The sequence below is a fragment of the Eucalyptus grandis genome, chromosome 5, assembly GCF_016545825.1.
Source record: "Eucalyptus grandis isolate ANBG69807.140 chromosome 5, ASM1654582v1, whole genome shotgun sequence".
NCBI classification, from domain to species: Eukaryota; Viridiplantae; Streptophyta; class Magnoliopsida; order Myrtales; family Myrtaceae; genus Eucalyptus; species Eucalyptus grandis.
The window spans coordinates 16266275-16337372 of NC_052616.1; the positions used below are offsets into that span (position 1 = coordinate 16266275).

Here is a 71098-nt window from a genome sequence, read left to right on the forward strand (position 1 = left end):
AGTGATTGCACTTTTGAACTTTTCATGGTGGATGGTGGGGGATTCTTGGTGAGAGAGGCACTCAGTGAGGCTACTGGCTTTCCATTTTTCGTTACTAAAATTATGGAATTTTGTCCAAAACGTCCGGCCCGATGATGAAGAATACATGATTACTTCTTTGAATCGCGTCTGCTTTATCCAAAAGAGACTCCACTCTTTTTTGCAACGTTACAAACCGATTACGGTAGCTCGACCCGACTGGATCGCCCCCTCAGAGAGTAAGCCCGTGAAATTTTCTTGCTTAAAAGTCGTTAAGAAGACGATCTTTAACATTTTTATCTTCATAGACCTGTTGGGGACATAAAAAAATTCACTTGATTATAAATATCTCTTGAGATTATATATATATTTGTATATTTCATTTGATAGCATATATCCTTGATTGATATATTACCTTCAATAATCATCTTGTAAAAATTCATAATTAGGTCAATGTAATCATTATTATGAATATATTGAATTATATATAAATTCCTCAAATCTGTCTTCCGCGTTATTATTCTCAATTGAGTCAATAGACCGCTCTACTATATATTTAATTTGAAAAAAAAATGTCGTTTAGCCATTGACTTTATTTAAAATCAAATTCATCTAGATGATTGACAATTCAAATCTTATGGGACTTATATAAAAAAACAATAAGTCAAATGATATGATATAATTAATTCAATCTGAACGCAACTTCAGATAAATTCACGAAATTCAATTGCTTAAAATTCATTAAGAAGAAGATGGGCACGTTAATCCCTAGCATTTTTACCATCATCGACGCCAACAGACCTCCCTACCAGACATTCCATTTTGGAAAGCTCATATTATCCGGTCCGTAAATTGTGTGAAAATCGAATTCGGGCAAACGATTACCCGTCCCTGATCCCACGATGGGACGGACTCGCATCATGACCAATAATTCAGACGATATGACGCGATCACAGGATGATGGCGGCTCCTCCGTCCGATCGCCGTCCGCGGGCCCCGCGACTCATAAATCGCCAAGAGCCGTCGAGCGCGGGGATCCAATGTGGACGCCACACGTGGTCCTCCCCCCGATCCGACGGCACCCATCGCTCCCGACTCTTCTGTACGGAATCTTCAACCTTCATGTCCGACTCTCCCCTCCTCCTTCCCCGATCTCGCTCCCATGACCTTTCCTCTCCCCCCCCCCCCTCTCTCTCTCTCTACGCCCGCTATTTAACTGGACCTTTTCCTTACGCAACCTCGCGTGCCTTCCGCTACTCAACCCTATCTCCGACTCGATCTCCAATCTTTCTCTCTCTTCTCCGTCTCTGTTCCTGCAGCAGCAGAGCATCGGAGAAGGGAGGAGGGTGGAAAGAGCCTCGCCCACGCATGAGACTCGCCTCGCTCGGACGGGAACCAGAAGGAGAAGCAGCAGATCGAGAGAATGTCTAACGTGCCCTCCTCCCTGTCGGAAGTCTGCCTCACCCTCTTCCGCCTCGCCATGTCCGTCGCCCTCCGCCTGAAACCCCCCACATCGTAACGGGAACACGCGCTTACTCTCTGTCTCTGTCTCTGTTCGTTCCTCTTCCTCTCTCTCTTTCCTGTTCGAGTCCTGTGCCTTCCGATGAGGACGCTCAAGCTCAGATTCAGGGGCATCAAGCTCAAGAAGCGCCTCTGCCGGGCCACCCGGTGGATCCTCCGGCGACCCAAGAACCCGGTCGCCTACCTCCGCCTCGGCACCCCGGCCTCGTCCCCGCTTCTCCCGCCGCCGCCCCGGGAACCGCGGAGGACGCCCGTGTCGAGGCTCCTCACGTGGGGCCGCCGCCTGACCAGCAAGACCAAGTGCCTCTGCTCCGCGAAGCCCGGGTCGGGCTACCTGCCCGTGGGCAAAGACCCGCAGCCCGCCTCGGCGGCGGCGGCGGTGCCCAAGGGGCACCTCGCGGTCTACGTCGGCCAGAAGGACGCCGACTTCTGCCGGGTCCTGGTGCCGGTGATCTACTTCAACCATCCCCTGTTCGGGGAGCTCCTGAGGGAGGCCGAAGAGGAGTTCGGCTACGACCACCCGGGCGGGATCACGATCCCCTGCGGCGTATCGGAATTCGAGCGGGTCAAGACCAAGATCGCCGCCGGTGGCGGCGGCGGTCGCGGCGGTGCGAGGATGGCGCTGAAGCGGTGTTACTGACGAGCAACGCCATCATGCGCACAGATGAATCGAGGCGTCCGATCATTTCGATATGCGCCGATTGTAGACTAGACGATGATGAAAAAGATAGAGATTATTATCATTCTTCCTTCATACAATATTGTAGCAGTACTAGTACCTGAACTACTTTCATACATGTGAATATAGTCAAAGTTTTGTTCATCTTCTTCGGTTCTCCTCTTCTTTAGGGTTTCTTTTCTTTCTTGCCTGCTTTCTTGAAGAAGATTGGTGACGTGGCATTGCGTATGATCTGGGAAGGGTCTTGATTTTCCATTAATAATTTCCCTTCTATTTCTTTTCCCCCAATTTTTTCGATTTAACCCACGTTTTGTCGGATTGGTTACTTGCCCTGAGGGCCGATGCTTGGCGTATGGTAAATGACAGGGAAGGGAACATGTGCTTTGGCTGGTTATAAGAAGAATATTACAAAGATATGCCGTAAAATCATGACGGGGACGTGATGGGTTCCAATTTGCTTGATGTGTACCAAGGATTTTTTTTTTCTTCTTTTCCCTCTTGTTTGTTTCTTACGTGTGGAGATGAATCCCCTCTCCAAAAATTGGCTTGGTATGTAAATTTGTGGTGCTGTTAAGGTCGAGAATTTATATATTATTCATTTCGCTCTTCCACGTGTGACAAAAAATGAAGAGATTTAACTAATATTGTCAAGTGCACAACTATTCAACTCCATCGGGGATATAGTATCTACGAACGCTCTAAAGTTCTTGTCTCTTTTGAATCGTGCTTGCTGAAATTGCATGACGAAGAGCTAAAACTCGTCAAAATCCGTGGCGTCACACAAGCTAAGACAAGTTGAGAAATTATATTCCATGGGAGTAGAGGACCGACTACGTATTTTCCTTCTTTAATTAACACTAAATTCTGATGTATATGATGGAGAAATTAGTGATGTTTAGTGTATCCAGACCGATATACAAATAGTTAAATTCGACGCAGCAGGCTATAATTGGATAATGAGGGGATCGCATCAAAGATGGCGATATATTACTCAAACCTTAATTCAACGGATCGATCTTAGTATACTCAGCATCACCGGCCCGATTATTTGGCGCTTACTATTGCGTCGTCACCATAGATGTCCCTTTCACCAACTTGGGTGGTGGTGGTGGTAGTGGTGATGGTGGTGAGGAGGAGGAGAATCTCGAATAGAGATCAGGAATTAGACGTTGGAGCAATCCCCGCATCCAGAAAAAGAACAATAAAGAAAAGAATAAGAAAGAAGAAAGGAAAGAAAGTGCCTCTATGATGGCTCTAACGGGCCCTTTTTGGGGGGAGTTAGACTTAGTCAACACTCAAATGGCATTTTGATTGTGGAGGCAACGACTGTAAGGCCGCAAAAGACGACTCCGATCGAGCCAAGTGTCGCAGAAGAGTCACGCCGATAGAGAAATTGTCTAGAAATGATGAAAAGCCCAATTTCGAGGTAGGCCACTTGGGAATAGATTAATCGATTTGCTGACCTTTGAATCGAAATTGGATTGATTTGGTATGTCGCACCGTATTCCGTACGTACGCTAGAGAAAGTATCACAAAGAGGAAAATGAATAAAAAAGAAGGTGGCCAGTAAACGTGCAGCACTTACCATTGAAAAGATATTATCTACTTTGACTCCTAATCACCCAATGACCCACATCCTTAAAAGGTTAAAAAGTGCTAGATTTTTTCTGCCTGTATACTTATCCAAGTTTGAATGATGTGGGATTAAATATATATCTAACTTGCAGCGTCTTACTTGTTATGATATTGGGGTGGGCAATCTCATCTATGTCTACCATCAACACTATTGATATTGTCGGTTCTGATCACAGCTCATTGGCTTTAGTGTAGCATTTTAATGTGCCTTGCTAGTTTGAGGTTGCATAATTATCCGCCGATGCAATGATCTAGGTGTTGATTACGTGAGACTACAAACATATCTGATACCGAACTGGTTTCAAATCAAACACATTTTACAAAACTAAGTGGGAAAGGTAAATAATGAAGATACCACCCACATATACTTGCCCCAACTTGTCAAACAACAACGTAGATACTAGGAAGAATGTTCCCTCGTTGAAATATAGGTAAATGTATAAAGTGGCCAAGGAGAGGTAGGATAAGGGAGATTATAGCTTTTCTTTATTTATTGGGAATTTGATTGACATGTGACACAAATACAATGATGGATACGATGGTAATAGGAGAGTGACACAAGGTGTGGAAATGATATCCTTAAACCTTAACATAGAGCATTGTATGTACCTAATCGACAATTTAATCAATCTATGTTAATACAGTATAGAAAAAGTACATATATGGATTGTGCCTGTGAAGTTTGGTGATGGCATATTGAACATTTTAATATAGGCAAAAGAACATTTCAAGTGCCAAAACTTATACAATTGAACACTTATTGGCACTTGAAGTGTTAAAGGTCAGGAAAGTGACACTTAAGTACCACTTTTTTAAAAATTTGGATATTTGAGTGCCACCTCCGGTGAACCCTGCCGAAAATCCTACATTGCAATTTTTTATTAACTTTGCTCACTTACATGGCTTGCCGAATAGCTAACTCAACAAAGAAATGTAAAGACGATGTCGCTTTGGTGTGGATTTGAATTTTAATTTAAAAATTAATTTAATTTAATTTAAAATCAAATTTAAAAAGGGAAGAAGATGAATAGCGGCCGAGGGCTCGCCCTTGACGCTATCGCCTCCTCCCTACCATTGCCGGGAAGGGTTGGTGACGGTAAGGGGAGGGTTGGCCACAACCTCGGCCAGGCGGCGGCGAGGGCCTGCAAGCCCTCGCCTAGATTTTGCACGAGGGACACGGCCCTCCCCATTCGGCAAGGGTCATCGGCCCTTGCCTTGCCGAGCTAAGGGCTGCCGCTCGGATGGGATGCCGAGCCAAGGGCTGCCGTTGGCTCGGGGTCGTGAGGGCCGGCGAGTAGCCAACACCCGCCCTTAGCCCAATAGGGCAAGGGCCGGTGACCCTTGTCGAATTTGGGGGAGGGCCGCAACACTCACCCTAGATCTGGCAAGGGCTCATAAGCCCTCGCTAACCCTCCCCCATAGTTGCTGGCCCTTCTTGACAATAGCAAGGAGGTGGTGGCGACGGCAAGGGTTCAGCCTTTAGCCGCTATTCATCTTTCTTTTTTTAAATTTGATTTTAAATTTAATTTAATTAACTTGTATATTAATTATTTAGCCATGTCAACAATAAAAAGACGTCATTTTTGCACTTGTCTAGCCACGTTGGTGAGCAAAACAATGTCATTTTACACTTGCCTCATTGGAAAATCACCATGTTAGCATTTTGGCTAGATTTTCTTGTTGTTAGCATTTAACTAATCAATTTTGCTCCAATTTTGACACTTAAATACCATTCTAACTTTTGACACTTAAGTGTCCCTATGTGTCAAGTTTTGGCACTCCAAGTATCTCGGGGTCTTTTAACAAAGGATTGGCAGTGTTGGACACAAATACGACATAAGGCAACCTATATGAATGATAAAATGAAGATCTAGACAACATGATATGCTTAGGCCTGTGGGGTCGAAGCACAATTGGGAGGCTTGGATAATTAACCCTGCTCATGCTAAGTTATTGGGATAATTGTCTAAAAAGTCATAAACTTATTATACAAGAGCCAATTCAGTTCAAAACATTTTAGTTGTATCTATTAAATTCTAAATAATTTGACTTGCCAATTTAGGCCTAAACCTTTTGATGATCCGCCAATATTCCTAAAGCTTTTGACGATTTATTAATGTAGTCCTTCCAGCCATTTAACCAAATAATAGGCTTAGGACTATATTGGAAAATTTACAAAATGTTTAAGCCTAAATTGATACAATTGAAAAGTTTAGGACCAAATTGACTATCGTACAAATTGATTAATGACTTGTTACTATAATCCCCTAAGTTATTTATGAAATTAATATACTTATTTAATGGGTACATGCTTTAATAAGGACTTTTAGGCTTCATACTCAAACCGATCCAGCCATGCCGATGCCACCCATTGATAGGGTTTATTATACCCATTTATGAATATAATGCGGAAGCTTATAATATATATTAAGAGTGTGTTTGTTTCAGAAAAAAAAAAAAATTCATGATAAAAAAAAAATCCTTTCCAAAAAATCATTTTTTAGGACACTAATTTTTTCTTTACAAGTTAGGAAAATCATTTTCCTAACTCTAAACATGCATATTATCTTTGACTGTAAATAGTTTTCCGTTATGTGTACATATTTAGCAAACCAAATGCGTGAAACTTTAGAAAACTAATTTATGAAAAAAAAAAAAAATCACTCAAATAAACACACCTTGAATCAGTTTGATTAACTGTAGTGCGACTACATTACCCTATTAGTGTTTAGGTTTGGGGGAGAACCTAACTTATTATGCCTCGTTGTAGAAAGATCCAAGAAGGATTCCAAAAATGAGACCACAAGCTATGAGAAAATAATGTAATGTGGAGGTAGGATCATACTCTACATATAAAATACTCTAGTTTACATTTATTTTGTCGAAGGATGCCCTTCAGGACGAGTTAAATAAGAAAGGCCATAGTATTCAATAAAGACAAAATTTGTCCTTGTTTAATGCGAAGTCGCCCATGTTGCGTATAACATAAGGTTCTTTACATTAAGAACACGCCACGCAGCCGCCCCTTTGCTGCTTGTCTACGGCAAACGTACTTGATGCACGGCCCGTTATTGTATCGTCTGTATTTTCTTGTGGTTATATCTGGTGAAGGCTCACCTTGCCCCGCAATCTTCCCGGACATATCCTAACGACCACCTTGACTTTTTCAACCGTCCATTATTTCTTAATCGGCCAACCTACGGTAGTAGTTGGCCCGAGGGTGTAATGATTTTAGGTTCAAGTCTTCTATCAATTGATCTGACGAAGAAATTTACACAATCACCATCGAGAGCGTGGAAAAGGCCGTCGCCTCCTCTTCTCTCGGTAGAAGAGGAGAGGCCAGCCGATGGTTTGTGCACTCAAGCGAGGCGGGAGTTTGGGGCTAAACCGTCATGAAGGCGTGTCACTTATCTAATGATCGTCACATTAAATGTTAAAATCTTCGTTAAACTTTTTTAAGATGTACGTGTAAGTGAGTTATGCTTGAGAAATCTCACATCGGAAAATTGATGTGTTTTAGAGTAATTAGTATATTCTAATTAACTCATAACTCATTAACTTAAACTTTTAAGTAAATGTGTATCCAATTGGATATATTAACGGACTCAGACTTGGTTTCCTCTTGACAATTTTCTGGAAAGAAGATATTAAACTTCTGTTGCGCGTTCCCAACAAATGATTTTTGGGTAGGTGGGCGATTTCCCCAAAAGAAAGATTATGACTTCTGTTGCGAGCTCCCACCAACACTTTCGAGAGCTTAATAAGGTCTTATCGTTTATCCTTTTTGGGCAATGTATACCAATACACGCTTGTAGATGTAGTGATAAAAGGTTATGGGGATTTTGGGTCGGCCTCTCTATTAAGTTCTTATCCATCCTAGGTTATCATAATCTTCTTGTCTAATCGGATTTGGATGGTTTTTCCTAAAAGTTTAACTAAATTTCTAAAGGCTTGTCTGAACATGTTACTAAGTGCTGCAATGACTTTGACGTTTTGGCCATAGGTCTTTTGAATATGTGTGATCCTTTTGAAGTTGATTTCGTGTCTCATTTGCTAAGGTTAGGCTCTCTTTCTCTCGAGAAGGACGCGACCGAATATATTTATGTGGGGGGGTTGGGGATGGTTGAGACGGACCTCTCAAGTTGTTTTCCCACTCATGGCCTTGCTTAATTAGCTATTCCACACGTCGAATTATCATTAAATTTCGATACCATTCCTTGTCGAGAAGATTAATTGCGATATGATATTCTCGAATGACCCATCTAAGCCAACCAAAGTACAGTAAGTGTCAACAACTTGTTATTTTTCTCTATAGTGATTACACATTTGCATGTGACGATAAGTTTGAATGAGATTACTATATTTTGGGTGTACCCCAAATTTTGCTTTTTATTGAAAATCAAGGCCCAGCAGCAGTGACCTTGTGGGTGGGCCCACATGTCCCCGTCCTCAGCCTCAGACATCATTGACCCTATAATAATATTATAATCTGAGTATCATCACTTGATTTTCTAAAACAAACATTGGTCTCGTTAATTATAAGTTAGGCAAGCAATAATCATCAAGTGTCATGCTCGTGTGTCTTTTTCAGCTAAGGTAATTACCTACCATCTAAAAAGTATACAATATTAGCCAGTTATGCACATCATCCAATCGTAAAAGTAGCCGTTTTCTTTACTTATATTCATGCTAGAAGAGAAGGTGCACACATATGATGTGGAATATTAAAAAAAAAATACTAATTGAAAAGATAAATTTTGATTTGATTTATATTAGGAAATGCATTTATTTTGGGGGATGGGAATATTTGATTAAGTTCAGTAATTATGAGGGATATATTTGATAACATTATCCTTATGGGGCCTTTGAATATATATATATATATATATAATTATTAATCCTTGAATACCAATTATAAATGTTATGCGATTGGGTCAAAATTCGAAGTTGAAGTCATGATGAGTTTCCTTTACGAGTTAGAGAAATTATAGATAGTATTGATATGTTCTTGTATTGTATCCTCAACTCTAGATTGTCTAATCAGAGTCAAGTCCAGAGTATGAGCTTCACATGCATTAAAAATTGCATATACAGTTTTCGTTTATAATTGTTTATTGCGAAATTGCTCCAAGAAAACTTTTTTTTTTTACTTTTTTTTTTTTGCGTCTTTTCTTCACTAATTCGAATACACTTAAGTTAAAGGTTATTGTAATAAGCAAATACAAAAACGTGGACCAAAAAGAACAAAGAAAGAAAGAAACGCTGCAAAACTGCTATACATAAGCCATCCTATCCTTCTCTACTATACATAGATTCAGGGTTATCTATATGCTTCCATAATGGAAAGATTTGGAAAAGGCATGCCTTTTTGATTGCTTGTTACTTTTATTTATTTATTTATTTTCTTGAAAAGGTATTCCTTGGCGATCTTAACGGTGCGTTCTGCCAATTCAACGTAGTTCATTCAAAATTTTCACTCCTTGGTTGCTCCAAACAAGTCTTTTCAATTCAGGACCATAAAGAGATGAGAAAAATGGGGGTGATCTCATGATCGCTGACTAGAATTCAGAACTGATTTCATGAAAGCAAATCCTCTAATCAAAGGTTTACGACCAAAATTATTTAAAAAATATGTTCTCAGAATGGGCTTGGTTGCAGTGATTATTGATTATTTATAATTAGTAAGATAACTGAGCTCCGTGACGTGTTTCTGACCTAGATTATGCATTTTTCTTTATCTTATGATTGTGTGCACATAATATATTTGAATTAACAGAAAGTCTTTATGATACATGAATGTGGACTTTAATGAAACTTTGATTATATATATCTTTTATGAACCTTATATGGTGAATCATTATTGTTTTTTAGTATGTGGTAATTATCTCGTGCGCATGATAATTAATGCATTAAATATAAATCGGGCTAAGTGGGAAAAATGTTGGGAAAAATCCCGAAATATTGGGAAGCCCCTCGAAAGATTGGCTAAATCATGGATTTGATAAGATCAGATCATTAAGTGGCCCGATTGTTAAGGAAATAACCGATTTCTATGAACAATTAATGCATAAACAATCTCGAGATTTGATCTTAAGATTATGGTTTGATAGATGTCCCAAAATTAAGGAAGATATCTATAAAATTCAACGCCTTAACAAGTCGAACTTTAATGGAAGGGAGTGCATGCAAAACCCTTCTTTGCTTTTGCTAATTTAGGCCTCCGAGGTCATGATATCACCATGGATATCAGACGAGTTAATCTAAATAGCTAGACTACTATGTCGAAGGAAGATCTTATATATATACAAGACTAGGATGAAGTCCGTTTCAGAAGCCAGGCGACAAACATTACTGATAGACTGCTGTCTTTTACGTAAAATATGGTGTGATCTCAGGACATGTAGAAAGTACATCAAATTATCACAATAGATTCTCTATAGTCATCACATATCAGCTATATGCTTGTATAAAGACAACTTTGTTTCACAAGCCAGGCGAGAAACACTACTGATAGATAGCTTTCTTTTTCATAACACATGTTGTGATCTTATGAAATGTAAAATGCACGTCAAATTATCGCAATAGATTCTCTATAGTTTTTCACGGCATTGACCATGCTTGTATATAGACAATCATCGGTTGCTGGGTGGACCTGATTAATATAATCTTTACGAATGATTTGTATTTATTGCCAGTTGGTTCTAATCGTATAGATGGGTTGATGTGCAGTCTAGCACGATAATGGCGTCAAATGTGCTGCACGTAGTGATATAATCTAACGGACAAGCTTGAACTTCTTAAACAATGAAGCCCCTTTAGCTCAACTCCCTCCCAACCCTACCACTCCCTTCCATTAAAGTTCCTCTTGATAGAACCTCTAATGATAAGTCAAACGAATATAAAATAATATGCGGGCACTGAATTTAGGTACTTTGACCCCATTGTCTGTTAGTAGGTTATGTGCGGTAAAAATGTAAATGCATTCCTTTTTATTGTGCTTTGCTACTTGGCAACTTTCGGAAGATGAAATGCACTGTGTGCTTTGCCACTGCTGTTCGGAAGTCAAGTATCAATTTTCTCAATTAAATATTTATGACAGAAAATGATGAAATGAGAGAACTCAAAAGACAATGGGAGATGATCTTCACTTGGAAAAACTAAAGTGAAATGGCAGAAACATACAGGTTATTTTAGAACTTTGATGTAAACTGCAATCTAAAATTAGCCTAAGCCGAAACTTACATCACTGTAACTTTGAAAACCCTAATGCTAAACTCAACTAAACAGAACTTTTTGCAAAATATGGAGTTGAGATCACAATTGAGAAGAGATTACTTAATCACGTTTGCTCTACGTAACATAACCTTCAAAAGAGTTGTAGAGCCTAACTCTTGTATGTGCCTTTGGTTTTGGACCTCTAAAGTGAGCAATACAGTAGGAAAATAAGGTAAGAACTAGATGAAAACAAGTGAAGAACACCAGATTTTTCAGAAGATATTGTAGCTATTCCAAGCATTTTTTGTTAATAATAACCATATCTGCTAATTCACTTAGTTCTCTTCCAAGAAAGTTAACATAGCTCCCCCAGATGGAAAAAGTAGTTTTTCCAAGACATGCTCACACAAGACGTAATGCATGCATGACAGAGCAACACGGAAGATAACATTGGAAGCAGAGAGAGAGAGAGAGAGAGAGAGGCATGGTTAAGATAGGTTCACAACATATTAAGAATATGAACAAACCTTGACCCATCTAGGATTCGGTATCAAGAAGCTCAATGTTGTACAAGCTTCAAGACCTCTCCCTCCCTCTCTCTCTCTCTCTCTCTCTCTCTCTCTCTCTCTCTCTCATCTTAATCAATCCAACTAAAAGCTTCAAACACACCGCAAGGGGCATGGAAACTGAGCAAGAGCCATAGAGCTTAGAGAAGTCTCTCTTAGAAACGAAGCTTAGAACAATAAGAGACTAACTAGTAGTGACACTTTCATACGAGGGAAGTAGAAGGAAGAAAATAAGTGAACGGATGAACTTAGAAAGAGAAAGACACACACACACACACACACAAGGGCGCTGTTTTTTCTTTTCAAAGTACTTAGCCAATTATCAATAGGGGGAGACACCCACATTTGTAGGCGTGAAGAACCCATCTTTCATGAGAACGTCCTCTCCTTCCTGCACAATGACAGATTATTGTCATTAAAGTCGGAGTGCAAGAGCAATCTACTCTTGGAAAAAACAAAAGGACTATGGTTTTTGAGTTCTTCGAGAAATACGATCAATGTTGTATATATAAATATTATATGTGTGATCAAGCGTGCAGGAGCTAGCAGTACGTAAAAAGAACTAGGGTTTCATTTTTTATGTTTGTTTCTGGGTTAAGATGAACTAGGGTTTTCTAAATTTTAAATCTTATGAGATCGAGAAGAGAGGCAGAAAGATGGGAAGTACCTGTTGGCGCAAGTTAGCTTTCTTCACGGGCTGATGATCAGGCATAAGTCCGAAATGGATGTGCGGGAAATGGGCCCACTGAAAGAAACCAAACGTTCGTACCCGTTAATCACAACTCTTGTCATGTTACGCTGGTTGATTTAAATTCAGAATATAGAAAAGAAAGCAAGGAGAAAATGAGGCTACCTATAAGTTTCTTTGGGATGAGAGAGAGAGAGACTCACATTTTTTGCAGCAGCACTGAAGGCCTCTCTGTGGCTGATATCAGGATTCCCAGCTTTGATGCGTTGGATCTCGTCCCTATGAAATTGATAGATACGTCAATGTCACAAGGCGTACGCATGACTGTCTTCTTGATAGTCTCACATTCCTTAGAAGCTCGCAAAATTTGCACTACATTCTACTTCATTAATAGTATACTCAATCCAACGAAATGACAAATGTTCAAGTAGAAATTTAGTATCTAAAAGATTAGTTCCTTTTTTCACTTAAATCTTTAAAGTTTCAAAGCATCAGTAATTTGATTGTTTTTTGAAAAAAGAGAGGTTGTAAGTAAAGTAAGGAATAACTCGAAGGTTAATGACTTACTTGATGAAGCGGTTGTATGCAGAAGGGACTCTCTGTCTCTTCTCAGGAGCTGAAACAATGGACAGACAGACACAAAAGAACAGACAAAACATAAGTTATTTGTAATTTTACTTCGCTGACTTTGTACAAGCTTTTCTTTTCTCTCTCCGTGTCTGTATCTTCCCAACCCATCATCACCCCATCATATCTTCGGACAGTCATTCTCAATTTCTTGTCCTCCATATAAAAAAAAAAAAAAAAAAAAAAAACTCAAATTGAAAGAACATTCTGTCTTGTTCTAAGCAAATATGGTGCGCGAGAGCGGCTGCAGCTACAAGCACAACTAAAGAACTCGATAAGTCAAGGGCGATCCGCATTTTAGGGTTTTGACAAAGTTAGTGTTTGTAAAGAAACAAATCTTCTCTCTTTCTCTCCGGAGAAAGGAAACCAAATTAGTTATAAAAAAAGAACGGTTTTGAAACCTTTTCTAGCTTTCGTGGTTCAGTGAGGGTGAAACTAGGGATAACAGCGAGTACATCTCTATTTAGGAGGGCACACTGTGGTCTCTGTGACCAATGTAGCGAAAGTGGTGAGGCAGATCTTAAAGTGCCCGTCCCAGTTTACCCTATAAAAACTGGAACTCGAGAGAGCCAAAGAAGAGAGGCAAAAAAAAAAAGGAAAAAACCAGTAAAGAATATAGCAAATAATTGAGTTGTAAAAGCTCGACCACTCGATACAAGCAGGAAAAACTTGGCAGGACTGTTCAAGGGTAAGCGTTAGGGTAATTGAATCCGATTTTCTTGCAACTTTTTCTCTTGATATGGTTAAGAGGGAACTGCTCACCGGAAAGGCTCATATAAAAATTGCAGGGATTCTTTCTTTGACGGCAGGGACAACAGACACTTTGCTTGCACAATCAAGAAAGAAGTAAAAAAAAAAAAATCTGAGGCAAGGAAGGAACCGAAAAGATGTGAAATTAAAGCGAGAGCAGGCGGAATCTCACGTCTGTTCACAACCGGTGGGGGCTTCGGGATATCTTCTATCCCTCCTCGTAGCTGCATCATCGGCTCGTTGGGGATCGTCTGATTCATCAGCATGTTCGATGGCACGTTCCGGATTTCCTCCTACACATTCCCATAGATTAGAACCTCGAAACTAAACAGGAAAAAAAAAAGGAAAAGGAAGACGAGCCTATCAGCTAGCTTCCAGAGTTCTCAATTGGGCTTCAGAAAAGCATTTGTCCCAAAAAAAAAAAAAAATTGGGAAAGGGGAAAAACAGCCAATTGTGCAACCATTATCGGAGAAACCCTAGCTGTCATCATCATTCTTTCGTCCCTTGTTTGCGCTCGTGGTAAGAAAAGGGCCCTAGGTTGATTAGTTTCCTTTATAGCATCAGCAAGCATGGAACACGAATGCAATATACCAGAAGGTTTTGAGGGGTAAAGTAAGAATGGCCAAGGTGAAGCTGATTTGCAGGAGCCGGAGGAAGAAGGAGGCTTCGCATGTTGACCGACAAGAGATTTGTGCAGTGACCACATCGGACTGTGACCGTCTTGAACAAGCTGCTACACGGAACGCTCACCTACAACACAAACGTCACACCCCCAGCGAAACATATTACAACAAACCCAGGAACTGAAAATTGAGATGAACAAGAAGAAGATCCCATTAGAGGGAGGAAAAGAAAACGTGAAAAAGACCAAGAAGAACAAGAACAAGAACAACTTTTTATATTTAGAGCGCGAGAAAGAGAGACAGAATAATGTGAGTGAATAATTATTGGGGACAAAAAGTAAGGGGGAGAGAGAGACACACACAGAGACACAGAGAGAGAATGTAATACCGCAAGGACGGTGTCGCAAAAGTTGCAATGGACATAACAGAGCTGCTCGTTGGGGGAGAGGGGGTCCGGTGAAAAGGCAGATGAGGAGGACATGTTGTTCCGCTTTGATTTGATGGTTGATAGGATTGACCGATCAGTGCGTGAAGTGAAGTGTGATAGAGAGGTGGGATTGATATATGAGAGACAGCTTAACTGCTTTGGATCTGAACACTCTCTCTCACTTTTGATTGTTCAGTTTCTCTGTAGGATGAAGAAGAAAAGAGGTGGGGAAGAGAGAGAGGAGAGAGGGAGGGAGGGAGGGAGGGAGGGAGGGAGGGAGATAAAGATGGGCATAGATGGGAAATTTGCCGCTAATGTATTAGTAGATGGAGCAGACTCGGAAAGTGACTTTCTTCTATGCCCATTTTCATCAATTTTTTTGCACAGAAGAAAAAGTAACAAATTAGGAGAACATGTTACTGGATGCTAAAAACAAATAGGACTAATTCCCAAACTGAGTTTATTAAACGATGCGAAGCTCTTGATGGATGCTTGAATATGCCCTACGTACCCAATTACAGTTTAACTACATTCATTACTTTGTAAACGGCCTTTCTAAACTTATCTTGCTACTATTCTACTTGAAAAGCCAAGCTATTGATCTGACATTTGCAAGCTTTCGGTTTTCCCTTGAAATATTTTCTAAATGTAAATGGAGTATCATTCACTATAAGTTTGTAATCGAGAAATTGTCCACTAAATTTATCGACATTCTGAATTGGGTACTCTTGCATGGGAAAAAGTTAACACGATTCTGCAATCACCAAATATTATATTGGCCCGTCTATTCTTAACTAAACTTTGCCCTATGGGAAATCAATTTTGACGACATATGAACGCACCCTAGCACTCTCTCTCATCTTATGTCTTTGCTCCACCAGTTGCCCCAGGATCGATGCTGGCACCATGTCTCCAGCCACCACATCAAGCACCTCTGCCGCTAGGCTGTAGCCAAACCTCACCAGCGCCTCAAGTCTACGAATGAAGTTCGAGTGATGGAGTTCTCTCTCCCTCTCTCTCTCAGATAGAAGTGCAAATTAGGATTTGAAGTATATTTGATGTGGTAAGGTGCATCTAACATAGCCAGTGATATTTTCCATGAAAGGCTCATGTAAATAGATGGTCCTAAGACCAATTTAACTCTCTGCCCTCTTGCAAATAGCTGGTAACTTACCAATAATGTGGCATCGATATTGTCATGGCTTTGATCATCTTTCGAACCTCATGCTACCACACATAAATTTCTGAAGTAGATTGGCAGTAATATATGGGTTTTTCTTGATTTGATTCCATAGGTTAATTTGTGTTTCACCAATGGTTATTTTATGACCATAGTTAGGAACAAGTTTAGGAGTTCTTTTTCTTTGTTTATGTGATGGCTTAAATTCATTGTCACAAACTCTAACTACTAACCTGAATTCTATGGAACGACGAGGAAATTAGGGTTAACATCTTACAAGATCTATGATGCAGAGTGATGGCCCGTCTGCTATATTCGTTTGTATATTTCCATCTGGGGTTCATCTCAAACCTAACAACGTACCATACATGGTCCTCCATAATGACTAACCTAGGAGGGTCAGTGCTAGTTCTCGCCCCCTTCCCGTCTGGAAACATTATTAGATGTTAGGTAAATATTTCTAAAAATTTACATACCTCAAATTTTCAGTTAAAAAGCAGAATACGCATGTTCACTTAAAACCAAAATTTGCAGCTCCCTGGCATTCGTTTTTTCCTCTGATTTGTTTGTTTTTTTCCTTTTTCTGTATCAGATCTCTGGTTTGCGTTTCTGGACCACTTGTTGATCATTGAAGAATCATGAAGGGTGGCCGCACTAGAGGGGGAAAGAGATGGGGCGCAGCTGTAACAAACAGCTGAAGCCCGAATGGAAGAAAGCAAGAAACGAAGGAAATAGTAAAAAATCAATGTAGGGTTTGGCATTCCCGAGAGAGAGCGAGAGAGCAAGAGAGAGAGAGAGAGAAAGGGGGGAGAAAGGGACGTGTGCATGGGAGCGATTAACTCTCTCTCACTCACCTGTTGTTTTCATTAGTTATGGGGGGGCTATGCCCCCACACTCTCTCCTTTATTGCCTTCCACGCTTCTTCTCGGGTTTCAATGTCAAAATTCCCCACCATCAATATTCCAAATCTTTGTTTATTTCGCGACCCAAAAATGCTATATCGACGAGGAAAATCTGCTTCTTTTTTACAGCTAATTCAACAATAACCAGTGTACAAAAATTACAGATTTATTGTAGTGTCCATTGATCAATTTATGCACATGGTACATCTTAGCTCTTGGATCATAGAGGTCTAATGGCATGGATGAAGATATCTGCTGTCCCTGTTCTAATTAACCTGTCTTTATGACTGTAGAATCGCAACGCCATGTTTATTCAAGTTGTCGCCATACCTAATGAAAATCCCAGCAAAATCCTAATACCAGAGAGAGAGGGCAGCTGTACGCACGGTGGAGGTTGAGGTTGACGATGGCGGCGGCGGCGCAACAGGAGCGCCAGGGGTTTAGGGGGGCCAGCTAGTAGTGGGTGAGAGAGAGAGAGAGGGTAGATCCAGGGTATTGTTCAAGAGGGGGATGAGCAGAAACTGTAATATCCGCGCTTTGTCATGGGATTAAAGTATGAGACAGCTAATCTTCATCCTAACGCGAGACTCGCACCGGACAAGGCTTATGTAGCGTCAATTTTCTTCCCTCGTGAATTTGAATTTTATGACACTCAATAGCACGAGCATCAACCCAAAATGAGATTTTCCCTAGTATCAGTTACTGCGCAGGAAATACATGAACATTGCCATAGCAAGCACCTAACATCTGCACTACTCGGAAATAGCCTTGTGCCTTTATTTCCAGCTCTTCATTCCAAAGTCATAGTCGATAGCCCTTTCTGAACTTCATTCTTCCTCCTTGATACTCGAGGATTCTAGCACCACGTTTAGCCGTTTAGCAGTTGCTGGTAAAGCTGCGAGACATCCTCCTACTCTTTTAGCCCTCTTGGTCTTCTTTTTACGTTCATGTATTCGATTTTGCATTGTTCTTTTTTTTTTCCTAAAAAGATGTGCGTACTGTCTCTAGGCATTTTTATCTAATTGTTAAGCAATTCCCTGGACCAAGCGAAGGATATACCATCGATTTTCGGTAAATAAAAGGTCATTGACATTACAGGTTTTATTCTCGATAACAAGAGGCTGGAGTTTGAGTGTCCTCAGAAAGTAACGATATGTCAAGAAATATATCTTAAATTCTATTCCTCACTACATAACTTTTTATATCATTTGAGTAAGCTTCGTAAACCTATAAAAATTTCCATCTCAAGGGCGTAGTAAGTATGGAGCACTCCAGCATGTTATATCAGTGTTTGATTCCATGATACAATTCAATAGCTTATCAGGTAGCCTAGGCGAGTTATTTGCATTACTCGTCCTGATCCTGTTCCATGCAATTCCCAACTTGATCTGCGCACCCAATGTGAAAACGACCTGTATTTAGGCATATTTTAGTTGAAAACAGGAGTCACTCCTAGAAATTTAGTCGAGTCCTGATCGTGTGTCTAGAAGAGGGTTTAAAACATTCATAATTGCTGTTGAATCTCAGACCACGATCTACTTAAACCTAGAACAGAAAAATAATATCTCGGCACATTCGCTGGTCGGCCGGATCTTCTCCAACACATTTCGGGTTTTGTCAATTTGAGATGATTAGCGACTCCTCATTCAGTCTGGGTCAGCAAGTAAGACGCCGATCATTTCGACACATACCTTTTAGCAAATAATCCTTTACCCTAATTAACTGCCGGCTCAGTTGCAGAATATATAGTTGCCAATCATGCATGCACTGTCCGCACTTTTACTTAGAAACGAACTCCGCAAACAAAGCTTCGATAAACTCGAGTTGATCGCCTCGTATTGGATGAGATGCAAAGCTGTCTATTAAACTTTCGACAGGTCGTAGCAAATAACGCAGGAAAGAACACACGTACTAAGGAAAGGGGCCCTTTTGGGAAGGTGACTGTACTCAATTGGACACAAAACCCTCTCTTTTAGTGATAAGACAACATTTGTAAGCGCAAAATCCCTTGCAGAGAAAATGGGGGCGTTCTCCCTCGCGTCCAATGAAGAGGATCTCCCCGTCTTATTATTACCGCCATAATGACCATATAACGCCAAGCGGCTTAGAAAGCCACGCACCAATTTGCATTTCATCGATTTGACCACTCGGCTCTCCCTCCACGCATACACAAACAACAAACATTATGAGCAGGGATCCGTAGCTTGTCAGTGATAACAGAAGCCAGAGATGCTGTTAATCTACTTTAATATGTCCTTGCATGGATCGGCCATTTGTTTTACATGGCTAGGGTTAGCTAAACCAGCGCGTAGCCCCTCGCGCCTGCAAGACAGGGCTCTTCAAGCCTCTCCATCTCCTTCTTCCTTTTTATTTTATCTTTTACTTTCTTCTCTTTTCTGGTTACACGGTCTTACAAAAGTAAACCCTAAAACTTGATCGGAAACTTTTTTTTTTTTTTTTTTTGGTTTGAGCTCGGAAAGATAGTTCGTCAGCTATCTTCTGTTCCCTCCTCTAAAGTTCCTTCTAAACGACTTGGAATTACTTTTTCTTGTGAAAACTAGGGTTGCGCTTCCAATAATTGCCGCTAATGGTTAAGATGTGGGATCATTTAGCTAGGAATGAGGTGGGGTCCTCCGCTGCACATCCATGCAGCTTCATTTGCTTCCGGCTTGTGTTTGGCTGGCAGCAAAATTTGGGCGCACGGGATTGTCCTTCTCGTCACACTTTTGTCGGGCCAAAGCTGTTTTTCATTTCTTTAATACGACATGCACAGCTTTACTTTTGTCTAAACAATTCCTCAGAGACAGAAATGGTTCCTCCACCCCAATTGATGTAACCGATTAGAATGTGCAACCCGAAAACTTTATATCATTAGGTGGAGGAAAATGACATGAGAACAAGACATGGTTAAATCCCTAAATCAAGCGATGAGAGATTATATCTTAACATGATCAATCTTTGTTTTTGTTCAAAAACGGTTCATTCATTTCCATGGATATATAATAGAGAAATGCAATCCAGCTGCAAGCCAATATAAATCCCAGACAAATCTAAAACAAAACAAGCTTCAGATAAAGAGATGAATCATTAGAACAAGATTATGGTTACACGCTCAAAGTGCATATTTGTGAATTCTTCAAACCAAAATCAACGGTTGATCACTGAATCCATCTTTAGTAGTGGGCACACACCGAGATCTTCATATGTTGCTATAGCTTTGTCCTTTAGAGGTATGCACCTAGATTTAGTGTCCCCAACACCATCACCATTCAAAGTAACGAGGTTGAATGCACACAGATTTGACACTTGCAAGCTATGAAGCACCAACACTTTCCAAAAGCCTTTGTGTTGTGTCGGACACTTTGACATGTGTTCGACACTCTCAGATACTCTCAAACACTCTCCGACATTCGGTCAATACGTGTCGGAAAATCCGACACCTGGTCAACTTTCCCGACACTTTCCGACACTTGAGTTGAAATTCTAACATACGAGTTTCAGACACGTGATTCCGATATTGAGGTCAATTTTAAAATATTCAATAAATGATAAGTTAATATATATATATGTAAAAAATAAAACACAATAATAGAAATAATGAATGGAGAAAGAAGAAAAACCTAATCTTTTTTTCTTTTCTAACTCTCACTTTTCGTGATACATAATTCACCCTTTAAGTTTTTTTTTTCCCTCCTCTTTCAACAAATCTAACATGCAAATCCATAATGTGGATCACTTGTTTTTTCTCCAAGTTTTTTGAATTATAAAAATAAAGTTGAATTTATCAAATTGAAACAATTGATGATATTAATAAATGATGAATTAATGTTTTTAGTATCTCTAGGTTTTTTAAATTATTTATTTATTTATAAATTTGAATCAAATTAATTTGATTAAAATAATCATAAAAATGATAATTTATTATATATATAAAAATATATTTAATATACAATGTGTCCGAACGTGTCGAAATTGTCTGTTTTTTTAGAAACGACGTGTCGGCATATCGTGTTGTGTCATGTCGTATCGTGTGTCGCGTGTCTGTGTCGGTGCTACTTAGCTTGCAAGAGTGACACCTTCATAAAGCTCTTCTGATTTTCTTCAAAATTGGACTTGTGCACCAATGAAATCATAAGGAAGAAAAACCCAAAATTGTACGCATAGAAACCTCCCAAATCTAAACTAGATTGGGATAAAAATCTCCCTGGAACAAGAGAAAGAAGCTTCCTCTAGATCTAGACAAGAGAAGAAGAAAAATGCACCTCAAAAAGAGACGAAAGCAAGGAAAATAAAACAAAGAACCAATCAATCGAAGAAAAAGGAAAAAGGGAGGGGAGGGAGGGATCTAGCTCGGACCTACTCCTCCATGGAGATTGAAGAAAAAAGCTGTGTAAAAGAGAGAGAGAGAATGCTAACATGATCAATCTCATTGTCAGTGACCATGCCACATTTCAGGAGTGATGCAAGATCAAATTTCGACTATGATTGGATATTGATATAAAGAAAGCCGTCCCAAAATCGATATATAGCTTCAAACCATCTCAATAGCACAATGGAGCAAGCACATTGTTAACAAGTGCACTTAGGGCACCATTCACTTAATTTAAAGTAGAGATGACATTTTTAAGCATACTTGGAAAAATAAGATAAGTACACATTCTAAGAGGAGCAATTGACCTTAAATGAAAAATTCTACATTTACAAAGCTCATTTATGAAGATTTAAACAGTGTCCTAGGGGCACTCTTTTGCCTTTTTCATAAAACAAAACATATATCGATTGAAACATTTTATATAATTTGAAAGAGCCACCCATTCCACCAACCAAAATAACCCTTTTCCAATCAAACCTCAACATTTTTTTTTTTATAACTACGGTGGCTACTACGGATGCATTTCACCCCCAGTACTCTAAAGAACCTTAACGTAACCAACCCACCCCCCCCGGGTGTTCGAAGGAAAGGGAGATCGCTCGCTTGGCGGCAAGCGAAATGGTGCCCCTATTCTCAGGCAACCCTAGATATGGAGCAGCCTGAGGCTGGGGACCTCACAATTGGGGTCGTAGCGTCTCTCATAGAATGTGTATAAACAACTTAATTTGAGAAGGGTGAGCTTCGGAATAGCCCTAATCGAGTATTGCAACTAAAACATCCGCAAGCAAATCCTGCTGGAAAATATTATGTGGAGGACGAAATATACACAACACTGTATATTGTAACCAGAAAAAATATAACTAAAGATAATAAGATTGAGGAAAACAATAACAAATTAATAATAACAACCAAGCCAAAGTATATATATTTTTACAAGTAAAGATGAGTAATTATAAACCAAATATTGATTTGCAAGATGTTATAAACTTGTAAAGGAATTAAACATGAGGTAATAGCTTACGGAATAAAGATAACTGAAACAACGTTTTTTTTTTCGCAATTTTTTAATATATTTTATGAATTTTTTTTCCTTGCCTTTTCTTTTTTTTGTTCTTTTCCGCCCTACTCTTTGCTTCTCTATTCATTTTCTTCCCTCCACTGATCGCAAGAGTCTTGGCAATAGCCGGCGAAGGTTGCCGGCAACAAATGAGGGTCAAGGCCCTTGCCCAAATAGGGGGAAGGCATCATTGGGCGAGGGCTGCGACCCTCACTTATTGCTGGTGAGGGCTTCCGAGCAATGGAAAATAAAAATGAAACTCTGTAGAAGTTGCAAAGTGAAAAAGCCTTCATAAGTTTAACTTCCCAACTTAGCTATTCAAGATGATAGATATGCTTGCTTTGCGGCAAGCTTCATAAGAAATATTACGTTTTTCGTGGAAATCATTTTCAAGGAAGATGATTAGTTTTCATTAGTGATATGCCAAAAAGCACATAAAACTCTATCTTAATATAGAAATTGGAGAAGCCACTAACTGCTTGTGATAAGAGAGTTGTTATGCTTAGGAAAATGATTTCCTCTTGTCAGAATCTAGAATTCCTTTTGCTAATTTTAAGTATAAGTGTTTTCTTTGACCTTATTATTATTATTATTATTTTGTTAACTAACCATCTTCAACAAACCAAACACGTGAAAGTTCAAAAAATTAATTCACAAAAAGCTCTTTTAACGAAGCAAATGCAACCTACTTTGGCCTAATTAAGTGAGTGTATATTGAGGTGAAATAATTTTCTACAAATTAGTTTCCGAACTTTCATATATGTGATTTGCTAAAAATGATTAGTCAAGGGAAAAATATTTATTGGTAAAAAAGAAATATGCATGCTTAAAATCAACGGAAAATGATCTAATTAAAATTATAAGTTTGCTAAGTGAATTGGAGTTTTTATCAGGTACTCAAAATTATTGACTTTTTCAAAAAGGTTAACCACATCATGAATTCTTGAACTTTGAAAATGTCCACTCAGGTTTTTCAATTTCAGTTAAGTCTCTAGAGCATGAATTTTTGTGATGTTTCGCCTTGGTGTTTATATTGCAAGGCCGATGCCCGGCAACATGTAAGAGAAATGAGGATAAACACGAAAGAAAATTTGGAGATGCGACATGCTCGAAACGCAACAATACTTCTCAGAATCCTTTTGCCGTCAATTAAATAAGGTAAAGTTGTTTCGCGAAAGAGACATTAAAAATGAGTATTTTTGGGATACCAGTACCACTCAAGAAACCCTAGAGATCCTACATCAAACCTAGCATCAGGTAAGTACTAAGAAAGTGAATGAGATCTACTCAGTCCTAAGAGAGCAGCCAAATCTAATAACAAAAAGGGGCCATATAGGCCGCGGTTTGGTGGGCTTTAAATGCAGAATCATTCACTTATAAACTTAACTAAAAAGTGACATGAATGAAGTAAAATCACGTGAATTTCTAACATGTTAGTTGAAATCAAATGAATAGATTAATTACGAAGATTAGTTGGGCATTTTCCTCTACTACGAGAAAACTCTATATATGGCAAGTTATGTTGCATCATTCTCCTAAAATTAATACATGCTCAATGGATCAGATTATAAGATGTTGACGAACTGAGTTCTTTGGCTTGGGCTGCATCGTGAACATGTCGAGACCTTGATGACTTATATGCATGGAGAAGATTTGCAAAATCGAAATTGAGATCTGGATCCTCGAAATTTTTCAGCATGAAGAAATAGAGTTATGATCAAATATCTTCCTTCCCATCTTTTGTAACTTCCTCCTTTGTCGAGGACATGTCTTCAGACATTGAAATTCGACTTCTTTCATCGGAACCGGAGTCTTCAAGACCCACTCGAACGATGTAATCTCTCCTCAACTAGATCAATTTGAAGCGTTACACTTGATAATCTTTTAACCGATTCAAAATCATTGGCCTGTTAGGGCTCGCCTTAATCAAGTCATCATAAGTCCTCTCTTATTTAATATGCAATTGGGTGTAACATCGTCTGCTCATTTCCATTCATGCTTTCGATATCCCTGATCAGGGTATTAGCAGATGCTTGTACGTTCTTGAACTGTTTGAAAGGCTTCTTCTTCGCCACCAAGAAAACTGTATTAAGCAGCTGAGAGATGGATGAAAGTATAAAAAACCTGCACCTGATTATAAAGTTAATTGATGACTCAAGGTCGGTGACACAAGTTCTCAAAAGAATGTCTCTCGATTTAAACGATATGATCATCTCTCTCTCTCTCTCTCTCTCTCTCTCGCCACTAAAAGGTCCTGCACAGTAAAACCCAATGGACAAAGCCATGGTCTAAACAGTGTAAAGAGGGACTGTCAGGAAATGTGTTAGGGAGGTTGGAAATCCAATAAAGATGACATTAATTGGAGCTGCCATCGCCATGCCATTTTTCTTTTGGCATGTATCGACAAGAGAGAGAGAGAGAGAGAGCGCGCGTTGTGAAGCTGAAGCTGAGAAAGTAGGACGTGTGAACAGTTGTGAAGCTGACGCTGAGAGAGCTGCCATTGCCATGCCGTTGTCGTTTGGCATGTATCGATGAGCTGTGTTCGTGTAGCCATACTGTACAAAGTTCCTACTTTCTCAGCTTCAACTCTCTCTCTCTCTCTCGGTGGGAACGTACGAGAGAGTTTGAGAAGGAGAGAGGAGCGAGGCAAAGCCTTAAAAAGATGGTCTATCTGCTCATAAAGCTGCCGTCCTCTTTCTCTAGGCATCTAACTCCACAACACTAGAAAATTGTCAACATTCGATGCCCGTTTTCTTCTTCACATTCAGCCACGTGTTCCTTCTTCTTCTGTTTTTTTATTTTATTTTTCTTTTCGGCCATTTGCCTTTTTCTTTACGTGTTAAGCCCAGTCTTCATCTAATCTTTCAATCTTCCAAAATATTTTGTCACATGAGGATACTATAAGCTGCTCGATATTCCTCTTCGAGGAAAGAATGAAGTTCCTAAAAGCTTTCGCCCACACGAGTCACGGCTCAGCAAGGCGCACAAGTCGACTCCAAACGGTCGTCCACTCTCCGATTTCACGTAATTATGATTAAGAACGGAGTGACCTTGCTGAAGTTATCTCGTGGCATTTACTTATCATGAATTGAGTTTCGGCTTTCGATTTATTGCGCTCCGAGGGGCTCTACGAAACCTCGTTGACCTGCGCAGATCGGGCTTATCATGAATCGAGCGTTAGCTTTCGATTTCTTGCATTGGGAGAGGTTATACGAAGGCCCGCCGGCCCGCCGGCAAAGCGCAGGTTGGGCTTTGATCATGTGAAAATAGAAATGAAGAGCCTGCCCAATGTTCAAAGCCCTTATAGCCATTTCATATAGCTCGGGCCCCTGAGTTAAATGGGCTCAAAAGCTTCACTCTCTCTCTCTCTGTATATAATTTCTGGGAGATTTCTTAGACTTCAAGATTAGAACCGAGCGTTCAGCTAGGTCATGATTTATGTTTTGATCTAGTCATGCTGGACCCGAAGCTTAGCAGTGTTGCAATAATTAGCACCATTTTCTGGGATTCAATTGAAAAGTTTTTCTTCACGAGCACAGGCAAGGAATGGTGTTCAGAATCCTGCTACGATGATCAACTTATTCTGCATGCATCGTACAATTAAATATGCTTGCGAGAAGATAAAACTATCTCTTCCACAATGAAAGTAAAGAGATTTCATTTCTAGCAAATTATAGGTGAAACGGAAGATTTTATGTTGATAGGATTTCGACTCCCCCAGTTTGGTGGTGATTAGAATATGAGAAGATTTTTAGCTCAAAAGTTAAAAGTTATTAGGAGAATTACTAAAAAAAAGTTTAAACTCATTGGAATTGTACCAATTCAATGTCAAATCTTAATAATATTTTAATACTTTCGATTTTTAATTTTTTTCTTTATCTTTTTTCATCTTCCTTCTTCCTTTGGCCGGTCATCAGACCAAGGCAACTAGCTAAAGGTAAGGACTAACCTTGCCTCGCCATGGCTAGGTGAGGATTGGTGAGGGCTTGCCTCACTAGTGGTTGGACAAGCTCACTCTTGCCTAGCCACTAGTAAGGCTAGATCAACCTTGCTAGCCCTTGTCTCTACCAATTGCCTTGGTGTAGTGACCGACTAGAGGAAGAAAGAATAAATAAGATGAAAAAAAAAATAATAATAAAGAGAAAGAAAAGAAAAAAGAAAAAAGAAAAATTGTTAAAAAAATCATAAAAATATTGAAATATTATTATGGTCACACTAGTGTAGTCGTGTCACATTAGCATTGGCCAGCAAATTTAATCAATTAAATTAAATCGACATAAATGCAAAAGATTTATGACTCAATTGGCTAAAAAGAAATATTTATGATTGAATTCGTATAATTTTTTTTTTTGGTAATAAGGTAATAAAATTTCATGGAAACCGTTTTGAATTAAAAATTTTGCACAAGCCAAAAGTCTAAGGTTTGTAAAATGTTTGGTAGGCCTCCAGATTCCCGAGCCTGGATGTTCGCATCCTGTATTATTAAAAAAAAAAAATTGGGTTTCAAACTTAGTGGAGTATGGTCCATATACAATAAGTTATAGGACTGATTGGAGTGTTTCTCTGTTTCGACCATGGTTTGTGGTTCTTATAGAAAGCAGCACTTGAAAGCTGATTCTTCTGAAATTATTATTTCTTGTCGCAGAAATAATGAATTAATAAGGACAAGCTATAAAACTAGGAAGAGTTGTTGAACTTTTGGAGGGTCCGCTTTTGACTAACTTTGGAAACCGGTTAGATGACCAACCAGAAGAAAGCCCGAAAACAGACTAGAGGGCAAGAATCCCTCGGACAGCAGCTAGGCCAAGTCAGTCTCTACGAAGCTGACAATGAGATATCAACTTCCTAAGTTCCTCCTTTCTTCCCACATGGAAAAGGAAAGGGAATTCTGAGAGAGACTTGTCTAATTTTAAGGTACGAGATAGGCTGCAGTTAGGTCGATAACACAATATGAATGCTGCCGTGTTACGGAGGGTGGTTTCAGAGTGGTTTGTATACGTACTGTACATGAACACGTTGAAAGAGAAAGGCAAATTGGAATGGCCTCTGCATATCGGAGGAATTCCTGCTCATCACTCGATTTTTCCCTTGACGCAGTCATCACCGATGAGACCGAGTCTCACAGGGTGCATATCTATACATTAGACAATGTCGAACCAGAGAACTGTGCCTACTTTTGGCAAGCAATGCGGTCATCCTTCCTGTTGAAATTAGCATCTCTAATGGTGGTTTTCTCTGCACTTCATCCAAGCACAGAATGAAAGAGTACATCATTTGCTTAATGCCGGTTTATCAGGTTGCAATTATGGAGGCAGACGAAAAACTTAAAAGAGGAAGATTGTGAATCCAGCTGCATTTTCTCATCAATTTTGGCAATAACCCTAACCCTTTCACGGGTCCTCACCATTGTGTTCATCGATAGTATGATGAAAGTAGAGACCACAAAATCCACAATGCAAAAAGGTTTTTGGACATAAGTTGGGTCACTGTAGTCTCTAAGTATGGTCAGAGGTCAAAATTAAGATAACTTACAATAGGTAGAAGTAATTCCCGGAGGATTCTTGCAATCGGATGAAGTAAGCGAGCACAAGGTTTCAGCCTAATCCCACTTCAGAACATCATCTCAGGCGACTCGTTACCAAGGAAAATGTCAAAGTGAAAGATAAAAGGAACTCAAAATTGATTGCAACACATATTTCTCGTCACTTCTAAGAAAGCTTTCCGTTCGTTCTTGCATTTCAGTCGTTGGGAGCCGCTCGATATGTTGGTATTTAGGAGGCGGGACAAAGGGTGAGATTTTGGACCGTGTCAGATTAGTTTTCCGGTTCTAGACTACGACGGAAGTGTTGCAAGATTAGCTTTTAGTTTCCTGATCTAGACAACGACTGTAGTGTAGTGATTTTCTTGCTTTCATTTTGCTGCTAATCTTAGTCAATGAAACATCCTCTCAAGTTATGTGATTTGAGAGCTTTGACTGTCTGGTTTGCTAGTGGGGGCCAAGGATCAAGCCAGCCTTACCAACCACAAGTTCATTTTCCTTCTCTTTTCAGTTTAAATAGTGTTCTCGCAACAACAACAACAACCGCATTAGAATATCTTGTTAATGGTTGGATCATCCAACATCTTTTCCCCAAAACCAGCCTAAGAAACAGAGGACCAAAAAACTGTCTCGAGTACGGAAACAGCACAAAGGGTATGTAGAAGGGAGGATGTATAGTCTATCCTGCCTGAATTTCCTGAGGAGTACATGCCATGCTTTAATGACATGGTCAGTCCTCAATTTGGAGAGCATCTTTGCTGGTCATGCATAATTTTCCCCAATGAAACACAGAACCCTGAATTAAAGTTTCAATAATAAGGAACGTCGTCATGACTACAAAGAGAGGAGGTCACGGATTTCTGTTGAGCTCGAGTGCCAGTTCCTTTGGCAGACAATATGCATAGATAAGAAAGACAATTCATTTGATCAACTCAATACAAAAGTTGCATCTAGCGACTCAAGAGGAAACTACCGAGTCGACACTGACCACAGTATTCTATAGCAATCTTCCCTACAATTAGGAATTGATCATGACAGTAAATCTTCTTGTCAGAAAACTCAGAGTAGACTTGATATAGATACACATGATATCTTACTCAACAACAGGAAAACAGATTCACAAGTTGGCTATGTATCTAAGTGTGAGAAAAGATAGACCTATACAGTGAGCTCCCAAGAAATCATTCAACTGAAAATCCAAATCAAAAGAAAATTTGAAGAACTTTACACGCCAGAAGGAACCTCAGTGGATCAACAACGCCATAGAGCTTATTACTCCTGATCACTCATTTGCTAAGCTTCACTTGCAAATGCCAAGATTTACAGCTGTTTTTCTTGCAGACATTTGTATTGCCATGAAGTCAAGCTCTCCAAGGATTGTAGCCCTGTCATATGAACCAACTCAGCCGAACATCTTTTCTTCTTGTTCGGCCAGCATCCAGAGGAAGTGCATTATGATCCCCTGTTTCCTACATTGCGGAACCCCAATGTCTAGCCTTCACATTTTAGGCCGGACAGGTACACCTTGCACTGCACAATTGTCTTCCCGATTTTAAAGCCTGGAACCACAGTGAATCCAACTCTTGGCTTAACTTTACATGGCGCAGGACATCTCTTCGTGACATCTTCCATGTAGACGAGACTATATTCCACGCCCCTCTCCACTTGGAAGATTTCAACTGCAGGATCAAACGAGAAGGCCAACTTATGTAGGGTCCATATAGAACTCGCCATCTCGACAAAAGATTTGTAAAACACACTCAGAGACTTCCATGAACTCAAAACAGCTTCATTGCCATCTAGATTACTGAAGACCGAAGATTCCATCGACGGGTGGATAAGTTCTTGATACTTCTTTTCACAGAATCTAGCAAACTCGCTATCTGGGTCCATGCTTATGACCTCCATCGGGTTACTCGACACATGCTCGAGCAATTTCTTGATAGAGCTACTGCCGCTCGACATATGGCCATTACTCACAACTCCATGATCATCATCACCAAAATAGAAACTTTCCGAATCGAAACCTCGAAACATTACCAAACAAACATACGACAAGAACGCATAGCATTCGTGACCCTTCTTCTCGTACTCGACATCCCCATACAAGGAGTTAGCTGCCAGATTCAGATCCCACCCAGCCTTTCTCATCAAACCAATCAAGATCTTAGTAAACCTGTGCGTAGCTCTACAAGCATCACGTAGGAAAGAATCAAACACAGAGATACACAACCACACCTCGCAAGACGAACTCAACCCGTCCGACAACCTCTTCGACAGCTTCAAATTACGCTTCTGAATCTCCCCCAGCTGATTCTTCAGACCGTGCACTTCGCTATGCTTCCGGTCGATCTCCGACTGCAACCTGTTCGAGATCGTCCCGAGGATCCTGAGCTTGCTCTGATTCTCCTGAACCTGAGCTTCCAAGCTCGACACGTTCGGCAAATCGTCGACTAAATCCGCGTTCCTTCGCAATTCCGTGTAGAAGCGCTTGACGTCGGACAATCTCTGGAGATGAGAAACGAGCGCTTTGTCGGCAGCCTTCACGCCTTCCTCGGCGAACGGCACCTGCGCAGTCTGCAATTGCACGTACGAAGCTTCGAAGGAAGAGACCGTCCCGAACACCGAAGAAATCAAAGTGTCGATCGTCCTCGCATCGACTCCTCGTCGCCGAGCCTCCTCGCTCGATTTGCTCATCCCTCTCGACTCCGCGACCACCAGCTCCCGCGAATTCCAGGAAACAGCGCGATTGTGCCCTAAGCTCGTCGCCTCCGCCTCCTTCCCTCCTTCGCTCCACGGATCCTTCGCCGATCGCGCCGGCTCCGGGGACAAGCCGCACGCCCGCTCGAGCTCCCGGCCTAGGGTTTCCGTCGACGAGAGGCCGGGCTCCGGGAGCCGCGGCCGGGCCGCCGCCACCGCCTCCGCAGCCGCCGGCGCCGGCGCCGCGGCCCTGCAGTGATCGGGCTTGATGACGACGACGCGCTGGCCGGTGATGATCTCCTCGGCGGAGTCGAGGAGGGCGAACCCGTCGGACAAGTCCTCGCCCGCTCCGGAGGCGCCCGGCGCGCCCTCCTCCCCGCCGTCGTCGTCGGCGAAGAACTCGAAGGTCTTGGCCTTGAAGGCGAGGGCGAACTTCTGGAACATGTCGGAGATCTGCGGCGGCTTGGAGGCGGCGCCGTTCACGTCCGTCATCGTCGCCGTCGTCGTCGCCGTCGCCGTGGTCCTCGTCGCCGCCGTCGATCGAAGGACATGTAAGAGAGAGAGAGTGAGTGATGGTGAGTTAAAAAGGCGAAGCCTTTGAGTGGGTTTGATGTGCTGTGCTGAGTTTTTTTGTCTTGGAAGGAAAGGCACGTTTGGGATGACTCCACTTTCACTTTTGGTATATTATTACACTAATAGATTTTTTTATTTTATCTTCTACTTGATTTGATTCATTTTTTTTTTTAATTATGATTACCAAACATCATGTCGTGTTTTTTACGTACATCACGCTCCGAGGCTTGCTGAGGAAAAGTACTAAACAAAAACTCTAGACTATATTTCACCATGACATTAGCACTTTTTTTTTATTGCTAAAACCCCATTTGACCAAAATACTTTCGTTTAATTGCGATAAAAAGAAATTCTAAATAAGATCATTGTGACTTCGATATCTTAAATTTTTGTTCACCCAAACTTGTAATGATAAGAAATGAATTTAGGTATCGATATAGTTTAAGTATCAATGTCACAATAATGCATTGCGTTAGTACGATATCTTTTGTGATTCTTGAACTTTTGTTATATATTCAGTGTAGTGATTGAATTATATGAAATTATTCAATAGGGGCCATTTTATTAATATAGACTAATAGATAATATTAAATATTTTTGTATAATTTGTGGATTAAATTGAACGTATACTAAAAGTTTAGAGATTATATTGGATAAATTAAAATCTCAAGGATTATATTATATATAAAATTAAAATTTAAGGGTCAAAAGTCAGTCACGCTAGTCCAACACGTTAGGAGGGGTTTAGAGTGTTGGAATTGTTTATTCATTTTTTTTTCTGTCTTTTCTTCTTTGTTTTTGCGTTCGTGATTAACGGTAACATAAGCAGCAGCTGTCCTGTCTAGCCGCTGACTACTGTCGAGCGTCGACTTCACGGAGGACCAATTAACAAATTCGGGATATTATAATTAAAATTATTAGAGGGGAAATTGAAGAGCTAACTCTCTTTTTTCTTTTTAAGAGTTTGGTAAACCGGAAGTTGACTCAGGGCCCGATGTCCTTTTCGGACAGATACATCCCCTCCCTTTTTTCGCACTTCTTTATTTGCCAAATTTAATTTGATTTTTCTTTTATATGATCATGGAGTTGACCAGATGTTATTGTCCCCAAATGAATCTCGTTACTCCTTTATTATTTTTCAATTTGCGTTTGATTTCGACATAAAAGATTAAATTTTAAGAAGTTCCGGGTACCCGCCATCCAATGCATTGATATTCCAATATGAAAAAAGCATCGAATGGGAATAAATGAGAATTATCACCTAACTTTTATAACCACAAACATTTATCTAGAATCAATTTAATAAAAATCTCAAATCAAAGATTTATTAGCATTGCACAACACAATGCCTAAAAAACTATCTTAGCAATCCTAAAGCAAGAAGCTGGTCTTGAAACAATAATAGTTGCAAGAAAAGATTATATCATATTTTCATTAATTTTGTGATTTAAAGTTGAGACGAACATGGTAATAATAATTTCACAATTAGCTCGGCAAGTTTGAATTTTGGGTAACCCCGTTAGGCAATCGGGCTTCATCTATGCCAACGTGTGAACATTGTCGATTCAAGGTCGTGGGACCAAGATTGACCAACAAACAAAGGAGGGAAAGTGTGGATTCCTATTTATAAGCTAACTTTTGAACCAATATGGTCCCTTAGGAGAAAGGGCAATTTTGAAGGTTTGCACTTTAGAGGAGAGCGAAACCATGACCCATCCATTGACCATTGGGGCCATTTTGTGGGGTTAAAATTTTTCTCCTAAGTCCATCTTGGAAGCTTTTACTTAAGAATTCAATCCACCTGAATCATATTTACTTCTAACTGTAACGCTTTTCCCAATAGAATTCGCATGAGTAAAAAAGTTTGACATTTACCCAATTAGATCTTTGCCCGTGACTTAGTGTGAGTGAGTTTGATGGTAATGCCCGCTGAACAATGATTAAAGTGCAACTAAAATCTGGTCACGATGCTTTACGGGTACCTTCAAAGAATAATCAAACATCAAACGCGAGAAAGAAGGGGAAAAAAAGCCAAAATTCTTGCTTTCAAATTAAAGAAAAGAATACCTATTTTCAAGACCTTAGCCATTGCCGGGGTCAAATACAAATTTAGTTTTTTAAGTCTTTGAATTTGTATGATCTAATCCTTAGACTTTATGGATTTTCGCAATTTTCCCCTTAAAATTTATCTTGTGCAATCAAATCCAAATTTAGTCAACGACTCTAGCTATGTCATCAAATTAATGGACAACAAAACATTGCTTATGTGATAAAAACTAACCCAAGATTACTAATTTGGTGCCGAATGAGTGGAAATAAAATAAAAATAAAAAAGAAAATCTTAATTTGACAGTATCAATTGTAGCGGTGAACAAAGTACATGATCACTCAAATCAAGAAGGGTAGAAAATTCGATTGCATAAAAATAAAACTTAGAGGACCAAACTGCAAGAATCTCAAGAATTAGAGGATCAAATCTGTACTTCAACCCTAAAATGGAGAGAGCCTCCCGATACTCTCCATCATCTTCCTGAGCGAGAGAGATCTGCAGAAGAGGCCCAACCTCTGAGCCCATTAAACTCGTACATGGGCCTAAGACATGGGCCTCATAAATGGGCCTCATACATGGGCCTCCTACATAGAATCATCCCCACCGTTTCCTCCGCGACTGCTCGAGCCCTAAACCACCGTCGTCGTCGTCGTCTCTCTCTTTCTCTCTCTCTCTCTGCTCGATCGAAGCTCCGGAGAAGCCTCGGTTTCCGCCTCGGCCTCCTGCTCCGGTGAGCATTTCGAATGTCTTGTCTCGCTCCTCCGGCCGTTCCTCTCGCCGGAGCCTTTTCCGCGATTTCGTGCTTGGTCGGTCGCGTGAATCTGACGGCGGGATTCGGCGCCGCTCGATTTTTTTTTTTTTTGCAGCTCCTCCGGCGTCGGCTATGGCTCGCGGGATCTGATCGGGCGGCGTGTCTCTCCCTTCTCGATTGTTTCTCCTTGAACGAAACCAGGTCAATCTCTCTCTCTCTTTCCAGCCGTTCTTCAGGCGAACAGAATTGATTGTTTTGCTGGAATCGAGCTACCGGCGCATTAGATGGTAAAAATCCATGAGAGTGGCGAGTGCGAGCGGTTGGAGAGAGACGAAGTTGTCTTGATGATAGGCCGTCGATTGAGAGCGAGCACTTGGTTCCGGCAAATGAACCGAGGAAATGCGGCTCCATTTCCTTTGTGTATGCACGGCTAACGCTGGAACCCGTGTAGAAGAGCTATTGCAAATTAAGAATCTAGGAACAATGCGAATGCACAACCTGTCTCGGCGCTTGGATAACGAACACCACCACGCTTGCGAGTGTTTTGTGTTTTTTGTGGTCAGAAAGGGCCAAAGGCAGGATTACTAAGCTTGCGAGTATATCTTCTTGTGGAGAGAGGCTATTTCTGTTGTCGATTAAAGCCATGCACATTTTCTTCAGCAGTAGCAACTACTGTGACTCATAGCATCCCATGAGTTATATCTGGAAGAAATTGGATTGAAACCATGGAGCAACGATTTGTGGCATGCTTGTGGTTATCTATTCAGTTTGGTTACTTTGGGCATTGTTGTGAATATATAGGGTGTATCTATATGAGCTTCTACTTTTCACATTTTGTTATCTGAATCTTGTGACAGACACATATGGACCTTTTACTTAGCTCGTAATACCCAAAACTTTCACAAATACAAATTGACACTGAATTCATAGATTTTTTTTTTTCACATTTTTTTGTAATTTGGATAATCTTTTAAAATCAGGCAGGAAAGCAAAAAGCCTTTGTTGAAGCATAGACAAACATGCCCTTAATCTGACATGGAGTATAGCTTCATAATATTTGTCTTTTCATTGAGAAATTGTCGTTACTACATTTTGAAAATGTTGGTTTTTGCTGTCGCGATGCTGGATTTGATTGGTATGCTATGCAACGAAGTTGTTTGAAGGTCTGGAGTGATCTTGGTACTGATGTCCATGGTAACTACGAGGCTTACTCATCTAGATCAGTTAAAATGAATGGAATGATGTTCTTATGATGCTGATGATTGGATCATACGAGTCATTTATGGCCAAAATACTAATGCTATTGTTGTTTTTTTTGGTGAAACCTATTTGCATACATCCCCAAATATAGTAGAAGTCCCAACAGAATTAGGATTTTTTTTTTTCTAGTTGAATTATTAGTTTGATTTTGTCTATTGGGATTTGAGCTCCATTAGAGTTTGAATAAGTTTCATCTTTCCATGTGGAGTAGAATGTGATTTTTTTTATTCTAATTAGAATAAGAATTTTATGCGTCTCACTAGCCTTTCTAACTCAGTTAAGAGATGTTAAGTGTGTTGCGTGGAAAGTTTAGATGTGAAGAATAAAGGAATTTACTCTTCTTGTGTTAATCTTCTAAGTAAGCTCCTCTACTGCTTGGCATCTCAAGCTTCCTAAATTTCTTATCTAGAATTTTTAAGCCTTACCTGTAAGAAAAGAACTGTACAACACAATGCCAAGTAAAGATTTGGTAAGGCTTTTCTTGAAAGGAGAGGGGAACGGGGGTGACATGAAGTGGGTGTGGAAAATGAAGGAAATTCAAAATTAATGTTAGGAAGTGAGGAACAAAAATTTGAAAAGTTTCTTCCCTCCTCATCTTCACCCCCTCCCTACCCCCTTCCTTCTCCTTTTCTCTTCCTAACATAGCCTAAAAGTGAATAAACTTATTTAACTTAATAATCTATGTTCCTCCTAATTCCAAAACATGTATATGTAGACTACTAAACTCACATCTAGTTCAGATAGGAAGGCTAAATGGGAAACATAAAACCGGTTACAGTGGAAATAGGAAATTAATCAATGCTATGATGAATTAGTTGATGATCATCTACAATAGGAAAAGTGATGTGGGCAAAGTCCCACATTAATCAATCAAGGAGATATTTTGGGGCTTATAAAGAGTTGGGTTCCCTTGTAATGCATCAAAGATAGTATCAGAGCCACTCCTTGGATGCCCATCTTCTGGCACTTTATCCTTGGGACTACGGTCCCTTGGTGGTAGCCCGAGGCTGCCTCCTCGAGGCCATTCTATGAGGTTGTAGAATCCTGAAGAGGGGGAGGATGATGCGGCCAAAAACCCACATCAGACAACTAAGGAGATATCAAGGGGCTTATAATGGGTTGTGTTCCTTCTTTTGAGAAGCTAGCTTTTTGAGATGAGTTCTTCCATTTTCTTATAATGGATCACTTTAGGCCTTGATGGTGAACTTTTTCTATCCTAAAGTCCTTTACCCTTAACTGGTGGTGTTCTCTTAGGCCTTGGTGGGGAACTTCATCCATCTATTGATCTTTATCCTTGGCCAGTAGCGTGTCCTTTATGCCTTAGTGGTGATCATTATCTATCAAGAATCCATTGTCACTCAAAACACATCCCCACATGCATAAAAAAAGTGAATTTTATTATAAATTTAAAGAAAAAACTTATTTTTATCATAATAGAACTCAAGTTTTATTAGATAAGAATGCAAATCCTACTTAGGAGAAGAATATGAATCCTATTAGGACTCTTGTTTGACTTATGGATTGATGACATGGCCCATCTTCTCCAAATGAGGGCCATGGCATTAGTTTTCTGCCCTTGAATGTGGTTTTGTAGATTGCCTTTTCTTTCTGAGGAATATATTATGTTGAACTTCATTTCTTGGTTTTAGCTCATTTCTGTGTCAACTCCCTACTTTGTATCAGGGTATGATACTGTTTTTCTAGTATTTTGATGCTGACCAGTGGCCATACATGGAAAATGAAACTCAAATGGATGTAATGACAATTTTTTCTTTGTTTTTGTTGTTCATAAAATGCTTATTTGATGCGTCTCAAAGTGCAAGGTCCTAGCTTTCGGGAAATTGATGTGATTTTGGAGGCAGGACTTATGGTTTTTAACTAAATTTTCTTCATTGTATCTTCTTCTATTATAAGTACTTTTTCCCCCTGTTATTAACTATGAGTCCATGCCATTTTGGATCCTCTAATCTACCAGGGGGGATATGTTTGATTTCTTCATTGGGCTTGCAGAATGTTATTTTCTCTTGCCTGAGGCCAGTCAATGATCTTATATTCTTGAATTTATCTATTCATCCTATATGAAGGAAGGAAATATGCGGTTAGTTTACAGGAACCAATGCACTCAAGTGCCTGGTTATATCTTTTGGTTGGGGCTATTGTGTTATACAGTTTCTGTAGCTAGCTTCAGATGAAGATTGGTAACATTTATCATCTTCTATTCTCTTGAAGATCGATGTAGATTTTTAAGCAATGTAAGCCACATGTTCCACAGAGTCATGTTAGTTTTCAGCTGCTTCGCATTAAGCTATTCACCGATTGGCAACTCCTATCTAAATGAGCATGGGAATGTGTGATATGTTGAGTAACCAGAGGTCCTTCTATCAGATGGCGAAAGGGAGACAACGAGACTTTCTGTGTGATTCAATGCCAATCGATCTATATCCTGGCAAATTAAGATATCTCATTGAAAGACATGGTACTAGAGTTATTGCAGGCTTCTACGAACACATGCTTTTTGGTACTACTGTGGCTGCTATTTCCTCTTATCTCACTGAGGCCTTTCTTATTTTGGTTACAAGTTTACTTTTTTGAAAGTATGCTTACTTGGATTAGGTATCAAACTGTTGTCTTTCGAGCCTCTTTAGATCATTTTGATTCCCTTGTTTTTGCTTAAAGTGGCTGTCAAACTGAAAAGTGGCTACTGTGGCCACTCTTCTCATTGGTATGATTTTGGATCTCCAATGAGCTGTTGTTTCCTGATTAATCTGAAAGAGCCCAAGACATTTAACATTCAGAGTAAGAACCTTTTTTAATCACAATTTGAATGAGTTCTTTGATTCATTTCCTTGCAGGCGTTGCAGTACTATGGGAGATTTTACGGTTCAAATTAGTAATGAACTTGTTGATCGACTTACTGACAATGATGAGAAGTTGAAAAGGAAAACAAGAAAAATAAAACCAAGGTTACCAAAAGAGCCTCAACATCCACAGAGTAAGGTGAATCAGAAGCAACCATCTAAAGATTCTGCTGGATTGCCAATTCAGCCTCCATTTTTCCTGCCTGTCAGCCCTCCTGCACATTCTGCAGTTGCGGAGTTGGATGCTATTCGATCGGTTCTTAAAGAGAGCGAGAGCATTGTTGAGAGGCTGCAGAAGCAGGAGGAGACCGTGCTTCGTGAGGTAACTGAAAAAGCCAAGGAACTTCGTGATAAGGAGTTCAAGCTTCCTTACCAGAAGCCAATGCCTTGTTTGGCCGAGAACAACGCTTGCTTGGAGTGCTACAAGGAGCATGCTAAAGACCCTTTGAAATGTGCTCATCTGGTAAGAAGTTTCGCAGATTGTGCTCGAAGAGTGAGGCAGCAAGTGAGCACTGCTGGTAAGCAGACGTAGCTAAACAGCTGATCTCGGGTCCATGACCCATTGTTTGTTCTTGTGAGTCTCTCTTTACTCGGCAGCAGTAATAAAGAATGATTCATTCTCCTCAGAGGGTATCCAGTGCTGATATTGCACGGTTGATATTTTCTTTTCTCATTTTGGGACACTATTGAATTGTTTGTCAATGTCAGTGTACATGGCTTCACTGTGAGACTTTGCGAAAAATGCATATCAGTTCACCATCTAATACCCGGATGTTTTTGCCCTCTGGATACCAAATGTAACTCTTTTTTACAGTGCTCCTGCATCACTGATGCCATCCTTGTATGATCCTCTTTCATGAGCTAGTGGATGATTGTCAAATGGAGATATGAATTGGCAACGACAATAGTACATTCATGAACGGTGTGAATCGTTAATTGGACCGGTCTGCGGGAATTTAGAGAGTGCTTACTATTAGCATTAAGTAGTTTCATAACTAATTGATAAAGATATTCTGACTTCCAAATACATGTTTATGTTTTTTAATCTTAAATATTTGATAGTTAGAAATATATTTTTTTCCAATTAAGCGGTAATGTTTAATGCAAAGACAGGAACTTATGGACAATCTTGTAACCAAATAGAAAAGCTGGTAAATTTTTAAAAAGAAAGAAAGTGGTAACTAATTCGAATGAGAATTAGTAAATCAACTAGCTAGTAACCTAATAGAAAAGTAGATAGTCACACAAGGTAAATGCGTGTGAGATTTAAATTTTTTTTTGGAGAGTTTGTGAGAAGGACGAATAAAAGCTAGTAAATAATAATGAAAGTTAATAAATTTAAAAAAAAAACGTTAAATTACTCAAATGAGAGTTCATAACTCAAAATTAATGAAAAAATTAATCGTAAAAAATTTGTTAAGTAGCTTAAATAATTTGTGAATAATACATATAAAAGAGTTGACAAATTTAAGGTGCTGGTAGAAAGATAAATAAAAGTTGGTAAGTAGGAAAAGTTGGTGAGTTATAAACTATTCAAAAACCATCATTTTTGTTATGACAATCATTAACTTTTTTCAGAAATCTAACATTACAAAAGTAGGGGAACGGAGCAATGGAATCGTCCTTGCATTCCTCTACGTCTTTGTTACGAAATTCCCCGCAGTTAATGTCACACCCCGATTCACAAGAAGAAGGGCATGACACGGCCGTCCTTTTTTACAAAGGACGCAGCCTCAACGTAACCAAAATTTCAACCCGATATCAACATATATACATCCACATATATATATTTGACAAAAAGGGGCAATTGGTTACAATATCAGAGTATATCTATAATCCACAAACATCAAAACATAAACCTTCTACAAAGACTAACTTATAAACTTATGAACTATGCATAAGCCATACCCAAAATTTCCACCAAAAAGTCCTCCCGAACGAACGCTCACATCTATTCGTGACTCAAAGAACCTGAAAAACAAGTAGATGAGAGGAGTGAGCTACCACGGCCAAAATGAAGTAACACATTTCTTCTAAGCGGATCGAGAAATCACTATGCACATTTAAAACATAATTCAAATACATAATCATAACTCAAATACCAAAATACCAATGGTCCAAATCCATTAGTCAATCTCATAAAACATGCATCAATGGTCTATTCCATTGATTAATCTCATCAACTCATATCGATGGTCCACTCCACTGGCCAAACTCAAAATCATACGTCAATGGTTCACTCCATTGACCAATTCATGCTCAAATGTCTAGCCATGGTCACGTGTAACGCCCGTGACAAAACGACCAAGATTCCCCCTTTGGCAAGGTCTCCACATATTATTAGCCGGTGGAATATCCTAGAATAGTACGCGCATACCCACACCCCTCAGGGTCCACAGAGACATTGAGCATCAACCACCAATCACAATATCCAGTAATCTAATATCAGAAAGAGAATCATATCACAACTTGAAATTTGATATATAAATATCAAAGCATCCTCCAATTCTTTCACAAAGAATTTCACAAATCCTTTTTCAAACAACCATTCAAATTGAAAATCGGAACATAACTCCCTTTGAACAACAAAGATGGCAGTAATAGCTCGATCCTGTTTTATGCAACAAAATATGCTTTTTATCAACTCATAGAGTATTTAATCAAACATGTTAAAATACAAAGAAGAAATAGTGTCACCCACCTGGGAAAAGCCAAAAATCAAATACGACGCTCACACGAACCGACGCATTCGGATTCCTAACAATTAACGGGAAAATAATATAAAAAAGCCGAGTAAAAATGATATTCTTATAACGACTCGCCTATACTAGGCCTATTAGTCGATAAACGACACCTACGCGCCCCAAAAGCTCATAATTTAGCATAAACCCATCATTTTCAGCTAGGCGCGGCCCATGCGCCAACTTCGTCACGCCATAAATTCCTCCACAAAATTCCGTTTCAAGCCGTCTTATAGTTTTTAGAAAGCTCTCTTAATGTACAACAACAACCCCAACTCAGCCACCCCAAAACAGCACCGGAAATAACAAAAAAAGAGACTCGAAGACACTGTTCGCTACAGTACCAGATTGCGCCTCCAACTTCAAAATTCCGTTCCGAACAAACCGCAAGCTCAAATCACGATCCGAAAGATGCTATAGCTTCACAACATCCCAAAGTACCATTTCTAAAAAAATTTACAGCTTAACGACTCAAAAATTGGGCTTCGCCATACAAATACCCAAGAAATCCGAATTTCGAGCCCTAATTGCGGCAATTGCTTCAAGCAAGTGATTAAAGGCTTCAATTTCTTACCGGCCTTGCAAAACACACTTGAGTCGGCTTGATGAGGCGTCCGGGTCACGAGCGCGCCAAAATTTTTCCTCTTTTCCTTTTTTTTTTCCTTTCTCTTCTTTCTCTCCTCCCCTGTTTCGCGTCTTCCCCTGTTTCTGTTTCTGCTCGCTGCTCTTCTCTTTCTCTCCCTCTTTCTCTCTTTTTAAAGCCCAGCCGAAGGTTCCACATCCCTCTTTAGCCTCCCTTTTTGACTTTTCAAACCTTTCTTTTCTTTTCTTTTCTTTTCTTGTTTTAAAACCCATATATTACAGTTAACATTTTCCACTGGCAATTAGTCAGGTAAAGTTTGCGATACGGTTCGGAATTCCTAAAATGAAGATTCTTCTTCGACGACGGTGTTGATTCTAGAGCTTCCAGGAATATGATGTTTCGTGAGCAGTTCTTCGCCAGGCATCTTCAATATCTAATCCATCTCTTTCAAGTCCCGGTTCCTGCTATAGTATCAGTAAAAATTACAGGGTAAATATAGACATTTTACATTACATTGCACATGCACACTCCCTCTCATAGGACTAGAGTCAAAAGGCAAAACCAAAATTCTTTCAGGTCATCAGGGCATCTAATGGCTTCAGGATCATGAGATCTTCCCAATAAAGAAAGAAGAGAAGAAGAAGAAGACATTAGTACTTACCAAAAAGTGGCAGGTCAGGAAGAGACTGGTCAGGCATCCCGCGATCATTTCGCCGCAGCCTTTCATTAGCGCGCCTTGCGCGGCGATCCTGATGGAGGAAGATGTCTTTCCAACTACCAGGGGGCGCTCGTGACTTGTTGAAATGCCATGTCGAGTCCATAACTGTCGTTGCCCGTGGTGTCGGTTTCAGCACGGAGCCTGCTGATCGCACCCTTCACTTCCGTCAGCTCAGCTTCGAACCTACTCCTGTCCTCTGCAGCACGAGCTCGTGCACTCTTCGGTTCCTTGCACCTCTTCAATGCCAAAGAGAGACTGATAAGCCGGCCGAGCCAGGCTCGCAAGAAGCCCACGTCCATGCCCAGGTCCTCGAACGCCTTCAGAGTCGTGGCCCACACGCCGAAGTCCTCTGTAGAAGTCGTGATCCTCGCACCCCTGATAGCATCCGCGATGTTCACCGTCTCGGAGATAATTCCTGCTGCCAGCTTACGGTGCAGGCCTTCGAGGAGGCTAGCGTGGAGAAATGTCTTTCGACTCCTACACAGCTCGTAGTACTTGCCTTTGAGGTGCTTGGAGAGTTCGGAGTCAATGACCAAACCTTTGGTGATTATAGAGAAATCTTCAATGCTCGTCACGCCTCCGAAATCGATGACAAATTCAGAGAACTGAATTCCATGAAGACCATTAGAAACGCGGTCATCGGAGTTGGTCTTGGGATGATCCGTGACTGATCTGTAATCAGTGCTACGGATCTTTAAACCGTCCTCACGAATGTTGTCTGGAGAAAGCTCCTTTGCGAGATGCAACTGATAAGGGTCGTCGTCTTCTTCTTCGCTGTTCTCAGTGTCCTTCCTGCACAACTCAATGATCAGAAAACGGGGGAAGAGTGAAGAACCACATAACCACTTTGGATTCAGGAATACCAGGATTGACTCGTCTTGAGCAAGGACCCAAATTTATCAGGCCGAGAGCCCCATCCAACTCGCTGAAATTATTTGATCTCACAATGTACACCTGAAAACAACAACCGCAGTCGTTTGATTGAATCAAGAACCTTCGAAAACAGTCATGAAAAGGGACGTATCAGAGTAAAGAATCATCTGCAATCAAAAACCCTTGAATTGGGTTGGCATGCCCAGTTGGGAACACTACAGCATCACCCTCCATTATGCTGCGAGCAATCGAAAACCCTCTCCAGCCACCACTCAGGCCAGTTTTAGCCAAAAAGGTACTTTGTTTCGTATACATCCCCGCTCTCATCTTCCAACTCGATCGTTGCATCTTCCTTCAGCAAGTGCGGGTCGCAGAATTGCTTCGGAAAGCCCTGTCATCTTAGAGGATTAGCTCGCGCATCTAAGATCATAATGTTCACACGATCGACACTGTGCAGCTTAATGGGGGTACAATACCATCCAAAATACACGAGTCACGCGCGATGGGAGCATGCGCTTAACAAAGCTTGGGAATTGCGGCGACAAGGACGACTGAACTGCTTTGGCTCGTTCCATGGCATCAGTCGCGACAGTGCCTCAATAATCATCTTCCTTGGCTCTCTTTCTTTTTTGGCTACAGCGAAGCGTTTCAGCTCAATCACAAGAAAAATCAAGTGCTCTAATGAGTCGAAGCAGGATCGATAACCACAGTATCTATTCAAATGAATTTGACTAGCCTCTTCAGCTTCGCCACATCACGACAGGTTACCTGATCAGCAGCTCGTAATTACACTGCATTCAAGTCATTTTATAGTTTAGGCATGCCAAAACATGTGCTCGATCGAGTGTCAATATGACAAGTAAGTGCATCTAGCTAAAAATGATACAAGTGCATCTAGTTAAAAATGATATTCAAGCAGGAACTCTACCACTGAACCTATGATCACCAAATATATTACTATGCACAAATCTCGGGTCCGTCTAGATTGACTTTTATTTTATGCTTTAATAAAGTTTTTCTATATGGTATTCCCAAAGCTGTAGCACTAGGACAAATACCAGATCATATGATATGAATCTCTATTAAAGTCCAGCCCAAAAGAACATAAAGGAAAGTCAGATTAAAATGCAAATAGAAAGAAAAGAAAGAAAGAAAACACAAATTTCACAGGAATGGTTCAAGTTGGAACTCAAAGCAGCGTGTACACATCTATGATGACCAAGGCAAACACGTGAAGAGCAAAACAGGGAAGATCGAAAGTTGTTCCGGGAGCACGCGATGGGCTTCTGTGGAGCAGATTCCCCTTCTTCTTCTTCAGTGACCTTCCTCGCTGAACCTCACAAAACGCGAGTGAAAACCCAACATTTGAAAAACGAGTCACATCATAAATGTCGACCTCGAGAGACATGGACCTTCGTGTTGAAAAGAAAGAGAGCAAAAAGGAAATCGTACTAATTTCTAAATCTTCCTGCTTGACGGGAAGTGAAAGTGGGGCACAGACAATTGAAGTGGCATTTTCAAAAGTTGTTCCTATCTATGATAAGAACAAGCACTTCAAACACATTTCCCCAAAAAAAATCCAAAAATGACAGCAATATTTTGAAGTTTTAGAAATTTTTTTGATAAAAGTTTCCAATGAATTACAATAAATGCTCGAGTTCAATCAAGTGGTCTGTTTCAAGCCTGAATTTAACTCGAATAAGTTTTCAACAAAGGCAGACTTGGCTCAAGTTGAACTTCATCGACAATTACATTTTTAGTCCAAACTTGAATTAACCAAGAACTGTTAATTTTTAAGATGTAATACATTTCAAAAAGTTTATTTACTTTATAACGATCATAAACGTATACATGAAATTAAAAGTACCCAATAAAATCAACTACTCAATTAGCCTTGCTTGCTATATGGGAAGAACCTTTTCAAAGTTCACTCTCGACCCCATAAAAATAGAAACTTGAGCTACTCATGCTCAACTTGAGAAGAATCATGCCTACTTCGAGTAAAACCCTAAATAGAATACAAGTAGCTTAACACATTTATAGCTTAGTTTACAACAAAATATAACCAACTTTTGGTTATTATTGACATGCGACGGACTTAGTTGATGAGAGTAAAGTTTAGTCATTTATAAACATAATTATCGGTAACTTGAGGAGAATTGACAACTCGCTAGTGAAGTTGACATCCAATGTGAAGTTGTCGACTAGAACCTTGAAGTCGATCCATGGAGTCATTGATATTTATAGGGAGCAATCTACATGACGATAACTGTTAGGCGGCCATTTTTATTGCCGCTATTTTATGATCGTTGTAGATAAGTGTTGTTAGATAATAGGAGACCATGAGATAACTTCTTGTGGATGATGTAACTTCTCATAATCATTTATTTCTTTACGAGTAACAATTTATAACTTCCACTCGTAGCCATCAATAATAGGCTTTAAATTGCCACATCGCTCTTTGTAAACTCCCCATCCCTCAAAACAAATAAAACATATTATCTTTCAATTCATATATCTTAACTATAGTTTTTAGATATCTTGTCGTCAACTAAATTCTGGCGTATATCTTAGTTGTAATTTTCAAATTTTTGTCATCCATTAAATTCTGGTGTTGTATCTCTCTAGCATCTAACTTTATGGCCAATTAATTTCTGTTGAAGTATATCCGTAATTTTTTTTTGTGCTCTAATGATATATCTTGTCTTAAATCACCACAAGACCCATCTCCTCTTATTAAAAATCAAAAAACGAATTTCAGCAAAAAAATATTTCGTCATCAATTAAATTCCGGCATAACATCTTTTTAGCACGTCTCGTGGGATTACTCATGGTTTATTTGAGAATTAACAAAGCCGAGGACAATAAATCACCTTGAGATTGATCATGCTGGGGCTAACAACGCCGATGAAACGGTGTAGACAAGCCGAGGTGGGTCACCCAATCCAAGACCTCAGCCACTCCTGCAACAGTGTAGACAAGCCGAGGTGGGGATGTCCACACGCCGAGACACCTTACCGAAGAGCAACTGATGGAGTTGGCACCAAATCTTGCTTTTGGTGACCACCGGGAAGAGCCTGTTCGACGGACAACAAAATCAGATAGCAAATCACATGATGAGACCTTTCTCTGATGCATTCAAGTTGATGGTTTTCAACATGATTAATGATATCATCTCAAAGCTCGTACCATTCAAAAGTCCATACCAATTCAACTGAACACAGTGACTTCCGACAATGTTCCTCCAACTCTTAATCAATTAAATAGTAAAAATAATTTAGGTCACTCCCACTGTCACTGACAATTTTACAAAGGCCTACAAATCCCAACCAAATTTAATTTTGTCAATGAAAATGACCAAGTTAATCCAGTCCAAATTGATCCCGTTGACACTAATGTGGCAAATCAAGATATTCCACGGAATGGACTTCTGATTGGGCCAATTCCATATGGGGATAATGTGAGGCCATATGGTGTAACTTACCTCCAAATGCAAGAATTTTTCTATGTGGCCAAATGTGCCAATTAACCCCAATGTCGACAAGCCAAATCAAAATCGACCTTTGAATACTGATCCTAAGGGCTAGGAAGACTAGGATTATCGATTCATGAATCCAGACCATGTGGCTGAAATAGTGATACAATAAATAGATGATGATAAAGGGGTTATTAAGACCCTGTTTAGTAATCATCCTCGCAACAACTATTTCTATTTTTTTTATTACTAGAACGAAAAAAGAACATAAATCTATTTGGGTAAAATTTTTGTTTCTAGGAATAGATTTGGAACAAAATCAAGAAGAAAAAAAAAAGTTACTTCTTGTTCCCTAGAACAATTCTTAAAATCAATTCCTATTTTTTTTTTTTTCTCATCTTTTTTTTCTCTTTTCTCTTCCCCTTTCTTCTTCTTTTTCCTTTTGGTCGGCGACCTTGCCGGAACGTCGCCAAACCATGGCGAGGCTCGGCCTTGCTGGGCCACCTCTAGGTCAGTGTTGCTTGGCAATGGCTCGATGAGCTTGGTGAAAGTGAACGTGGATGCCTCATGGGTACCAGGAGAATTTCTATGTTCGGTGGCCGGCATCGCCAGAAATAGAGATGGATTAGTGGTCGCCGGTTTTGCTGCGGAAGCTAGGGTTTCGTCCGTGGAACAAGCATAAGCAGAAGCTCTGTTACACGGCCTTCGCTTTATCTCCAACTGGCCGACCAATCACGTGCAAGCGCTTCAAAGTCAAGTACTTCGCTTCGTCTGTGAAAGCGATAGCTCAGCGGTGGTGGACTATGTGTTGGGCCGGGCCGAGATACCATGGAATCTGAGCAGCATAATCCAAAGTTGCCAACAGGAGCTCCGTATGGGCCGCCTAGTATCAGTAAAGCATTGCCCTCGGGAGGTAAATCAAGCTGCTGATTGGCTGGTACGCGCACACCGCCTTAAACAACTTCCTCCAGATTGGGTGAATAGACCCCCTCTATCCCTTTGGAATATTTTAGTTTCCGAATGTAACGCATCGTCGTTTTCCAAGACTTCGTAAGCTAATACATCGGTAGCTATTTCGAACAAAAAAAAAATATCGGAGAAGGATTCAAAGGCTAAATTTTGCTGATTTATTCCAATTGGCAACAGGAGTGTTTAAGTATGAACAACTACTTAAAAACAAAGATAAAGAGACTTATGAAGACGCTACACAAAACATGACTTGTGGATTAATATGACTGTATGATAGATCTTACCAAGATAAAATTTGACAAGAAAAAATGCTGATTACAAGTGAAAATATATTCCACCTTCGGTATCTGATTTAATTTTTCTCTATGCACTTCTTTATCATTTTTAATTTTAATTATTTTTTAAAATTTGAATTTTAAATTGTTTTATATTTTTCTCTTATTTTTATTCTTTCTTTTCTTTCCTTTGTTTTTTTTTCCCTTTCATTTTGTTTTCCTTAGTTGGTCGTTGGCCATGACGATGGCTAGCGAACGTTGCCATAGGGCGGCACTTGAGCCTCGTCGCCCTCTAGCAACGCTTGAGCATTGCCAATCTATGAGGCTCGAACCTCGCGGCCCTTTGACGATGCTTGAGCGACATCGATCTATGAGGCCCGCGCCTCATTGTGCTCTGGTGACGCTCAAGTGTTGCTAATCTAGCGAGCTTGAGCTCATTGATGGCCAGTCATTGACCTTGGTTGTGGCCAGCAACCGGCCAAAGAAGAAGGAAAAAAAAAAAAAAAAAAGGAAAACAATAATAAAAAACAATTAAAACTCAATTTTTTTATAAAAATAAAAAGAAAAATATTTTCCCCATTTAAAGACTTAGGAAAAATGTCTTCTCTAATCAATTCATTATTTATGAAACGAATGCCGAAAATTTAGAAAATATTTTTCTGAAAGTTATTTTTCGCAAGATGAATGGAAAGAAAATTCCAAAGTCTCAATGGAGGTTTTTCTCTTGGAGTACCTGTGACTTTTTGTCTCAGCCACTCAAGTACCCCTGAACTTGAGACCTTTGTCTCAGCCTCTGAAATCCTTTAGGCCGAACATCAGGCGTGGGGGCTTCACTAATGGAGGAATATAAAGAAAGAGAGGAAGAGCGGAGGGGGATGAACCGTAGCGGCACTCCCGAGCGCCAGCGAGGGCTCTCATTGGGGTCAAATGAACCGGGCCATACCCCAAAATTGTTTGCTGAAACAGCTACTTAAATCAGCGCGTTTTTAAGGCTTGCGATGCTTCATGGAGGCAATTTATTTGAACCTTATCTTCTTTCTTGAAATCCTTTATCTTTCCTCTTAGGCTGCGTTTGACAGTCGGGATAAAATTCGGGATATGATATAATTTATCCTATCCTCGTTTAATACTCGCTCAAGACATGATAAAGTTTGATATAAGGAGGATATAGACATAATAAAATTATCCCACTAGAGGAGATGAGATAAATGGGATATGATTTTTAATGTTCATAATAGGAAAATTATTTTCTTGAATAACAAACTTATTAAATTAAAAAAATTGAAATTATATTTCAATATAAATAATATTTGAATTCTAATTTAAGAAATAAAAATAAAAATAAAAATATTTTTAATTAATCTTATTTTAATTTATATATTCAACTTTAATTCTATCTTATAATAAAAATTCAATCTACAAATTAAATATTTATATTTATTATATATTTTAGGTATTTTTGTATATTAGGTATGTTAGTACAATTTACTATTTGATAAATTTTTATTAAAGAAAGATGAAAGGGGAAAAAGGAAATAACAATGGAAATAATATAAAAAAGAGAAAAAAATAAAATAAAATAAATTAAGGAATAGTCTTACGAGAGATTTTCACCATCTCCTTTTATGAATATTTAGGTTCATTTATAAATATATACCGTTTATATCAAAAAAATGTATATGATATTATGTGAATATATCCGATTTTAATATTGCGATTCACCAAACAATGAACGGATATAAAAAAAAAAAAATCTAATTATTTCATATCCTATCCAATCCAGTCTTATCCCAATTAAAAATCCGAACGACCAAACGTAACCTTAGAGTTTTTCCGAGTCTTCTAGAATACTACTAAGGCGGGCGATATAGTAATTATACGCATATGCTTTAAATGTGGGTAGTTGGTAGTTGGGGAGATGTAATCTCTACCGTTAGATCGAGGAGAGATCTACGGATACGATTTGTCTTATATTTGTATATATAGGATCTCCTCCCATTATTGTATTCATCTCATTCACAAGTAAATTCAAAGCTTCTCTTCTAAGATCCTTGCAAGTTGAGAAAGATTCTTGTGAGTCGAGTGTGAGGCCGCACGGGCAAGGGAACGAGATTGATGGACAAGGGTTCTAAAGAATTTTATTAATTCGATACAAAGGTAGATAAAGGCTTCCTAATTGAAGGTTAACAACATTAGCTTAAACATAACGATTGAAGATTGAAGGTTAACAGCATTAACTTAAACATAATGAGTAGAAGTAGTTTTTTTTTTCCATCTCTTAGCAAATAATAAGGACCTCCATGTGGAATTGTAGTGATTGTAAACTGGTTTCATGGACCCAATTGGGAGGACTGGCGGCCCGGGTGGTTTGTGCGGCCTGGGTGGTTTGTGGAACCGGTTCTTAATGGGTAGTTATCCGATCATCCTAGAACAATCCAATTTAAATTTGTCTCTCTTTTATCCCTTATTCAGTTCTTTCTATTGATAAAACAAACTTTTTTTTTTTTTATATTGCTTTTAAAAGTCAATGATTGAAAATGAATGTTCTTATAGATAATTATCTATCTCCTCAGAAAAAGTTAATTAATTAAACATTATCAACAATTTAAGTTCAAATATTTTGATTGATGATAAAAAGATTCGCTGAAATTCTATGTATGTTGGGCAGAAAACTTGAATTAAAACTTGTAAACGCAAAGCGCAAATAAACCAAAATACTGGGGTGCAAACTATAATTTCTCCAAAAGATAGTAGTCCAAATCCAGTTAAAGATTCATACTCCGACTAGGTCTCCCAAATCAGTTAAACTTCTTGATTTTGAAAAATCCCCCACCGCCACGCTGACCACTGTCTATATATATATATATATATATAGACAAATGACCAACCCTCTTTATAATCCTCAAGTTACCTATCTTGCATCCTCAGCCCTTTCTTATGCTGGATTCTTTCGATTCTTCACAAAAGTCCATGGCCAACGCGGCTTTCCCGACCTCCGCGATCTTTCATCAAAAGGCCATGGCCAACGCGGCTTTCCCGACCTCTGCGACCTTTTATCAAGGGTGCACGAGCGCCGAGCGCTCGCCCGAGGTGGGCTGCAGGGGCTGCGAAAACGATGGTTCCGGCATCTGGACTTTTGAAGAGAACAAGCGCTTCAAGAATGCCTTGGCTACTCTTAGCGGAGAGATTGACCTCTCCACATTGTGCGATTTCGTCGAGGTGATCGCTCCTGAGTTTCCCGGGAAGTCGGCTGAGCAGGTCGGGAGGCATCTTGAGGCGCTGTGGCAAGATGTCCACTTGATAGAGTCGGGTCAAGTCATGTTCCCGGAGCATTGGACAGTGGAGGAAGGCGATTCCGATGGCGGACCGCTGCCGGTTCAGAAATCAAAAGGGAAATCGAAAGTCGAACCGAAAAGGGAACGGAAAAGAGGGATCGCATGGACCAAAGAAGAACACGAGTATGATCGATCTTTCTCTGTTATTTTTTCCTTTCCTGTAGGTGGGCCAATTTGGAGGTTTTTTTTAGTCTGACGTTGCTATTCTTGACAAATCCAGGCGATTTCTTGGAGGATTGCAGATATACGGCAAAGGGGATTGGAAGAGCATCTCCAAATACGTTGTGATGTCGAAGACGCCAACGCAAGTAGCTAGTCATGCGCAGAAGTACTTCAATCGCAAAGACCGGACAGAGAATCAAAAACTTCGTCGGAGCATCAATGATACTCACAACATAAGCAATATCGGAGCTATAGCTTCCATGTCCTCGAGCCCACCATCTACTCGTTATCCAGGTAGAAACTGACGCTTAGTCCGGAGTGCCTCGACTCCCAAAAGCAGATACCCCGCCGCAGCTTTTGCCCAAATTGATCGTGCAGGCCATTGATGCGATCTTTGAATCTTTTGAAATGTTTTGCATTGATTTTTTTTTTTCATTCATTAGGAGAGTCATACCTCATAGACAAGGTCATGAAGATCGTAGTCAAGTTTCATGGGATACAATGAATAAGATATCGATGGCCATATCGTCGATTTGTATATGCTCGTACATGCACATATAATTTTTTTTTTTTTTTAATAAATTGAATGTGTTTTATGGATGTACATGTGCCTGCACAATGCAAGAGAGGGTAGACATGTGAGTCACCCTTCTCGTTCGATTTTTATATGTATTATAAACCCTATTACTGTAGGTAATCTATTCCATCGTTTGGAAGGAATGGACTGAGAATGACAACATGTTATGCAAAACTTTGGATCTTCTGCTTTGATTAGCTTTGCTTAACAAAGATTAAGGCGTCGTTTGATTCGCGCTGAATGAGGTTAAATGCGGCACGGATTACTTCTGGAATAAGATTTCTTAAAAAATAATATGCCGGCTGCCACCTCTGTGGTTGTTGTCTTTCCTCTCTGCGTATCAGACTCATTGCTGCACAATCTCTCTCTCAACTATATCACGCCCCAACCCCGCAGCCATGGAGATCATTGTACTACAAGGCAGGACTCCGAGGGTTTAGACTAGTGGTGATAAAAAAAAAATAGGATCGGGAACTGCTCGAACCGCCTATTCTGGGCAGCTCCTACGAGAATCAATCCTTTTCCCCGGTTCTAGACCAGTATATAGATTTATTAATTCTAAAGTTTCAAAACCCTAATTACTTGCCACCACGACGCTCTCAGCGCCTACAGCAATAGGGTTGAGACCGCCTCCCCAACTCGCGAATCCGTGTACTTGGCCTTGGAACCAAAGACCCCGTTGGTGAATCTAGGCTTTCAAGGCCGGACCTCCGTGTACTTGGCCATGGAGCCATACACCCTGTTGGTGAATCTAGGCTTCCAGGGCTGAAACTCCCCGTACTTGGCCATGAAGCCATACACCCCGTTGGTGAATCTTAGGGTTTCAAGGCCGAACCTATGGTCTGCATAACACGGCTCAACTTCCGGGTCCGATCCCTAGGGTCACATGTCCCTGCCCCCTTTAGCGTCTCTCTCAAGTTTCTATTTTTTTTTTTCCTTCTAGAAGGTTTTTTGGCTTTTTTCTGATGTGGCGCCCACTTAGCACCACAATAGCACCAACAACCCAAAAAAAAATTCAAAGCCACCTTCATTCGACATGCTACAATGTTACTCGATCGCACGTTCCGGATAAATTTTAAAATTAGATACTTGCAATTTGGTTATGTTGGAGGATTTCATGTGCACTTCATCACTAAATATTACATTGGATGAGTATTATTAGCTCGGTCACTATTATGTGAAAAAAGCCCAATAAATTGCAAACCCAAAAGTTTGATCCTGTATGACAATGTATATGGAGAAATAGGCTTCCCACTATTTTTATGTCGTGACAACAAAGAATGTGGGTTGAGACGTAATAACAAGAGAAAAAGAGAGTAAAAAATCTAGGATAGACTGCATATGGTTTTCATCAAGTTAACATTGAAGGTCGATTCTTGGTCCAATTGAGCTGAAATTTTATCAGCATGCTTGTGACACATTCTTCTCAAATATGATCAGTTTGATTTTCACTTAGACTCCCCTACATTGGGTATTTCGTGGGTTGAACCAAACTTGCATTTTTAGTGAAGTTTTTCCTTGATTTCTTGTGAAATTTACATGTATTGCCAAGAATGGTTTTCTTATATTGTTGCTACTTTGTACCTCTAATATTAACTAGAAAAGAACTTTGTTCACCCAATTTTGTTAATAATAATAGTAAACATTTTGGGTAGATTTTGGTTCTGTAATTTTTTATCTCCTCACACCGAGGAGGTTTTTCACGTAAAATCACCTTGTATGTGTGGGTGCTTGGTATATATATTTTGGTATTTGTATTGTTCTCTTGTATTGTTTCCTATCATGTTTGCACAAGATGAGAGATTGTATTGTTTCGCTGTGCTAATCCGATTTTATTTGGGTTGTCATTATTCTCCAGTTAGGTATTGCAACAACGAAATGAGAGGAAACTTCTACTATATGACAAAATAGAAGAGGCAAACTGAAGATGTGCTTTCAAGGGGAAATACACATTGAACACTACAAATATTACAAAATAGGTATATCTTGAGGAAGATGCTTGAATACAATGAATAAAGCGAGCACTACTAAGTTTTATTGAAACCTACCTTATATCATTGAAACCATTTCCTTCTATCCCCTCATCAAGTGAAACAATTCTGATAAGAAAAAAGAACGGTTAATATCATAAAAAACTCTACTCTAGTATACTTATAACAAATTTACCCAAAACTAATTTTTTAATACAAAAAACCCTAAACTTGTACTATTATGACAAATTTACTCTTTAAATTGGATTAATATCACGAAGAATCACAAACCGGTACACTATGACAAACGGAAGGTAAAATCTTAAACCAGTACATTTATCAATTGTCATATGTTATCTAACTCAGTAATTTAACGGTAAAATTTAAAGAAATTACAAAAGAGTAAATTTATCATAGATATACCAGTATAGAGTATTAGTTTAGGGTAAATTTGTTAAACGCATACGAATTTCAGATTTTTTCGTAAAATTAACCCAAAAAAGAATTATTCGACCTTTATTCATTATAAATATAGATGACGTCACGCGAGTAGGATTAGAGTACATTCCGAACGTCTTCGGATCGCACTATAAAAAGCACGGAAAGCGGTAGCGCTCGGTTTCCGTCCCCAGATGCACGACGCTCTTTCCTGTTTAGTTCGGGCTTTCCCGTTCCTGCTAAAGATCTACTCGCGTAAGGCCGCGCCGAAGGCTTCCGTCGATCATCATGGCAGCGGCAACGGCGGCGGCGTCTGGACTTTCAAAGAGAACAAGCGGTTCGAGAACGCCTTGGCTATGTTCTCCCCCGACGAAGTCGATTCCTCCGCCTCCTTCGATGGCTTTCCGGAGAGAGTCGCTCCCTTCTTCCCCGGGAAGTCGGTCGAGCAGATCCGCTCGCATCTTGAGGCGCTGCTGCACGACTTGGATTTGATAAGAGTCGGGTGAAATCCCTTTCCCGGAGCAGTGGACGATAGACGAGGACGACGAAGGCAAACGCAGAGTAGTGGATCCTCCTTGTCGTTGTCATTGTTGTCCTCGTCGTCGGGAGATCTCCGCCATATCTTGACCAGAGGAGAACACGAGTACGATGACTTATCTTCCTCTACAGCTGCAAACCCGCACGTTCTTTTTCCTTCTTCAGTTAGATTAGAGATCGTTAGGTTTGTGATTGGAGTTCTGTTAGGTTGTTTTAACTGTTTGTACGAGCTCAAGATTCGCCATGCTTGCTAGTTCATTGACTGCATTTTCGCAGAAGCATCATCAAGAAAGGGATTCAACCGTCAGAAAGATCGCTAACTAACAATGTCTCGTTTTGATTTTCATGGACATTATCTAGGAGATTTCTCAGAGGAATGAATATCTACGGAAAAGGCGATTGGAAGCACATCTCTGCGAACGTCGTCTTCACGAAGACCCCGAGCGAACTAGCTAGCCACTCGCAGGAGCACTTCAGTCGCAGAGACCGGCCGACCAGTCTAAAGCGCCGTAGAATCATATACAACGTCGACGCCGTAGCTCCCAGGATCTCGAGTTCCCTGTATAGCGCTCGTTGCTCTCGCACCATCAAGCCATCACTACCTCCTTGTCCTCGAGTCCGCCGTCTCCATTCTCGAAAGCAAATGCGATCGACTGCGAAAGGTCATGCTGCGATCTTTGAATTTCTTGAATGTCTTTCGCGTTTGAAATTTTCATCATTCCTCCTAGGAGTGGTTCTTGAAAACTGCAGTCTAGTTTTGAGTAGTCAAGTGCTGAGTTAGTTCTTTGTTCTGTTATCTTCTTGAGATACAGTCAATAAGATTTCAAGGACCATTTTACAGGATCTGAGCGGAAGAGATGCATGCACACGTCGGTCATTCTTTACGAACTGATTTTGTATGCATTCGAAGGTGCATATGATCACGTAATACAAGACTAAAACACATTGCGACTGGTTAGGCCTAATGTAACTGTTGATCGATGCCGATATCCAAAAGGAACGAACTCAGAATCGACATTCGTTATGCGAAAATTTAGATCTCTTGCTTTGGTTTAGCTTTGCTTAAGAAAGATTGAGGGTTTTGTCCGATTTTACATGCAGGATGAGGTTTAATCTGTAGAACAGAAGCCTGCCGAATTAGATTCTTTCAAAAATGCCATATCGAGATTGAAATTGCCTAGCAATTCCTTGTATTGAGATCCGAGTTCCAATCGGAGCTTCAAGGCGCCACTCTTTCTCTCTGTTGGATTAGAAGAGAAAGAGTTGAGACGTGCATTCAAGTGAATTACGCATTGATTACTACAAAATACAATGGACTAAGATAATATATGGTTTGGGAAAGATCTTCACTAATACTTTATTTAATTGAAAACTTATATCATTAGAGAATTTCTATACTTTATTCATGCAAAAATAGTACGTCTAGGAAAAATTTCATTTCTTGAATGTTTTTACATAACTTTGGAAAGCATGAAAAATTCAACAGTCTATGACTTCCTCATCTGATCAACGACGGCGCTAGGCTGTGCTTCTCTCGGTTCGAAAGAAATCTTCTACGTGAGGGGCAACTCGGTTGCAGCCGTGCCGGGCCACCATATTGGGCCTGGCCAACCAGCCCACAACTATTGGCCCAATGGGCCGAGTTGGGGCCCTGCAATGAATGTGAAAACCTCCTCGGGACTGAGGACTGCATCGGCACCAAGCACGATATCTTTCACGGCACCGACTAGACTGACACGACACAAAACGTGACTTGATTGCGCGATCCTAGCCCGTCGCTACGAGTGTGGATTCATGCTGTCAGTTCGCCTAGCACCTAGTAATTAATCATGAAACTAACCTACGAGAGACGTTGCGTGACGTGCCACCCCTCGTGCCATCGACACTGACGAGCAAACGAAGCAAGGGGACCGCAACCGAGTTGTAAAATTACCAATGAGAAATTCAAAGGTGACACGGCAATGCGAACGCTTTGCTTTGTTTTAGCATGAGACTTTTCATGTGAGCGATAAACAGACGAGGTTGCTTAGAGAATATTTACTTGACCATAATCGCATATAGTGCCAATTCATTGGGTCTGCTCGATGAGGGGAGAGCCACCCAGGGCACTCTCCACGGATTTCTCTGGAGCTAGAAGAGAGCTCTTTTGTCATTCATGGGAGAGCATGTGGACTTCATCATCAACCTGCCGAAGTATAAAGGGTGTCGACTCTTATGGTCGTGGTGGACGATCATGACCTTCCTCGACATTGCCTAGGGGGCGTTTCTGAAGCACGTGGTCAAGTACTAGGGAGTGCCACAAACGATCGTGAGCGATCATGATCCTCGCTTCATGGGGCGTTTCTAGTCTGAGTTGTTCAAGCTGCTGGGGTCGGAGCTGAATATGTTGACAAGTTTGCATCCCAAAACCGACGATCAGATGGAGCGGGTCAATGCACTCTTGGAGATTTACCTCCGACACTATATGAGTACGACGCAAGTGAATTAGACGAAGTTGATCAACGTAGCCCAGTTCTCTTACAATTTGCAACGGAGCGAGTCGATCGGTTAGAGCCTATTCGAGATTGTGATTGGAAATCAACCAAATACCCCGAGAGCAATCACATCGGGTTATCGGGGGAGTAGTCCGCCCGCATTTAAGTTCGCCAAGAATTTGCAAGAACAGATGGACTTGGCACGAGCGTGTCTACACAAGGCCTCCAAGCACATGAAGAAGTGAGCCTACAAAAGCGACGGCATGTGGAGTTCCAAGTTGGAGACCAAGTGTTGGCCAAACTGCATGTGGTTCTCCAATACAAGGACGTGCACAAAGGGTTGATCCGTCGCTACGAGGGCCATTTTGTGTGCTACAACGAGTTGGGAAGGTCGCATACAAGCTAGAGCTACCACCAAAACTCAAGACGCATTCGGTTTTCCATGTAAGTATGCTAAAACCTTTCCAAGTTGATGAGGAAGATCCGGATCGAGGGAAGTTGCAACGAGCGCCACTTGGGGCAAAAACCTCGTATGATCGAGAAGTCGAAAGCATCATGGTGGATCAAGTCAGTAGTATTGCGCGCCGAAGCGAGAATACTTGGTCCAATGGAAGGGTCTTCCAAAGAGAGAAGCAAGTTGGGAACCCGCGGAAGCTCTTTAGCAGTTCAAGAAAGAGATCGATGCCTTTTATATTGAAGACACGACAAGGACATCACCTAATTAGGTGGGGGAGAATGTCACGGCCCAATGGGAAGCATGACCCAAGAGGGTTCTAAATGAAGGGCGTGACCTATCCATGGAACGAGCAACCCTCGACTTGTATCCTCGAGCCTTAGGCTGCGTTTAGCAATCGGGATAAAATTCGGGATATGATATGATTTATCCTATCGTATGTTTAGTACTCGATTATGACAGGATAAAGTTAGATATAAAGAGAATATAGACAAGATAAAATTATTCTATGGGAGAGGTGGGATAAAGGTAATTAGGATTTCTAATGTTCATAATAGGAAATTTATTTTTCTTGAATAACAAACTTATTAAATTAACAAAATTGAAATTATATTTCAATATAAATAATATTTAAATTATAATTTAAGAAATTAAAAAAAAAAATATTTTTAATTAATCTTATTTTAATTTATATATTCAACTTTAATTCTATCTTATAATAATAATAATTCAATGTATAAATTAAATATTTATATTTATTATATATTTTAGGTTTTTTTTTTATATTAGGTATGTTAGTACATTTTACTATTTGATAAATTTTTATTAAAGAATGATGAAAGGGGAAAAAAGAAATAACAATGAAGATAATATAAAAAAGAGGAAAAATAAAATAAAAATAAATTAAGGAATAGTGTTATGAGAGATTTTCACCATCTCCATTTATGAATATTTAGGTTCATTTATAATGATATGCCGTTTATATAAAAAAAAAAAATGTATATGATATTATGTGAACATATCCGACTTTAATACTGCGATTCACCAAATAGTGGATGAGATATATAAAAATCCCAAGATTTTATATCATATCCTATCTAGTTCTATCCCAATTAGAAATCCGAACGACCAAACGTAGCCTTAAGAGTAGAGCGATGTTGATGTTTGCTTGGCAGAGTCAAATTGTTGTCCCTTAATCAGCTGTTGGCCTTTGAACCAACAGAGAAAAAAAGAAGAAAATAAAAGAAAAAGGAAATAAAAACATATATAAAAAAAATATAAATTTAAAAGCATTATAAATTTCTCCACATTAGTATTAGTCGTCTTACGTGGGATAACTAATGCTAATTGGACTGCCATGTAAGCAATTACCGACCAAGATTGACCGGATAAACTCAATTGACTAAATGAAAAAATCTATAACTGAATTGGCAAAAGTGCAATAAATTTAAGACTTTTTGGACAACTTTCTCCGCTTATTTGATAGTGAATATGTAAAGATTATTCTACACTAGTTATAAGATTGAATAAGAATCCAAATTTCAAAAGTAAAAATTGTTTCAAATAGGCTAAATTAAAATATGTATGCTTGGTTCACTACCCACGACGAGAAAATTGTTCAAAAATCCTAAATTCATTACATATTTATTCCTAATTTTTTTAATTTTATCAATTGAATCCTAAATCCTTTCGTCTTTGCCAATTGAGTTCATTTGATCAATTTTTGTTGGAATTCACTGATGTGGACATTGGTTGTCTTATGTAGTACAAATGGCGTTGATGTGTATAATTTTTAATAATGTTTTAATTTTTAAATTTGAGTTTTTTTTTTTTGAATTTTTATTTTCCTTTTTTTTTTTTTGGGTGTCAGCGAGGGTCATCAATGACCCTTGTTGGCCTCAAAGGTCTCACCAAGACTTACAAGGGCAACCTCGACCTCGACCGGTGGGGCTATGATGGCCTTGGGAGAGGCTATCGTGGCCTCGTCAATAGCAAGCAAGGGGGCAGGGCCTACACGGCTTTGAAGGCATGAAGGCCCTCATCCATCACAGCTGGTGTGGGTCACTAATGACCCTCCCCAACAGAGAAAAAAAACAAAAAGAAAAAAGGAAAATAATAAATAATAAAATAATAAATCAAAAAAAAAACATTAAAATATTAGGCACTGGCCATCAGTATCCAAATCAATGAAATTATTGAAAAAATTGGTTAAATAGAATTAATTGGTAAAGATTTAAAAGGTTGAGCCTTGTAAAATTGAAAGATTTAAGATTGAATTAGTAAAAATGCAATAAATTTATGACTTTTTAGATAATTTTTCCCATCTAATGGTGGGAGCTCTAAAAATGCCCTCCTCAAGCTTTTGATTGAACATGATTGGCAAGAGCATGTGCACACGATCATCAGGTAAGTTGATTATATAGTATACACCATATCATATGACAAAAAGATTAATAAGACAAAAATGATCCTTGAATTCGTTGATTGGTCTAATGCCATCGACGTGGCAGTTCATGGAAACCATTCTTATGTAATTGAAAGGTCCAATATGAACCAAAAGATCATAATATATGGATCTAATTGGACAAACAAAGCCATTTATATGGAAAAAAAGTTCAATTAGGCAAATTTCTCTATTGAACCCCGTTATTTTTATGCATGTATGCATTAAATCGACTTATTCAAGTTCTATTCACATTCATGGCAAAATGATTAAGATCTTTTAAATTAGAGAGTTCAATTACCTTAATATGAAAGAAATCTAGACATACTCCCCCCCTCCCTTCCCGGGGCGCCTTAGACACCACGGTGTCACTAGCGACGCCCCACCATTGTGCCGTGTTCCCACCGTCGCACTCATCTTTCGTTGAGCCAACCCCTTTGTGCGCGAAATGGCCATCCCATCCATGAGCAGCAACACTAGGTTTGAGCAGTCTGATAGGTTTGGAATCTCAGATCTCAGGTCACGTCCTACGCTCCAATTTTCACACACAATTTTTTTCTTTTGGAAGAAAAGGAGGAGGGGGGGGTCAGAAGAGGCTTTCATTGACGGTGGTCGTGATGTCCAAGGAGGCATCGAGGGTTCGTAGAGAGAGAATGTGTGTGTCAAGTGCATGAATGTAAAAACGAAAAGGAGAAAAGGGGAAAAGAAATCTAGGCCATTCAATAACACATATGGTGAAGTTTTCCATCTCTCTATAACTTTGGAAGATAATCTCAGTTTCACGAGGCAAGTTTTTCACTTCCGTCCTAAAAATTTTAGAATAGGCATCCATCTGCCTTATCGTTACTGATAAGGGGGTAAAGGGCGAGAACCCCTGCCTGACAAAAAAGAAGAAATGTCCCTTTTTAAACAAGTTCCCTAATTTACGACCAAAAAAAAAAAAAGTTCCCTAATGAGCTCCACCACAATCAGCTTCGTGAAGCGGGAAAAAGAGAGAGGCAAGAAAGCATCAGGATAGAAATCCCATCTCTCTTCACTCCATTAATATAATCAAAAGGGCAACATTCTTTCCCCTCCCAACACATTCTCATCGTCATCACTCCCCCCGTCTTGATTTCTAGTATTTCATTTATTATCATTTAACTAAAGTGGCACCCACCACTAGACGTGCCCGACCTCCTCCTTCTTGAATATCATAAATTATGAGATTCCTCGTTCGTCCACGATTTGTTGAAGTATCCTACATCATTCGTCCACGGAATTTATCTATTTTATGTACAAGTCGCATCAGGGATGGCCAGTGGGAATTTCCAAGACGCGCACAAAGTGAAGTGGAGGTCAATTAGTTAAGTTACTCTCGAATACTTGGATAGCTAATCATTAAATACTTCACCAGAATTCCAGACCTATCCAGATAGTGGAGTCTAGTTCACCAGGAAAAAAGATGCCATGGTAATCACCAAATTTGGCAAGGAAGAGGAGGGAACTTGTCCTGCCGACAATCCCATTGGAGACGTGAATTTAGATCCAAAATCTTTGATAGAATCCTTTGATAAAGAAGGCCATCCGATTCATCATTATAAAGATCCACGTACAAAATACTGTTTTTGGGATCCAGAATGTTAGTGTTCCTTTTATACAAATCCTCCTCCTAACTCCAATATCACGTCAAAACATCCAACCTAAAAACTTGAGTTCATAGGTTGAGAGAGTCCGTATGCATATGATGAGCATATAGACCTTGTAGAATGCGAAACATTCAATCCAAAAGCTTAAACATAAATGTGAAAGAAGGCCACACACACAAGAGTATATACATCTATACTGTGTGGTACTTTAACAAAATTTATGCATGTAAGAGACAAGTTATTTGTCAATATATTCTAACTTCTTAATTTATTCTCTTTCTTTTTTTGAGCACATCGTGTATTGATCCTTAACTTCACGTTGAGATCGTGATTCGACTAAGTCACCGCGATCTTAATTAGCAAACAATGCATGACAAAGCACTTGCTTGTTTGGGGCTATTGCACTTTCCCTCTAAAAATTGAGGAACGGAAAAATCTAATACATCATATTATTTATACAATTCGGAAGGCCAGAGATATCTTCACTAAAAAAAAGGGTAAAAAGGGTAAAAAGGGTAAATTGCAAAGGCAACGAGATATAAAAAAAATGAGAATAATAATAATAATAATAATAATAATAATAATAATAATAATAATAATAATAATAATAAAATAATAATAATAATAATAATAATAATAATAATAATAATAATAATAATAATAAAATCAACTTTTCTAACTTTTATTGGGTGAACCGGTGCTAAGGAATTTCTCACGGCCTATGCGCGATTTTCAATTTCGACAATTGTATCCAACGTATCGCGATTGTTCATAAGAGAAATGATTTTAAGCTCGTGGTATTTGTAATAAAGGTCGAATTTTCATGTCCGGAAAAAAGATCCTAGAACAAGGAGAACATGAGTTGCCATTTAATGCTTTATGAAGTGAATGGTATGAAAGGGGGAAGCGCTGTGAACTCGAGTAAATTTAATTCAGAAATCTCTGTCGAAAGAAAACACAAAACAAAACCATGCCCTAACTTACAAAATTGCATGCTTTTGGATCAAGCATGTGCCTGGTTTTAATTCCCACCTTTTTCACTAATTACTATGTCATACCTTTAATTATCTCCCTTTTGTTATGAGCCTTTACAAGTATCCAGATCACCTGACCTATCAATTTACTATTAATACACAAAAATATGGTATAAGAAAATAACCATGCTCCTTCAGAGATTATAATTAAACATGCGTTATTAAACTGGTGGTTACATATGCTCACTCTACAGAATATAATTGAGAAAACAACATTGATCGTCCGTACTTTTCACTATCCCGCGATACTTGTTTAGGGATTTATTTGTTCTTAGTCCAAGTTTTCAGGTTAGAACTTTCGAACACTCTCAAAAAAGCAATGCTACTAACCAGTCATATTTTTTATTTCAGCTATAATGCATGACCGGGCGTGACTTGTCTTTTTTGTTTTTTTTAAGTACAGGCAATTGAAGTATTTCTCATCGCTTGTTTATGGAATTTCATATGCTCTTCATATAAAAGCAATCTCGCTTACTTATTAGGTTTTGGGACCGAAAATTCTCTCCCGTAATATCAAAGCCAAATTACTGCTCCATTTCATTCCGTGTACGCCCGTTCTCAACCCGGCTTGGGCGTGAGAGCGGCATTAAAGTATGCTCACATCAGGTATCTACCGACCCATGTACTCTTTATACACGGGTTCGTCTCCCTCCTCCGCATGCGCCGTATGCGCAAATGGAGGGAGGAAAAAGAAGTTATTGCGTACGTGGGTTTAACGTTGGGGAAGTCGATGCAATTAGGAATGGTCCCCAGCTTGTGGCACGTGCGCAGTTGTCCTGTCGACTCCACCGCAAAAAAGGAAGAAAAACAGACATTCGAGAAGCAAACGCGTTCATGGTGGATTTGCCCCAGCGCCCCCCGGCGAGAAAAATATTAGCAACGACCAACCCCCAACAAATCTACAGAAGTAGAATAAACTGTTGCTAATGATGTTAATTTTCGGAGGGTGGGCCGAAAATCATAATTCAATATCACTCCGAGGACCAAAACGTTAGAAAAAAAGAAAGAAAGAAGAAGAACACTGTTTGCAAAACCTTGTACGACCAGAGAAATTACAGATCTTGTAGCGTGTTTATTCAGTATATTTCGACTGGGATTTTTGCATTTTCCGGCGAGAGAGAGAGAGACAAAGCGCGCAGTACACGTCGCCAAATTCAACCGTTTTCTGTTCATTCACGCTTTGCTTGTCTCCATCTCCTTCTCTCTCTAGACCTGGCGTCACCTTGGCGTCACCCTATCTCTCTCTCTCTCTCTTTCTCTCTCTTCACGGCTTCGAGCGGATCCACCTGTAGCGACCTTCGAGGGGGACGTCCATGGCGACGTCGTAATTGTATCTGCGAAATCGAGGAGATGAAGAAGAAGAAGAAGAAGAAGAAGAAGAAGAAGAAGAAGAAGAAGAAGCCAAAATGGAGTTTGTTACAAGAAACTTAGGGTTCCGATTCTTGTTTAACAGAGCAGTGGCAAAAATAATCACTCACTTCTCCGCGAAACGCTGCTGCTCGCGCTTCTCCGCCGCCGAGAAGAACGACTCCAGCTCCGCTCGCGACGGCACGTCCGCCGAAGGAGGCTTCCGTTCGCCCGATGGCTTCATCGTCCACGATTCTGCACTGGCGGCCTCGCTCGACGGCGTGGCTTCTCTGCTGCGATTGGAGACGATAGACGGAAAGTTCGTCAGTGCCGAAGACAGCGAAACGTCTCAGGTCCGGAGCAAAGTTAAATAGAGGCGAGAAAGGAAAACGCAAAGGGAGGGAATTTAAGAGGGATCGAAATTGAAGAATGAATGAATGGATGTCGAGTTACCTAAAGTCGCCGTTGCATGTCGATGCTTCGGTTTCGAAGCTCTTCGCCTGCGTTTTGCACGGTTGTAGATCTTCAGTTAATTTTAGTAACAGAGGTGGCAAAACGGCCAGATTTCTCTCTCTCGTGAACGCACGCGGATGATGAATTACGCAGAGAGAGAGAGAGCTCGAAATTCACCTGTCGCTGTCGATAGTCGACGACGTCGAGCTTCTCCTTATTCCTGTCGACCGACTCCTCATCGCTCCTCGCTGGGAAACGAGGTGGCTCGAACGGAATGCAGCTCGAGCTCGAGCTCGAAGCGAGGTTGCTGGACACGATCACGATCTCTCCGGACTCCTCCGACGGCACATCGATATTCTCCGACGAGTCCGAGCACGGAAGCAGAAGAGACCGCGGCTCGCCCCCGCGCTCCTCCGACCGCAGTTCGAACGACTCTTCGCGGACGAAGGCGAGCCTCCTCCGCCGTTTCGACGCGGTCGGGCTCGAAGCTCCGGCGAGCTCAGCCCGCTTGAGCCGTCGCGTCGAGCGGTGGTCTTCCATTGCAGCGCACCGCACGCACACACTCTCTCTCTCTCCCTCTCTCTACCTGAGGTGGCGATTTGAAGTAGAAACGGGAGAGGGCGAGGCCGAGATGGACGGCTGAGATTCGGTCACATTTCAAATGACCTGACGTCTGATGCGCTCGTGAAGTTTCGTTCCGGAGCGAATGCTTTTTTACCTCGTGTGGTCCCCCTGCTCAATTTTAGATTTAGTGGACGTGACGTGAGATAAGAGACATATATCTAAGATGACCCGCTTCGGTCCAGTTACCGTGGAAGGTGGGGCCCGGTCGGTGCCGGCACAACCGTTGTCGGCTTCGATCGCTTCGATCTCATATCATGAACCACGCCGTGCCAGCTAGTTTGAGATTGCACGGGAATCATGTATTGCCGGCGTGCACTGCCTGAATGTTTAAGTGGCATGAGGCTGGAAACAAACATCTGAACATCTCGATAGTTGCCGACGGTGACGGCCGCGATCACCTAGAGCTTTAGGGTCGGACTTGCCCCGTGACAGAGATTATCGTCAATTAGGTCCATATTTAGAAAGATTCAATATCAAATCCTTCTGGGGACGAGTAATGACTAATTATAAAGAGTATACGGATCTTTGTGAACAAGGAAAAGGTAAGATGGGAATGTTTTTTTTTTTAATGGTTTATAAAAAGGCTCGTACACTCTATAGTCTATAGTAAATTAAAGTAGCTAACTTCAAATTTTACTCTTATAATTTTGTCTTTGACGTACAAATAAACACTTTTTAAGGAGATCACTCATCATGATAATACTCTAGTTTGGACCACTTAACTTTGAAGTTCAAAAGTAAAGCTTGTCATTACGTTAAAATGTTCCTCTACAAGTTAATCCAAGTTTTCACATATATTTCATAATTGCTCTTTCCTTGTTCAATGTATAGTTCAATTTATTCTTGCTCTCTTCACTATCTTGGAAACCTATTTAGGACGCTCCTTGTCCAGGCCCTTCAACCTCAGTGACTATTCTCCCCCCATCGGACCGGGTCATCATTTGTTCCTAAACCACACACCTACTATAGGAGGTCCTACTCTAATATCAAATTGTGACATTCCTAGTTTAATTTAATTGATGCATTGTCCGCTTTGGCATGTTCCATATTGAGCTTCATGGTTTTATCTTTTGACGTACAAGCAGACAATTTTCAAATAGGTCTCCCATCTTAGTAGTGCTCTGACTTGGGCTCTCTTAACTTTGAAGTTCCAAAGTAAAGCTTGTTGCTATATCAAAAGACGCCTCCATGAGTTAATTCTAATTTGCACATATATATGTCAGAATCACTTTCTCCCTGTCTAATTTATAGTTGGATTCATTCTTGCCCTCTTGGCCATTCTAGAATCCTGCTAGGAGTTGTTGCTTATTCAGGGCTTCTGGACTTGGCGATCACTCCTTGTCGAATCACATCATTACATTTTTCAATTATGAATCATTTGAGTATATTCAATCCCTTGGTAACCGTACAAGTCAGGCTTAAGTATCAATTGGAGTTACAATGTCTTTATTTTTATCTTTTGAGAATTAGAAAAGATGTGGAAGGGTTCAAGGTCGTTGTACTTACCAAGATGCATAGATAATTACTAATCAGTAGATGAGCAAAGTATGGTTATCTACTCACTGTTACACGACCGGAGATTCTCATTCTTGCTTTGTGCCCGTCTTCGGCGTCTCCCTAAATCACAACCATCAATGCGTTGAAAGTCATTTTCAAAACCAGCTCTCTCATATTGTATAAGAGATTGGGATTATTGCGATGCATATGGAAGCACAAATGGGAATAGTGGACTCTCATCCTTCTTGCACACCTGTAGGCCTCTGTCTGTTGAGTAGGTCTGTCAAAATTAGTCATTGACCTATTTATTAACTCAAATGAGTGTTAAATGGCCAATAAATGTGTTGGTTATATTAAGTAAATGATCATAAATATGTTTAAACATAATAGAGATTATTAATGGGTTTACAATTTACTTAAACCTGATCCACTTCAATGACTCTTTTCCTTCTTTTTTGTCCTCATTCAATCTTGCATTTGCTCACTTCGCACTCTCACATTAATTTGGGTATGAGTTTTTGTAAATATGATTAAACATGAATGCGTTTTAATAATACATCGGGTCGAGTATGAGTCATTAGATTCGCATTACATAAAAATAAATCAAAACGAATTAAATCGGTTTATTTTGATCGGAACATTTTTGACTTGATCCATCCATTTGATGAGTTTACTTTTAAACTTCCAGTCTAATTAGAAATTAGATTTAGTGGGTCAAAAATCCGACTTTCACACCTCCTATGCACTTTTGCATGTCAAGTTTATCATGTCCTCCTCCTCCTCCTCCTTCTCCTCATCATCATCATCATCTAGAAGTGCATAGGACAAATTTGGGACAGGAATCAACAAGTGGGCACCAGCAACTCTGATGGACTTTGCTAATTTACAGAGACCCACAGAGCAAAGAGAGAAAAATCAATGGCGGCCCCCACTCCTCCTACCAGATTGGCCAACATCCTCCAAATTGGAAGGTTTTGGAAGAAAGGAAGGATCAGAGATGAAGTTGCTTTCCTCGAGTCAGACGACAAGGCCCTTCATCGAAGCGGACAATCTTCTTCTTCGTTTGTCGTTTCTTTTGGCTTTTTAGGGCGAGTGGTCCTAGGAACTTCGCTTTCGATTGCGAGAGAAGGTTTCATAGTACAACGCAACGAAGGACGACTCAATAAATGAAGAAGCGTTGTCATCTGTTAAAAAGAATGCTTTTGACGTGCAGTTGATCTCATTGTTCGGTAACTATAGAATGATGACGCGTTAAACCATGCAAACATAGCCCCGTTCCGGTTTTTGGGGTCGAAAGGATCTTGATCGGGAAAGTTCGGACTACTAAGTCGCGAGGAACGTTGAAGCAGTCCTAAGCCATTCGCGATCTCATGCGAAGGGATGTGGAAAACTTCGAGTTGACGCGCCCTCAGCGTGAAGATTGGCGGGCTCAAACTGAAGTTGGAGTAGAGAATCTTCGAAGAGGATGCTGTCCAATGTTTACTGAATGGTGTCTATCCTACATGGTACCCTTAGTGTCTGGAATGCAATGTTAATTGATACAATCTGAAGATGTTTGTCTACAAAAGCACATGCACATCCTGAGTATAATGCAAATCATAAGAACAAAACAATGCAAAAATGAAGTAACAGGAAAGATTATTTTCATCTCATCAAGCCAGTTCGGGTTAGCTTTTGTAGAAAAACACGAGCCCCGCCACAGCATTCCTCATTGCCAGCAAATGATTCTGTTCCAGGACAAGCATTTGCTGAATTCAGCTGCACTTGGTTACGGAATGAGAGAGATGGTTAAGATGTATAGCTGTCTGTTTTGATGTTCCCCACACACGTACTGAACCTGACGACTGAACCTGCCGGGGCCACTATCCTGATGGATGTGCGTTTAGGCAAAGGAAGCGTACTGAATTCTGTCATATTAGGCTACACGACTGAAGGTCGTAACTTGGACGGCAACAACGATTCTCGAGTAAGAGATGAAACTCTTTGCACTGCAGAATCAATCATAGGCATAAATCATTCAATGCCTTTAAAAGTATTTCATAGTTATTTGGTCCCTTGCAAGCCTGTAATCTCTCGCTTCTCTTACTATTCAAGCATGTCATAAGCATTTCTTTTATTGAATCGAATGGTGTTACAGTGTTAATCTCTATTTCACTGTCGAGTTCAGCTTTGCCTAATCTCCCTTTAGGAATATCTAGGCCTGCCCTGCTTATGTTCTTAAACTTGAAGATCACAATAGTCATCAGACAAAGCTGATAAAACAGGGAAAGAGAATTCATGATCAGTCGTGTCGATGGTATAATGCGCGCCTTTCCTTTCCTTGAGATATGATTACAAAGTCACGTTACATCGACTCTCCTCTTGCATTGCCTGTTATAACTTGATTTGAAATGCAATGGAAACACTGAAAGAATCCTTCATGTATTTCAAGTACAACAATGGGGTAAAACATACGTTCCTCTGTCTTGTGCTGAGTGTATCCGTTTAAAGCACATTCTTCGCTCGAAAGAAGTTCGGATGCTCCTTATTTGCAGCTTCAACATCATTAGGAGATGCGGCTGCTGATGCCACAACTCCCTTGTCTTCGACCAATTCAATTGCATCAGCAAAATCTCTGAAATCCTTCAAGCTGAGAAACAAAAAGGGAAGGTTAGAAGGAAAACATGGGAAGAAAGGCGAGAATTCCTCGCCGAGCGTTATTGGATGATAGCGAGAAAATTAGCAGAGTTTGGCCTGATATATTAAGTTAACGAGTACGAAAGTGTACCTCAATTCTTGCTTTGCTTTGGGACACAAGCTGCTTAAACCTTTGCTGATCCATAAACTGAACTTCTTGAAGAATGCAATTAACCTTAAAGGTATTTAGAAATATAAGCTATTTATCAAGATTGCATACTAAACTGAAATAATAAAAAGATTCAGCAAAAGTTAAAGCCTAAGGAGGAAATGAGCATTAGAATAATAAAGTAAACATATAAACTAAATCCATTGTTATAACATAAACATGCAAACATTGAGGTTTCTTACATTTGTTTTTAAGATAACAAGGCTACCTTGGGATAAGTGTAATAAAGTCTATGGACATATTCCAATCAATTGTAAATGTTAGAATCAAATGTCAAATGAAACAGATAACTTGTCAAATCTTCATATTCAAATAAGAGCAATAGATGGACTAATATAAATGTTAGAATCAAATGTCAAATGAAACAGACAACTTGTTAGATCTTCAGATTCAAATAAGAGTAATAGATGGACTGATATACTTCCCTGTTCATACATAACAAAAAGGATTCCCCTTGCATTTCTTGCATAGCCAAAAGCCTCTTCGAGACGCCTGCTGAACTGAAGACTCCCAATCCCCTTGGGCGACATGAACCCCACAGCGTTACTTCTATGATCTCAGGAGCAATCCCAAACCTGACTCCGATAGCTTTACCCCATGATATCCACTAGAGGATGAGTACCAATTTTAGACAATCTCCATCCAGCATTATAAGTGTTTATATGACATTAGTTTGGTCCTTTTGCAGAAAATATTCTCTCTTATTAGGCACTCCCTCCAATCTTCCCTCATGCAGCTAAGAGTAAGAGAAAGGAGGAGGTGCATTACAAATTCAGGATTGACTGCTTTTGTCCACCTGGTAGCATCAACCTCTACTATTATCTTTTTTGTTTGTATTTATGGTTAAAGAGAAATCCCTCTAGGGCATGAACAAGCTGCAAACCCATATGAAGAAGAGCCAAATTCCAGGAGAAAGAATCCACATTGTCAACCAATGAATTTACATCCACCAGTAATTTTCCACTATGCTGAAAGCGTAAGGGCTTTAACTCCTGTTCCATAATTACAAACATAGAAGACTCCTCTCCCTCATAGGCACTTGTGTTTCATTATTTCCAAGTCAACCAAAAACCAGACAAAGGAATTGAACGCTTCCTACTTTTTCGCGTGACACAGCAAATGAATCCACCACCTAAGGTTGTCTAATTTAACATGTATAAAATCAGTTAATTTTCTGACCTTTTCATCAGTTATCCTCCCCTTTGGCCTCACCCAAAAAGGGCTCTTATAAGTAACAAGAGAAAATGCATAGCTGTTGGATAATCTAAACTAGCTAAAAGCCATAAAAATTTGGGAACTCTCCTCGTATATCTCTGTATGCTACATATTTTGTAACTTTAGGACAACTCATATATTTATGCTTAAATTTAGTCTTTCGTATATTTGGGGCTCTTGCTACCATTGCGACCTTATTAATTAGGTAACTATACATCTTCTGACACCTAAGATACCTTATGGTTCAAGAGCCTTCTAAGCAAAGACTAGACAAGCATTCGATGCACCTATAAGCCAACCAGAAAGAGAACTTCAACCAGCAAAAATTATCTACTGCACAGAAGTGAAGCACATTGTTGCAAAGAGCAAAAAATGGGAACCAATATACCAGATTGAAAGGGTCTTCCATGCATCCAGCCATGGCTTTGCCACGCACAAT

The 71098-nt window shown here is 39.9% G+C and overlaps 7 protein-coding genes and 1 pseudogene across 7 annotated transcripts; 3 read left to right on the forward strand and 5 right to left on the reverse strand.

Moving 5' to 3' along the window:
- The first annotated feature begins 1182 nt into the window (after positions 1-1182).
- On the forward strand, positions 1183-2367 carry LOC104444383 (auxin-responsive protein SAUR36). The gene has a single exon (XM_010058040.3). It carries the CDS (start codon positions 1622-1624, stop codon positions 2177-2179), a length of 558 nt encoding a protein of 185 aa, XP_010056342.1. The 5' UTR covers positions 1183-1621; the 3' UTR covers positions 2180-2367.
- A 9219-nt stretch (positions 2368-11586) lies between these two features.
- Positions 11587-14992, reverse strand: LOC104444384 (axial regulator YABBY 1). Its single transcript, XM_010058041.3, has 7 exons — positions 14712-14992; positions 14292-14450; positions 13872-13992; positions 12890-12938; positions 12526-12601; positions 12302-12379; positions 11587-12025 (listed from the first exon to the last, which is right to left on the reverse strand). The coding sequence occupies exons 1-7, from the start codon at positions 14802-14804 to the stop codon at positions 11957-11959; spliced, it is 645 nt and encodes a 214-aa protein (XP_010056343.3). The 5' UTR covers positions 14805-14992; the 3' UTR covers positions 11587-11956.
- Positions 14993-28684: 13692 nt separating this feature from the next.
- LOC104444386 (protein GRAVITROPIC IN THE LIGHT 1) lies at positions 28685-31128 on the reverse strand. The gene has a single exon (XM_010058042.3). It carries the CDS (start codon positions 30990-30992, stop codon positions 29292-29294), a length of 1701 nt encoding a protein of 566 aa, XP_010056344.2. The 5' UTR covers positions 30993-31128; the 3' UTR covers positions 28685-29291.
- Positions 31129-33752: 2624 nt separating this feature from the next.
- LOC104444387 lies at positions 33753-38880 on the forward strand. Its single transcript, XM_010058043.3, has 3 exons — positions 33753-33853; positions 33990-34075; positions 37987-38880. The coding sequence occupies exon 3, from the start codon at positions 38000-38002 to the stop codon at positions 38522-38524; it is 525 nt and encodes a 174-aa protein (XP_010056345.2). The 5' UTR covers positions 33753-33853; positions 33990-34075; positions 37987-37999; the 3' UTR covers positions 38525-38880.
- Positions 38881-42090: 3210 nt separating this feature from the next.
- On the reverse strand, positions 42091-43482 carry LOC104446309 (B3 domain-containing protein Os01g0234100). Its single transcript, XM_039313387.1, has 4 exons — positions 43384-43482; positions 43221-43298; positions 42870-42988; positions 42091-42826 (listed from the first exon to the last, which is right to left on the reverse strand). Exons 1-4 carry the CDS (start codon positions 43480-43482, stop codon positions 42091-42093), a joined length of 1032 nt encoding a protein of 343 aa, XP_039169321.1.
- Positions 43483-50596: 7114 nt separating this feature from the next.
- Positions 50597-51428, forward strand: LOC104446310 (transcription factor SRM1-like). The gene is made up of 2 exons (XM_010060175.3): positions 50597-51084; positions 51182-51428. The coding sequence occupies exons 1-2, from the start codon at positions 50597-50599 to the stop codon at positions 51426-51428; spliced, it is 735 nt and encodes a 244-aa protein (XP_010058477.2).
- A 12154-nt stretch (positions 51429-63582) lies between these two features.
- LOC104444388 (cyclin-dependent kinase inhibitor 7) lies at positions 63583-65161 on the reverse strand. Its single transcript, XM_010058044.3, has 4 exons — positions 64656-65161; positions 64479-64525; positions 64157-64318; positions 63583-64012 (listed from the first exon to the last, which is right to left on the reverse strand). Exons 1-4 carry the CDS (start codon positions 65016-65018, stop codon positions 63943-63945), a joined length of 642 nt encoding a protein of 213 aa, XP_010056346.2. The 5' UTR covers positions 65019-65161; the 3' UTR covers positions 63583-63942.
- Positions 65162-69083: 3922 nt separating this feature from the next.
- LOC120293682 overlaps positions 69084-71098 on the reverse strand; it is a 7577-nt pseudogene continuing 5562 nt past the window's right edge.

Bases quoted from the DNA above. Each gene is read 5' to 3' on its own strand.
- LOC104444388 (XM_010058044.3), bottom strand. From the start codon at position 65,018: ATGGAAGACCACCGCTCGACGCGACGGCTCAAGCGGGCTGAGCTCGCC. The intron at 64,319-64,478 runs GTAACTCGACAT...CTCCAATCGCAG, and splicing joins ACATGCAACGGCGACTTTAG to CAGAGAAGCCACGCCGTCGA. The intron at 64,013-64,156 runs GTGAGTGATTAT...TCGATTTCGCAG, and splicing joins CAGCAGCGTTTCGCGGAGAA to ATACAATTACGACGTCGCCA.
- LOC104446310 (XM_010060175.3), top strand. From the start codon at position 50,597: ATGGCCAACGCGGCTTTCCCGACCTCCGCGATCTTTCATCAAAAGGCC. The intron at 51,085-51,181 runs GTATGATCGATC...TGACAAATCCAG, and splicing joins TGGACCAAAGAAGAACACGA to GCGATTTCTTGGAGGATTGC.
- LOC104446309 (XM_039313387.1), bottom strand. From the start codon at position 43,482: ATGGAACGAGCCAAAGCAGTTCAGTCGTCCTTGTCGCCGCAATTCCCA. The intron at 43,299-43,383 runs GTATTGTACCCC...CTAAGATGACAG, and splicing joins TGACTCGTGTATTTTGGATG to GGCTTTCCGAAGCAATTCTG. The intron at 42,827-42,869 runs GTTCTTCACTCT...TGAGTTGTGCAG, and splicing joins GAATCCAAAGTGGTTATGTG to GAAGGACACTGAGAACAGCG.
- LOC104444384 (XM_010058041.3), bottom strand. From the start codon at position 14,804: ATGTCCTCCTCATCTGCCTTTTCACCGGACCCCCTCTCCCCCAACGAG. The intron at 12,602-12,889 runs GTAAGTCATTAA...TCAATTTCATAG, and splicing joins GCATACAACCGCTTCATCAA to GGACGAGATCCAACGCATCA. The intron at 12,026-12,301 runs GTACTTCCCATC...GTCATTGTGCAG, and splicing joins AAGCTAACTTGCGCCAACAG to GAAGGAGAGGACGTTCTCAT.
- LOC104444387 (XM_010058043.3), top strand. From the start codon at position 38,000: ATGGGAGATTTTACGGTTCAAATTAGTAATGAACTTGTTGATCGACTT.
- LOC104444386 (XM_010058042.3), bottom strand. From the start codon at position 30,992: ATGACGGACGTGAACGGCGCCGCCTCCAAGCCGCCGCAGATCTCCGAC.
- LOC104444383 (XM_010058040.3), top strand. From the start codon at position 1,622: ATGAGGACGCTCAAGCTCAGATTCAGGGGCATCAAGCTCAAGAAGCGC.